Below are 72,089 nucleotides of genomic sequence, written 5' to 3' on the forward strand. Positions count from 1 at the left end.
TGAACCCCTTTCCCATGCATGACCTGTCATTGCCACAGTAAATAGATGAAACCCACTAGCATGAGTAGGAATTGTTTGAGCCCTGATGTGCCTACTCATTCATGCTTGTTTGTCATGCCTACTATTGCTTAGAGTTGAGTCAGGTCTGATTCATCGGGAATGAATTAGAACATGGTGAACATGTCCTACTGTGTGTGAGCTAAGTGTGTGAACACGATTTGGTAAAGGTAGCGGTGAGAGGCCATGTAGGAGTACATGGTGGGTTGTCTCATTGCAGCCGTTCTCAGGAACTGAGTTCTGTGTTTGTGATCCATGAACAGTTACTACCACACATTGGGTTCCGGTAACTCGGCCCCTCTCGGCTTATTAATCAACCCGATCTCTGTCCAGGAGTTGCAACTAGTTTCTGGTGTTTGTAGCTAGTGTTAGTAGTCTACCAAGTGGCACCCAGTACAAGTGGGCTTGGGACAGACTAGGCACAGTGGCACGGTGTACCAAGGCACCCGGATGGTGGGCTTGGGAACCCTGCTCACATCGTTTGGGGCCGTGAGCGACACCCCGGCCGGATCTCCTTGTGGATGGAACCCGAATAGGCGATAAACCTGGACGAGAGACTTGTATGGTTAGTCGGGTTGTGGCCGACTTCCTCGCCCGGCTTCCGCATGAAGGTTCCCGAGGTACATGACGTGTACAGTGCGATAAGTGGCGAGAGTGTGTGTGAAGAAGTACACCCCTGTAGGGTTATCATTATCTATTCGAATAGCCGAATTCCTCGGATATGGAAACTTGGACCCCTTGCATAGTTCATAGACAAGTGAAAGTGGATACTCTAAAATGCGCAAGATAAGTGTGAGTGCTATGGATGGCGTTCTCGCAGGGAGACGGGAGCGGATCCATAGTGGAGTATTGATATGGTGAATATGTGGACTCGTGTGCGCCACCTCAAAAGAGTTACTTGCAGTCGTAGTTCAGGATAGCCACCGAGTCAAAGCTGGCTTGCTGCAGTTAAACCCCACCATCCCTTTGTTGATAATGATGCATATGTAGTTAGTTCTGATGTAGGTCTTGATGAGTACATTTGTACTCACGTTTGCTTAATTTATGTTTTGGAGAGAGACTTCAGTCTCGCTAGTAGTTCCGCGTGGACTTCGACGTTTAGCTTGTTACCTCAGCTATGATCTTGTACCCTTGGGAGGGTCTTGTAGATAGTCAGGCTTCTGAGCCTTCTTCATTTGTAGTTGTCTATACTCAGACAAGTTAAGCTTCCGCATGTGCTTGTTGCTTGTATGCTCTGTATGTTGGGTCATGAGACCCATGCTTGTAATATCTCGCTCCTCAGAGCCTAATGAATAAATACTCTAAGTCGTAGAGTCTTGTTGTGATGCCATGTTGTATTGCACATATTGAGCATATTGTGTGTATGATTGAAATGCTTGGTATGTGTGGGATCCGACAACCTAGTTGTTTATCCTTAGTAGCCTCTCTTATGGGGAAATGTAGTATTGTGCTTCCATGAGCCATAGTAGTCCGCTACAGCCCGGTTCACTGGAGTCCTGCTAGCCCAGCACTACTGCTCTGGAACACTTGACTGGTCGGCATGTGATTCACTTCGTTCCTGTGTCTGACCCTTCGGGGAAATGTCACGCGGTGACATCCGGAGTCCTGCCTAGCCTGCTACAGCCCGGGTTCCCGGAGTCCTGTTAGCCCAGTGCTACAGCCCGGATTCACACGCTGCTGATCGACATGCTCGATGTTGATTCATGTATGCATGTTCCCGTAAGTTAGTGCCACTTTGGGTTCACGACTAGTCATGTCGGCCCGGGTTCTCTGTCATATGGATGCTAGCGACACTATCATATACGTGAGCGAAAAGGCGCAAACGATCCAGGTCCATGGTAAGTTGACACCCGTGGGAATACCGTGCGTGAGGCTGCAAAGTGATATGAGGTGTTACAGGCTAGATCGGTGTGACTTAGAATCGGGGTCCTGACAGCTTTGGTATCAGAGCCTGACTGCCTATAGGTTTACCAAGCCAAGCTGGTCGAAGTCGTGTCTAGAAATGCTTTAGTTATATAAGGGAATTGATTGTGGAAGGGAACGTAAGGCTCTTTTTACTCCTTATCCTCATGACCTTCTGATCTGAGTCATCTTATCTTTTCTACGGGGTTAAGAACTAGGCTTCTCTTCTATCTCTCAGGATGACGTGTTACTAAACCGTAGTTGCCTAGGATTGTTGGATTTAAGCCTCAGTCCAGTTTCTACTACTCTAGTGTGTTGTTAGTCGGACTTGGAAACTTGATATTGCGATGTTAAGTGGTTATGCCACCATTGCAGGATGTCTCAAATATTTTTGAGCATTTACAGCCGTTATGTTGTCCGAGTCATCCCAAGTTTCTAAATAGTCTGATGCACTTGCAAATCTTTCCTCCATGTTCCCATTGTATTTTTGGGCCGGATTAAGCACACTAATCGGTGTGTTGAGGTACTCTGTTGCCTTGATGTGTATGTTGGAGTTAGTATTATGACCCTAGGTGTCCTCGAGAACCACTCAGTAATTTGGCAATGCTTTCGTATCCCCAGTGTGATGATTCTGGCCAGCATTCTTGAAAGCATCCCGTGATGCCATTTAGTTAGTAGGCCTTCTATCTCTGGGTTCTTAAGCCCAAGATTAACTCTACCTACCTCGTGTTGATAGTGTTGCTAGTTCCTTTAAGATATTAGTAACCTTTGCGATAATCCTCGAGGTCCGTGGTATTTCCTTCTTCCAAATACCATGAACTGCTTATGGCAGAAGTTCTTTGAACCAAAAGATCACAACTAGAGTGCTCTTGATGAGTTCTCCGTCCTATATTGGTGACTCTGCTAATACTTCCTCTTCTGCATGGGTTGTCCGGAAGAAATGTTGAGCTTTGCTCGACATACTAATCTATGCATCCACAACTCAGAAAGTGATATGTTCCTTTGAGTTGTTCTCCTTAGTTGTTTCTAACCTTCGTCTGTCAATTGTTGGTCAAGAGTAGTTGTGCATTTGTGTTATCGATGCCTATTATTCTTATGGTCCGTCAAGCCATTCTATTCCGGAATGACTAGGAGAAACAAACTCCAGTACCTCATCCATTTCTAGGATTGGGTCAAAGTAGTTGTATTCCACAGATCAAAATGCCAATCCACTTTTTGTTCTGTTCTACCCTGGAGTATTACTTCTTTTGTCAAGAATATCATAGGAATTGCACCACCTCTTACGAATTCTTGGCGCAATGATACTTCTCGCTATCATTGTTCATTTCTCGGTACCCATGTTATGGCAACCGGAATGCCGACAAGTGAACCGTGGTGTGTGAAATCAATAATCCTAGCTACCGTGTTGCTTGGTAGTTAATGGACAATAATCCCATTCTTAGTGTGCTGGTTATTGAATCATCATTCTAAGATAGATTGTGCTACCTAGTCCATTTTCCTGGTGCACTCCTCGATCAATGAGTTTGGATTATGTCAATCCCTCGCTCTTTTGATCACATCATTCTTGCCTTAATGCTCCTGAGCTTAATAACATATCGGTGGTTCGTGATTTTCTGAATATCCTCTCGGAAGTATCACCAGGTTGTCCCCTGGCCGTTATGTTGAGCTCGTGATCAAGTTGGTTTTCTTATAAACCTCTCATTCTCCAAGAATCTGTGTTGAATACCCCTGAGCTAGTTGGATAGGCTAAACAACAACTTGGAGAGTTGGAAGATAAAATCTTGTCTGACTTAGTTCATGTTAAGGGGTATCTATTTGCGTGTGTGTATTAAAGGAAGACATCTTTCATCGATTGCTCCTCGTGATAAATTGTTGGATCTATTGTCTTGTCCGAATTTTGATTTGAGTGTGGGCTATCGTCAAATCAAATCAGTACCAACGATGTTCGTAATGATGTCTTACTCGTGGTTGTTTCCTCGAGCATACACCGTTATATCCTTTGGTCTGACCAAGCCTATCACCGTGTTCACTAAATTGTGGAATTCCATCTATATGTAAGCCTGGATGGATTGTTGTTGAGCCCATTGACAATATTTTCATCTTGTCCATGGTTCATGTTGAACATCTAAGTTAGTGTTGGAAACTTTTATAAGCATTATCTTCATGTCCTTCTCATGAAGTATATGTTCATAGGAAAGAAGTGACTTCCTCTAATTCATGTTCATTTGATGCAAGTTGCCGCCGTGAATTCGTGAAAGTCAATGTTGCTTCCTCTGGAATCATCCCAAATCAGTCATGCATACGTGCGAAGTATTCTATGGCTTGGAGACTTGCAGCCTTCATTCTATATGTATCCCTAGCACACGAAGCCACTGATTGATTTATTCAAGGATAAGAAGTTTAAATGCTATTCCCAAAGGGCCCAGACGGACATGCAAAAGACTTTGTTATTTCCATGATGGCTCCCCATCTGAACCCGGTAGTGTTTTATTGTAAGACTACTATGTGATCATGCTTGTCTTGGACAGCGTGTTCATAGGTTTGTAGCAGAACCAGCTCATGTTTTGGAGCTTGCTATCGCAGTTCATTTCCTGAGAATCTTGCAATGCCATCGCATCGACTTGTGTTGCAAACTTTCTTTTCAGACATGCTGAGTCTGAAGTATCCTATCACCAATCGGATCTGAATCTCAGGCAGATATGATGGTTGGAACATTCCCAACAGTTGCATTTTGTTCCAGCTTGCACCGCCATTGTGCCAATTCCCCATGGGCTGCCCTTCTCGGTAGTTGCTGTCCAATATCATCTACAAAAGTGGACTTACCATGAGTTCCATCCATTTCCGATGATAAGCAAAAATCATCCCTTGCGTTGTCTTCAACAAAGTAGTCCACATCATCCATTCTAGTCTGGGTATGCCATCCCTTCTTACCCCGCCAAACGATTGTTGTGATTTGCCTTAGGCTGGTATAAAGAGTTTCAATGATCTTTGTATCAAAAGTAATTCTTTTTGCCACTTAAGGGAATAATTCTATGTGTCACCTTCCTCGAGGTGTCCCGTTATGGAATCATGGCAATCATCTCCTCACTACCTTGCCATGCACTATCCTACTCCAGCATGGAATTGTCGCCTACCAATTTGAACCTTTGTCATATGTTTCTCACCCATCATCTCTGATGTGCGTTTTGCGTCTTAGCTCAAGGGATGTTTCTACGTCTCATTCCGTGAGTTGATCTTGTGTTCATTAAGATCGACGATCCATTCTTGTGAGGTTGTCTTGCTCTCTTGTCGCCATGTTGGATGAAGTTCTCGAAGGAAAGGATGTCATAATCAAAGATGATGATCGAATGAATGTTCTTATGAAGTGCAACATGGATCGTGAAGACTGCGTTAGTTCCTTGTCCCCTCTGTCTTCTTACCTCACGTCCTGAATCTCGGGATGAGATTCTTGTTTTAGTGGGGGTGAGTTGTCACATCCCTAGTTCTAGTATGCTCTGAGCTAGCTAGTCATGTGTTGCATCATGTTTAAATTCAAATGAAATTTGAATTGAGGAATTTTCAAAGCCTTAGAAACCTTTTAAAAATGATCAACATTAAAATCTTCTCAAAAAATCCCAAGAAAATGTTCCTGTTAAACCTTGAAAAATATTGGCAAGAATAAAATTCAAACCAATATTTTTGGAGGCTTTAAAATAATTATTTTGGGACTTTGAATTAAATTAATAACATCTTTGAGTTGGACTTATTTCTTTTGTATAAGAGATAAAGTTCAAATAATTTTGTAAGTTTGCATGTGGCCTTGGACAAGTTTCCTGAGATCACATAAAAATTTACAGAAAGTTATAAATGATTTGATGCTTCAAATCAAATCAAATAAATTATAGAAAATAGAAAAACAGAAACAAATAAAAGAGGGAAGGCCACTAGGCCACTTACCTGAACCTACCTAGCCACTTACCTGGCAGCCCAAGTAGGCGGCCCAGCCCACCAGCACCCTGCCGTCGTCTTCCTCCCCTCGCCTCAAAGCAGCTGCGTGCCAGCAGCTGCGCACACAGGAGCTCCACCTCCTGCTTGCCACGGAGGCGCCCCCGAGCCCATCCGACACGCCTGGAGAAGCGCCACGGACCTCCTCCCTCACTCCCCCATCTCTCTGGTCTCTCCCTCACCCCCTAGCTCCTCCCCGAGCTCCATCCGAGAGCAACCGCCGGACGCTGTCTCGCGTATGCGTAGCCACAGTCGTCCCCTCGCCCTCCGGTCGTGCCCCCGAGCTCTGAATCCTCGCGCCGTTTCTCCAAGATGAAGGAACCAAGCCTGGACGGCCTGCATCGCTGTTGCCATCGTCTTCTTCCTCCTCTGCCGCCGGAGATCGCCACCGACCTCCCGTCGTCACCAACCCCTCCCCGAGCACGCGGAGGCCTTCGTTCAACTCGCTGTGAGCTGCTGCATCTTTCCCCCTCCTCCGCGAGCTCAGTCATGTCCTGTAGCCGCCGATTCCACCGGAGCCGCGAGCTTGGCTCCGCCGGCCATGTTGCCGCCGTGGCCACCGTCACCTAGAGCTACAACCAGGCGCACAGCTGTGCTCAGCGCAATACCAGAAGCCCAAAACCCCCTCCAGTTGCTCCTGCCGTGCGTTGCAACGCCTTTTTCGCCGAGGTCCGAGCTCCGGCCACCGCCTCGCTCGCGGCCGACGCTGCTCCCGGCCACCCAGCAGCCTCTCATCCGGTCCAATGGATGCGGACGAGTAGGAGCTCCTCGCACATCCCCTCGGCACGTCCAGGTGACGCCGCATCGCGATTCCAGCGTGTCTTCGCCGCGCCGGATGGTCGCCGGCGGCCTCTTCCCGGCTGTGCTGACCTGGCTGGCTTAATTAGACACTAATCACCGACCTGTGCCACTGACAGTGGGCCCCACATGTCAATTAAACCCGGGTAGTTTAGTTAACTAGTTTAGCCACTGTGACACTGACATGTGGGTCCCGCGCGTCAGGTTTGACCTGGACCGAGTCGTTGACCTGCTGACGTCACTGTGAGGTCATGCTGACGCAATAATTCCTTTCTGGAATTTAAATAAATCTTAAATGATTTATTATTTTTAGAAAATATCCAAAACTTTGAAAAATCATAGAAATTAATCTATAGCTCAAAATGAAATAAATTATATATGAAAAATTATCAGAAAAATTCTAGGAATCCATCTGTACCATTTTCATGCATGTTTGAGCAAGTTAACCTCACTGTTTAGGATGAAACATGATTAGGGCAAATTTCATAATAGGTTTGGAGTTCGAATTTGATATAGTTTTGAATTCCACTTCAATTAAAATGACTTTCTATTGCATTAGCCCAAATCACAGCATATTGCCATGTCATGATTATGCATCATATTGTTGCATTGCATTGATTGTGCTCTCCCTCTCTGTTGCCGGTATTCATCCCCTCTCGATAGACGTGCTTCCGATGATGAGTTCAATGACACCGATGAAGAGCTATAATATCTTCAGAAGTGCCAGGCAAGCAAAACCCCCTTGTTCATTCTGATACAATCCCACTCTCTCGCTCCTGCTCTTTTTGACTGCATTAGGACAACAACGATTCAACTGTTACATGATGCGGTAGTTGAACCCCTTTCCCATGCATGACCTGTCATTGCCACAGTAAATAGATGAAACCCACTAGCATGAGTAGGAATTGTTTGAGCCCTGATGTGCCTACTCATTCATGCTTGTTTGTCATGCCTGCTATTGCTTAGAGTTGAGTCAGGTCTGATTCATCGGGAATGAATTGGAACGTGGTGAACATGTCCTACTGTGTGTGAGCTAAGTGTGTGCACACGATTTGGTAAAGGTAGCGGTGAGAGGCCATGTAGGAGTACATGGTGGGTTGTCTCATTGCAGCCGTTCTCAGGAACTGAGTTCTGTGTTTGTGATCCATGAACAGTTACTACCACACATTGGGTTCCGGTAACTCGGCCCCTCTTGGCTTATTAATCAACCCGATCTTTGTCCAGGAGTTGCAACTAGTTTCTGGTGTTTGTAGATAGTGTTAAAAGTCTACCAAGTGGCACCCGATACAAGTGGGCTTGGGACAGACTAGGCACAGTGGCCAGTAGTTCCGCGTGGTTCCGTTAGTAGTTCCGCGTGGACTTCGACGGTTAGCTTGTTACCTCAGCTACGATCTTGTACCCTTGGGATGGTCTTGTAGATAGTCAGGCTTCTGAGCCTTCTTCATTTGTAGTTGTCTATACTCAGACAAGTTAAGCTTCCGCATGTGCTTGTTGCTTGTATGCTCTGTATGTTGGGTCATGAGACCCATGTTTGTAATATCTCGCTCCTCGGGGCCTAATTAATAAATACTCTGAGTCGTAGAGTCTTGTTGTGATGCCATGTTGTATTGCACATATTGAGCATATTGTGTGTATGATTGAAATGCTTGGTATGTGTGGGATCCGACAACCTAGTTGTTTATCCTTAGTAGCCTCTCTTATGGGGAAATGTAGTCTTTTGCTTCCATGAGCCATAGTAGTCCACTACAGCCCGGTTCACCGGAGTCCTGCTAGCCCAGCACTACTGCTCCGGAACACTTGACTGGCCGGCATGTGATTCACTTTGTTCATGTGTCTGTCCCTTCGGGGAAATGTCACGCGGTGACATCCGGAGTCCTGCCTAGCCTGCTACAGCCCGGGTTCCCGCAGTCCTGTTAGCCCAGTGCTACAGCCCGGATTCACACGCTGCTAAGCGACATGCTCGATGTTGATTCATGTATGCATGTTCCCGTAAGTTAGTGCCATTTTGGGTTCACGACTAGTCATGTTGGCCCGGGTTCTCTGTCATATGGATGCTAGCGACACTATCATATACGTGAGCCAAAAGGCACAAACGGTCCCGGTCCATGGTAAGGCGACACCCGTGGGAATACCGTGCATGAGGCTGCAAAGTGATATGAGGTGTTACAGGCTAGATCGGTGTGACTTAGAATCGGGGCCCTGACAGTTGCCGCACCCGGTAAGCAAGCTGCCGGGAAGAAGCCAAAGAATGGACCCAAGCCCGAGACTGAGTGTTTTTATAGCAAGGGAAGTGGTCACTGGAAGCGGAACTGCCCCAAGTACTTAGCGGACAAGAAGGCCGGCAACACCAAAGGTATATGTGATATACATGTTATTGATGTGTACCTTACCAGTACTCATAGTAGCTCCTGGGTATTTGATACCGGTGCGGTTGCTCATATTTGTAACTCAAAACAGGAGCTGCGGAATAAGCGGAGACTGGCGAAGGACGAGGTGACGATGCGCGTCGGGAATGGTTCCAAGGTCGATGTGATCGCCGTCGGCACGCTACCTCTACATTTACCTTCGGGATTAGTTTTAAACCTCAATAATTGTTATTTAGTGCTAGCTTTGAGCATGAACATTGTATCAGGATCTCGTTTAATACGAGATGGCTACTCATTTAAAGCCGAGAATAATGGTTGTTCTATTTATATGAGAGATATGTTTTATGGTCATGCCCCGCTGGTCAATGGTTTATTCTTATTTAATCTCGAACATGATGTTACACATATTCATAGTGTGAATACCAGAAGATGTAAGGTTGATAATGATAGTCCCACATACTTGTGGCACTGCCACCTTGGTCACATTGGTGTCAAACGCATGAAGAAACTCCATGCAGATGGACTTTTGGAGTCTCTTGATTATGAATCATTTGACACGTGCGAACCATTCCTCATGGGCAAAATGACCAAGACTCTGTTCTCCAGAACAATGGAGCGAGCAACCAACTTATTGGAAATCATACATACTGATGTGTGCGGTCCAATGAGTGTTGAGGCTCGCGGTGGCTATCGTTATGTTCTCACGCTCACTAATGACTTGAGTAGATATGGGTATGTCTACTTAATGAAACACAAGTCTGAGACCTTTGAAAAGTTCAAGGAATTTCAGAGTGAGGTTGAGAATCAACGTGAAAGGAATATCAAGTTCTTGCGATCAGATCGTGGGGGAGAATATTTGAGTCACGAATTTGGCACGCACTCAAGGAAATGTGGAATAGTTTCACAACTCACGCCGCCTGGAACACCTCAGCGTAATGGTGTGTTCGAACGTCGTAATCAACTCTATTGGATATGGTGCGATCTATGATGTCTCTTACCGATCTACTCTTGTCATTTTGGGGCTATGCTTTAGAGACTACCGCATTCACTTTAAATAGGGCTCCGTCGAAATCCGTTGAGACAACACCGTATGAATTATGGTTTGGGAAGAAACCTAAGCTGTCATTTCTAAAAGTTTGGGGATGAGATGCTTATGTGAAGAAACTTCAACCTGAAAGGCTCGAACCCAAATCAGAAAAATGCGTCTTCATAGGATACCCTAAAGAAACTATTGGGTATACCTTCTACCTCAGATCCGAAGGCAAGATCTTTGTTGCCATGAATGGATCCTTTCTAGAGAAAGAGTTTCTCTCGGAAGAAGTAAGTGGGAGGAAAGTAGAACTTGATGAAGTATTGCCTCTTGAACCGGAGAGTGACGCGGCTAAGGAAAATGTTCCTGAGGTGCCTGCACCGACTAGAGAGGAAGTTAATGATGATGATCATGAAAACTTCAGATCAAGTTGCTACTGAACTTCGTAGGTCCACAAGGACACGTTCCGCACCAGAGTGGTACAGCAACCCTGTCCTGGAAATCATGTTGTTAGACAATGGTGAACCTTCGAACTATGAAGAAGCGATGGCGGGCCCAGATTCCGACAAATGGCTGGAAGCCATGAAATCCGAGATAGGATCCATGTATGAAAACGAAGTATGGACTTTGACTGACTTGCCCGATGATCGGCGAGCCATAGAAAATAAATGGATCTTTAAGAAGAAGACAGACGCGGATGGTAATGTGACCATCTATAAAGCTCGGCTTGTCGCTAAGGGTTATCGACAAGTTCAAGGGGTTGACTACGATGAGACTTTCTCACCCGTAGCAAAGCTGAAGTCCGTCCGAATCATGTTAGCAATTGCCGCATTCTATGATTATGAGATATGGCAAATGGACGTCAAAACGGCATTCCTTAATGGTTTCCTTAAGGAAGAATTGTATATGATGCAGCCGGAAGGTTTTGTCGATCCTAAGAATGCGGACAACGTGTGCAAGCTCCAATGCTCAATCTATGGGCTGGTGCAAGCATCTCGGAGTTGGAACATTCGTTTTGATGAGATGATCAAAGCGTTTGGGTTTTCGCAGACTTATGGAGAAGCCTGCGTTTACAAGAAAGTGAGTGGGAGCTCCGTAGCATTTCTCATATTGTATGTGGATGACATAATATTGATGGGAAATGATATAGAATTCTTGGAAAGCATAAAGGCCTACTTGAACAAGTGTTTTTCAATGAAGGATCTTGGAGAAGCTGCTTACATATTAGGCATCAAGATCTATAGAGATAGATCGAGACGCCTCATTGGTCTTTCACAGAGTACGTACCTTGACAAGATATTGAAGAAGTTCAATATGGATCAGTCAAAGAAGGGGTTATTGCCTATATTGCAAGGTACGAGATTGAGTACGGCTCAATGCCCGACCACGGCAGAAGATAGAGAAAAGATGAGTGTCGTCCCCTATGCCTCGGCCATAGGGTCTATCATGTATGCCATGCTGTGTACCAGACCTGATGTAAACCTTGTCGTAAGTTTGGTAGGAAGGTACCAAAGTAATCCCGGCATGGAACACTGGACAGCGGTCAAGAATATCCTGAAGTACCTAAAAAGGACTAAGGATATGTTTCTCGTTTATGGAGGTGACGAAGATCTCGTCGTAAAGGGTTACGTCGATGCTAGCTTCGACACAGATCTGGATGACTCCAAGTCACAAATCGGATACATGTATATTTTGAATGGTGGGGCAGTAAGCTGGTGCAGTTGCAAGCAAAGCATCGTGGCGGGATCTACATGTGAAGCGGAGTACATGGCAGCCTCGGAGGCAGCACAAGAAGCAATCTGGGTGAAGGAGTTCATTACCGACCTAGGAGTTATTCCCAATGCGTCTTCTACATGTGAACCCTGAGAAGTGCGTCTTCGGCGTCCCGTCTGGCAAGCTTCTCGGGTTCTTTGTGTCACAGCGTGGGATAGAGGCCAATCCGGACAAGATCAAAGCTATAGAGCAGATTGAAGCGCCCAAGCGAGTCAAGGATGTGCGTCGGCTTGCTGGTTGCGTTGCCGCCATGAGCAGGTTCATTTCCAAGTCCGCCGAGCGTGCCCTTCCCTTTTTCAAGATTTTGAAAAAGGCGGGCCCGATGGAGTGGACGCCAGAAGCCGAAGCAGCATTGCAAGATTTGAAGAGGTACCTCTCCTCCGCGCCAATACTAGTTGCGCCTAGGCCATAGGAACCGTTGCTGCTGTACCTGGCGGCAACGAACCAGGTGGTCAGTGCTTGCACTAGTGGCGCAGAGAGAAATTGATGATGAGTTAATAGCAGCGACGGAGCCCGATGCCACCGATGCCGAGACGACACAGCCAATTGAAGTGCCACCGAAGAAGAAAATGATGTAGCACCCGGTCTACTTTGTTAGTTCCCTCCTGCAGGGGGCAAGATCGAGGTACTCCGGTGTGCAGAAACTGCTCTTCAGCCTTCTTATGGCCTCGAGGAAGCTGCGTCACTACTTCCAGGCACACGAAATCACTATCGTCACTCGCCTCCCTCTGCAACGGATATTGCACAATCCAGACGCAACGGGAAGGATCGTAGAGTGGGCATTGGAACTGTCCAGCTTTGGCCTCAAGTTTGAGAGTACCTCGACGATTCAAAGCCGAGTCCTGGCGGAGTTCGTTGCAGAATGGACCGCGACGCCTGACGAAGAAACCCAAGAGACTGCTCTCCCCGGCAAGGAGGCAAGTTGCGACTGGATCATGTACTTTGATGGAGCTTTCTCCTTACAGGGCGCCGGGGCTAGCGTACTGCTTGTCGCGCCCACCGAAGAGCACCTCGAGTACGTGATCCAGATGCACTTCCTCAGGGAGGTGTCAACAAACAATACGGCTGAGTACGAAGGGCTGCTTGCCGGTCTTAGGATCGCGGCGGACCTCGGAATCAAGAAACTCGTCGTCAGAGGCGACTCACAACTTGTCATCAAGCAAGTCAACAAGGATTACCAGAGCCCGTTGATGAAGGCCTACGTCGATGAAGTGAGAAAGCTGGAAGAGCGTTTTGACGGTATACAGGAAGAATACGTTCCCCGAGCGGAGAATGGTATCGCCGATTACCTGTCAAAACGCGCTGCCCTCAAGCTACCTGCGGAACCAGGTACCTTTGTGCTTTGGCTAACTCAGCCATCCGTTGATCCATCAACAGAGCAGAACAAGAGGAGAAAAACAGGGCCCGGCAAGTACTTCTCCGCCGAGCTCCCCGGAGCCGCCGGCAAGGATGTTGCCGGAGACACTGAGCCCGCCACGGGACGGCTAGCTCCGACAGAGCATCAAGCTCTTGCCATGGAGACAGCCGCTCTAATAGCGGAGGAAATGCCTTTAGTCCTCGCCGTCGAGCCCCAGGCTCTAGCGTGGGCACAGCATACCGTCCGATTCCTCCAAACAGGGGAACTTCCCGAGGAGCAGGAAGAAGCGGAAAAAGTAGCCCCTCGCTCTGCTATGTACCAGTTCGTCGATGGCGTCCTGTACAGAAAGAGGCCGAACGGCGTGAAATTGAAGTGTATCCCTCGAGAGGAAGGACTGGGGCTGTTGGCGGAGATACATGGAGGCATATGTGCATCCCACATCGGGTCAAGGGCCCTTGCCGACAAAGCGTTTCGGCAAGGCTTCTTCTGGCCCACCGCCCTCCAGGATGCGACGACACTAGTCACCAGGTGTGAAGCGTGTCAGTTCCATTCAAAGAAGCTTCATCATCCAGCTCAAGCCCTTCAAACCATTCCTCTCTCTTGGCCTTTCTTGGTCTGGGGGCTCGACATACTGGGCCCTTTCCCCCGCGCTGTTGGGGGCTTTGAGTACTTGTACGTTGCAATCGACAAGTTCACAAAGTGGCCAGAAGTGGAAGCTGTGAGGAAGGTCACAGCACAGTCAGCCGTCAAGTTCTTCAAAGGACTGGTGTGCCGTTTTGGTGTACCCAATAGGGTTATCACCGACAACGGCACGCAGTTCACAAGCCACACCTTCATGCAATATATTCAAGACCTCGATAGCAAGGTATGTTTCGCTTCCGTTGCTCACCCACGAAGCAATGGTCAAGCTGAGAGGGCAAATGCCGAAGTACTGCGAGGCCTGAGGACAAAGACCTTTGACAGACTACACAAGAGTGGAAGGCGCTGGATTGATGAATTGCCGGTGGTTCTTTGGTCAATCAGAACGACACCAAATCGAGCCACCGGCCAGACACCCTTTGCCCTGGTATACGGGGCAGAAGCACTTCTCCCCGCGGAACTCATATACGGGTCACCTCGAGTACTCGCTTATGACGAGCTTGAGCAAGAGCAATTGCGGCAAGATGACGCAACGCTCCTTGAGGAAGATCGTCTTCGGGCGGCTGTGAGAGCAGCGGCTACCAGCAAGCCTTGCGCCGCTACCATAGCCGCAAGGTTCATGCCCGAAGCTTTGAGGAAGGCGACCTTGTTGTTCGGCGCGTTCAATCGGCCAAGAATTCCAACAAGTTGATGCCAAAGTGGGAAGGCCCTTATCGGGTAATACGAGTCACCAGGCCCGGCGCAGTCTGCCTGGAGACCGAAGATGCCGTTACGGTGAGTAACTCCTGGAACATTGAGCATCTTCGCAAGTTTTACCCGTGAGGCGCAGCTTGTCGGGCCCCCCCGGCAAGCCACCTTTTGTACGAGCCTTGCCGATGACGCATGTAACCCTCTATACAAAGCCAGGCGCAGACCCTGAGCATAAGTAAATGAAGCGCTGGCGCCCTAAGTTATAGCATGCATGCTAGGTCGAGTCTCGTCCTTGGTTAGGGTTGATAGTGCTTAGCGGTGACTAACCCCTAGCTTAGAGGTCGAGTGTGCATCTCTTTGTCTTTCTTTTGTCTTATTTGGTTCACAGGACACAAAGATATCCGTGCTGAACCACTTGGAGAGGAAAAAAAAAGAGGAACAGACCAGCATCTAGCCCCCGGCAAGCCAGTATTGTCGGGGGCTGCAAGAGCAAAGATTCACCCACGGCGAAACAGGGTTGCCGGGGACTGCAGCTTCAGATTAGTTCTTCATCCCTTATCATGCATTCCATTATGGACTGAGGAACGTGAAACCTCGTTTTCCCCTAAGCTACCGTGCTCCCATAACTCTAGGCCCTAGGGCTCGTTCCTGGGGCCAAGTTTGGTTGTAGTCGCGGCAGCGAAAGGATGAAACAAGGAGCCTGAACCCGCCTCATCTCTGCCTCCGCTGAAGGCGTGAGGAAGGTCGAGCGAAGTGGGGAGACGGCAAGGCCTGTTGCCGGGCAAGGAAATGCTTATCTTGAAGATATCAATGATTTACTCCTTGTTCGTGGGTTCCACCCGCAAACAAATGACCCGGCAAGCATCCCTTTTTCATTAAAAAAACATTCCACTCAGGTACAGTCCATAGGGAATGAAAAACATGAATGATGGGATTACAAGTTTTAAATTCAACAAAGGCCCGAAGGCTTACAAACTAAAAAGAGATAAGGTGCCCGTAATCCCTTTCTTGTCCCTCTCCTCAGGAGGCAGGTCAAGGAGGCGAAAGGGACAAAAGGAGCGCCTAGGCGAGCTACGGGTGGCAGAAGACACCAAGAGAACATCTTGGTGGCCGTCCAAAGGCTGGATGGTGATGGCGGCGCCGGAAGCAGAGCTCGAAGACGAGGTGGCAGGACGTCAGCATGCGTCGAAGGCATCGGTGCCCGCGTACTCCGACTTAACGCCCTTGCCGCCCGCCCTCTTCCTCTTCCGCAGCCTCCCAATGCCATCCGCCCGAGGAGACGACCCCGAGAAGTTCAGGGAGCCGGCGACGCGGATGATGGGGTCACCGGTGCCGCACGGAGCGGCACCCGACACCTAAGTGGACCCGTCATCCTGCCACCTACTACCCTCATCGTCGCTGCCGCTGTCCTCCTCGTCCCTCCCGCCCGAGGAGGAGTCTTCACTATCAGAAGAGCTCTCCATGCAGCACCTTGCACGAGTCCCAAAGCACCCGAAGACCTTGACGGAGAGAAGGCCACCCTCCATCAGCTTAAAATGGAGAGTGAGCCCCTCCGTCAAGCGGTGGATATGAGCAAACGTCTTCCATCCCCGACAAAGATACATCACGTGAGGGGCGGGGAAGTCGACGCGGACCCGCGTGCCACTGATCCCGCAGCCCCTCATGTGCAGCTGCAACGATTCCGGCGGATCCAGCTCCATCTCCCGTGCAAATGGAGTCGGGAGACGAAGGCGACGGCGCGGCGGCCGGTGCAGCCTGACGAAGAACTCACAAGGGTCATCCCCAACATGGCCCTCCATTGGAGGAGGAGCTGCTGGCGGAGGCGAGGCCGGCGCGCCGCCCCGTCCTCCTCTTCCCCGAGCGCCCCGGCCTCGCCAACGGCCTCGCCCCCTCCTCCTTCCCCTCGCGGCTGGCTCTGCCACCGCAGGCACAGGAGAAGGAGGGATGCGTTGTCGAGCGGTGACCCTCGCTGCCCACTGTTGAAGGACCGGGATTCCCTCTCTCCATGACGGATGGAAGGGAGGAGCAGAAGCTGAAGGAAGAAGAAGTTGAAAGAATGTGGGACGCCATCCCCCCCTCCTGCTCTTTATAAAGGATCGGGGTTGGGGCTCGGCCGCCCCGCCCGGACAATCAAGATATGGAAGGCGCAGGGAGCCAGGACCCACCCGCCGCCCCAACCAGCGACGGCCCGGTTTCCCTCCTCCACCGTTTGCCACCCCAGGCGCATGGGAGACACGTGGCGGACGTGCAGAACCGAGGGGACGGGTGAGACGACCACTCCCCACCCCGTGATCATGGGGAGTGGACGCCTTGAAGACCGCGCCTCCGCCCCATTTAGTAAATGGGCCGCGCCTCCACGCCTCCCTCCATTTATGGGGAAGGCCCGAACCGCCCCTTTACTATGATGTGACGCATGCCTGCGGGAACCAACCCCACGTATGATGCCCATGTCACACGCGCCTCCCCATGCCGCGCCACGCGCGAGAGTCGTGGGAAGCGCAGCGCGTGAAGAATCTTACCGCAGTAAAAACTGCCCCGCCTGCCCGCGCACCGTTTTTGGGCCTAGCCCAACAACATGTTGCGCTTATGTGTGGCCCAGGCCCGGGGGCTCCTGTCGATGTACAAAAAGAGGGGTACACTTTTTGTACCCCTATAACTGTGCACGGGCAGTCTGAGCCACGGGCACCACCACACCAAGCAAGGCAAGGGAGGTGAGCCAGGGTAAGACCGAAGCTCAAGAGAACTAGAACAACGCCAAGGCCAAGACCACGAAGAGAAAAGGGGACGAAGCGCACTCCCCCGGCAAGATTCTTGCCGGGAGACAGTTCTAGCAGCCCCGGCAAGACCCTTGCCGTGGCGACTCGTCCCGCGCCTATGGAGCAAATCACCCTTGAGTCCACTGCCCCCAAAGGGCAAGGATTCCGGAGACATCCCCATGGCGGCATGCAGATCTTTATGAAGACATTCAAGATCAGATACGCACTAAGGAGACGACAACCCTTGGCGGGATCCCAGCCGAGGAAGACCACAAGGCCCCCGGCAAGCGCCTTGTCAGGGATGACAGCAGGCGCCTCGGCAAGACCCTTGCCGGGGCCCCGGCAAGGCCCTTGCCGAGGACATCCATAGGGCCACCATTAGGCCCACGCCAACTAAACCTCCACCACCGCATGCATGCAGTTGCCGACCCAACCAGCTGGGCAGGCACCTGCGTGGCGGCATGTAGATCTTCGTGAAGACCCACCACTGCGCCACCTCAGCTTCCTGACTACCTACGTGGCATCTCAGGCATCGCTGGCCAGGGCGCGTGTCGACACAAGAAGGAGCGGCGACGGACGAGACAGGTTTCTCCCCCGTCCCTGCTAAAGCAAGGACACCTAAGCAAGACGCATTAAATGCGCCTTGTCATGTGATGCGAGGGATAACCTCGCATCACTGTACCCTTTCCACCTCCGTGTGCCACTGTGGCAACCCCTTTTTCTATAAAAAGAAGGCCCGAGGCGACCAGAGGAAGGATTCGGCTTTTTGGAGCTCCTCACGCCCCATAGCTAGCTCAAGAACACAGATATACAATCCACCAAAGCAGGAGTAGGGTTTTACGCATCCTCGTGACCCGAACCTGGATAAACGAACCGTGTGCTACCTGTTAGATCCGCTCTTCTCACGACCCCGCGCCCCGCCAACCGTAGTAGGGATTCTTGTGATCCCATAGGTGTCGTTCCCACTGACAGATTCATCACAATGTAACTAGATTATTGACTCTAGTGCAAGTGGGAGACTGTTGGAAATATGCCCTAGAGGCAATAATAAAATGGTTATTATTATATTTCCTTGTTCATGATAATTGTCTATTGTTCATGCTATAATTGTGTTATCCGGAAATCGTAATACATGTGTGAATATATAGACCACAACATGTCCCTAGTAAGCCTCTAGTTGACTAGCTCGTTGATCAATAGATGGTTACGGTTTCCTGACCATGGACATTGGATGTCATTGATAACGGGATCACATCATTAGGAGAATGATGTGATGGACAAGACCCAATCCTAAGCATAGCACAAGATCGTGTAGTTCGTTTGCTAGAGCTTTTCTAAGTGTCAAGTATCATTTCCTTAGACCATGAGATTGTGCAACTCCCAGATACCGTAGGAGTGCTTTGGGTGTACCAAACGTCACAACGTAACTGGGTGGCTATAAAGGTACACTACAGGTATCTCCGAAAGTGTCTGTTGGGTTGGCATGAATCGAGACTGGGATTTGTCACTCTGTATGACGGAGAGGTATCTCTGGGCCCACTCGGTAATGCATCATCATAATGAGCTCAGTGTGACTAAGTAGTTGGTCATGGGATGATGTGTTACGGAACGAGTAAAGTGACTTGCCGGTAACGAGATTGAACAAGGTATTGGGATACCGATGATCGAATCTCGGGCAAGTAACGTACCGATTGACAAAGGGAATTGAATATGGGATTGATTGAATCCTCGACATTGTGGTTCATCCGATGAGATCTTCATGGAATATGTGGGAGCCAACACGGGTATCCAGATCTCGCTGTTGGTTATTGGCCGGAGACTTGTCTCGGTCATGTCTGCATGGTTCCCGAACCCGTAGGGTCTACACACTTAAGGTTCGGTGACGCTAGGGTTGTAGAGATATTAGTATGCGGTAATCTGAAAGTTGTTCGGAGTCCCAGATGAGATCCCGGACGTCACGAGAAGTTTCAGAATGGTCCGGAGGTAAAGATTTATATATAGGAAAACCAGTTTTGGCAACCGGGAAAGTTTCGGGGGTCACCAGTATTGTACCGGGACCACCGGAAGGGTCCTGGGGGTCCACCGGGTGGGGCCACCTATCTCGGAGGGGCCCATGGGCTGAAGTGGGAAGCGAACTAGCCCCTGGTGGGCTGGTGCACCCCCTTGGGCCTCCTCCTGCGCCTAGGGGTAGAAACCCTAGGGGTGGGTGGCGCCTCCACTTGGCTTGGGGGCCAAGCCACCCCCTTCCCCCCCCCCCATCTAGATGGGATCTAGAGGGGCCGGCACCCCCCTGGCCCCTATATATAGTGGAGGGGAGGGAGGGCAGCCGCACCCCAAGTCCCTGGCACCTCCCTCTCCCTCCGTGACACCTCTCCCTCACGTTGGTGCTTGGTGAAGCCCTGCTGAGATCCCGCTGCTTCCACCACCACGCCGTCGTGCTGCTGGATCTCCATCAACCTCTCCTCTCCCCTTGCTGGATCAAGAAGGAGGATACGTCTCTTCCAACCGTACGTGTGTTGAACGCGGAGGTGTCGTCCGTTCGGCTCTCGGTCATCGGTGATTTGGAGAACGACGAGTACGACTCCATCAACCCCGTTCTCTTGAATGCTTCCGCTCGCGATCTACAAGGGTATGTAGATGCACTCCTCTTCCCTCGTTGCTAGATGACTCCATAGATTGATCTTGGTGATGTGTAGAAAAATTTTAAATTTCTGCTACGTTCCCCAACACCAAGTGGTGGAAGAGAGGAGGCAGGGTGCACGCCCCCCTAGCCCAAACCGAATTGGACTAGGGGGTCGGCCCCCCTTTCCTCCTTTCCTCCCTCTCCTTCCTTCTCCCCTTCCCCCTTCCTTTCCTCCTCCTAGTAGGAGTAGGAAAGGGGAGTCCTACTCCTACTAGGAGGAGGACTCCTCCTCCTGGCGCGCCCTAGGAGGGCCGGCCGGCCTCCCCCCTTGCTCCTTTATATACGGGGGCAGGGGGCACCCTAGAACACACAAGTTGATCATTGATCCCTTGGCCGTGCGCGGTGCCCCCCTCCACCATAATCCACCTCGATCATATCGTAGTGGTGCTTAGGTGAAGCCCTGCGTCGGTAGCAACATCATCACCATCATGACGCCATCGTGCTGACGAAACTGTCCTGTGAAGCTCTGCTGGATCAGAGTTCGTGTGTCAGGACCCCGATTCCAAGTCAGATTGATCTAGCCGGTAACACCTCATATCACATTGCGGCCTCACGCACGGTATTCCCACGGGTGTCGCCTTACCATGGCCCGGGACCGTTTGCGCCTTTTGGCTCATGTATATGATAGTGTCGCTAGCATCCATATGACAGAGAACCCGGGCCGACATGGCTAGTCGTGAACCCAAAGCGGCACAGACCTATGGAGACAGGCATACATGAACCACATCGAGCATGTCGGTCATCAGCGAGTGAATCCGGGCTGTAGCACTGGGCTAACAGGACTCCGGGGAACCCGGGTTGTAGCAGGCTAGGCAGGACTCCGGAAGTCACCGCGTGACATTTCCCCGAAGGGACAGACATAGGAACAAAGTGAAACACATGCCGGTCAGTCAAGTGTCCTGAGTAGTAGTGCTGGGCTAGCAGGACTCTGGTGAACCGGGCTGTAGCGGACTACTATGGCTCAAGGAGCACTAGACTACATTTCCCCATAAGAGAGGCTTCCAAGGATAAACAACTAGATTGTCGGATCCCACACATACCAAGCATTTCAATCATACACACAATATGCTCGATATGTGCAAGTACAACATGGCATCACAACAAAACTCTACAACTCAAGTACTTTATATAAAGGTTCTAGAGAGCCATACATAACATGTTCATACAGGTAGGGGTCACATGACCCGACACTCAAGTCATACAAGCATACAGGCACATGTGGAAGCAAATAGTCTGAGTACAGACACTAGAAAGAAAGAAGGCTTCTCGGAGCCTGTCTATCTACATAGGACCCTCCATGGCCAGGATCACCACCTGGGTGGCAAGTCACTCATCAACATCGAGATCTACATAAAACCCATCAGAGGGGGTGGTGTTGTCGTCTGAAAACAGTAATTAAGCAAACATGAGTACAAAGGTACTCAGCAAGTCTTACATCAGAACCTACTATACATGCTCATTCTCAAGAAGGTGGTGGAGTTATTGCAGCAAGCCAGCTTTGACTCTTGGCTAAGCTATCCTACGGGACACCACTAGTCAAATAGTTTTCGCACACGAGTCCACTAATCACCAACACAATACTCCACCGAAGATCCTCCCTCGTCATCCTACGAGAGAGCCATCCTCGGTACTCACACTTATCTTGAGTCTTTTAGTAGTATCCATTAACTTGTCTATGAACTGTATAGGCAACCAAGTAGTCCTTTACCGCGGACGCGGCTATTAGAATAGATGATGTCAACCCTGCAGGGGTGTACTTCTTCATACACGCTCTCACCACTTACTGTCGTTTACACGACATGTACTCAGCAACCTTCAAGCGGAAGCCCAACGAGGGTGTCGGCCACGACCTACCTAAACACTCAAGTCTCTAGTCCAGGTTTATCGCCTATCCAGGTTCCATCCGTAGGGAGTCCGGCCGAGGTTTCCACATACGGCCGCGAACGATGTGAACAGGGTTCCCGAGACACCAAACGGGTGACTCGGTACACCGTGCCACGGTGTATCTACCGCAACATAGCCCACCCCTAGGGTCAGCGCTACGCACGGCCGCCAACACGTAACCTACAAACACCAGAAAGTAATTGCAACTCCTGGACAGAGTACTAGGGTGATTAAGAAGCCGAGAGGGTCCATTGGTTTTGGGCCCAATGTATGGTAGTAGCTAATTCTTAAATCACACATACAGATCTCAGTTCTTAGGGACGGCCTCAATGAAACAACCCACCATGTACTCCTACATGGCCTCTCATCGATACCTTTACCAAATCATGTTCAACACATCCTCACATTACCGACATAATCATTTCACTCTAGCCCATCACCCAGATGAACCAGACCTGACACAACTCTAAGCATAGCAGGCATAGCAAGGTAGGAAACACATACATGGCTCAATCAACTCCTACACATGCTAGTGGGTTTCATCTAGTTACTGTGGCAATGACAGGTCATGCAGAGGATAAGGGTTCAACTACCGTAGCACACAGCAGTTTGAAACGATGTTGTCTTAATGCAGTAAATGAGAGCAGAGCGAGAACATGGGATTGTATCGATATGATCAATGGGGCTTCTTGCCTGATGGAGTGGTAGTAGGGTACTTCCCTTCAGTTGGATACTCGGAGATATCCTCGGAGGCAGAACCTACCACGAAAGACACCACAGAGTATAATCAACACATGGCAATATGCAACAATATGATGCATGCTATGACATGGCAAAATTATGTGTCCTGCCTAATGCAATGTGAAACAAGTTGAAATGGGTCCATTTGAATCAAAGATTCAAATGAGGGTTAAAGTTCTTATGCATAATGAGTGTGTTAGGTTGTTTCACCTGAAAAGCAAAGTTAAAGTGGTTTTTCATGCATGAAACCACTACAGATGGATAGATTGAATTTTTCTGATCATTTTTCATATATAATTTGTTTGATTTGGAGCTATGGTTGATTTTCTATGATTTTTAGAAGTTTAGGCTATTTTCTGGAATTTCCTATATAAAAATAAATCCAAAAAATGAATAATTGCGTCAGCACTGCGTCACTGTGACGTCAGCGAGTCAAAGGCGCCAGGGCCAGTCAAACCTGACTGGTGGGCCCCGTCTGTCAGTGTCTCAGCTAACTAACAGAATTAAGTTAGTACTAACTAACTGTCAATGCGGCCTGGGCCCACATGTCAGTGACCTAAACTAACTAAAATTAGTTAGCACTAGTCCTAAACTAATTAACAGTCCGGCCCCACCTATCATAGGCTCAGGGGGGAAGTCAACCTGGCCCACCCAGTCAAGTCCACGGGTCAAACCCGCCGGCATTTAGCCGCCGGCGAGGCCAGACGCGGCGGAGGGGCTCGGGTTTGCGTCTCCGCGATCAAATCGACGGTGAAGAGCAGCTACGTGACGCGGGGAGTGAGCCGCATTGAGTGGTGGCAGTGGGTGGAGCTAGGGTGGCCGGAAACGTCGCCGGCGACGACTTGGCGGCCGCCGGAGTTCGGGCGAGGTCGAAACCGAAGCTACAGGGCACGGCGAGGCGCGTGGAAAGGTGCTACGGGCTGCTTGGGCTGCGACGAATCCGATGGGGTGCTCGGAATCGAGCCAGCATGGCTGTCGCCACGATGGCGACGTCCAGAGGTGGCAGCGCGTGTGGGCGAGCTCGGTGTGGTCGCTGTGGTGCACAAGAAGGCAAGCGGGGAGGATGGGGAGGTGCAGCAGCTCACGGCGGTGACGTAGGAGCAGACGACGCGGTCGAGGATGAGCTGATGCAACGGCGACGGCGATGGGAATCTGCGGCGGTGCTCGGTGGAGTCGAGCTCGAAGAACACGAAGCAGGGTGCGCGAGCGCTCAGGGATCGGGCTGCTCGACGGAGAGGGCGATGGTGGAGCTCGTGGACACGGAGGGGCGGTGCGAGGGTGACGGTGGACGTGAGAACTACGGTGGCGTGGCTGCGGCAGCGTCGGCCATGGCTTCAGGGGAGCGAGGGAGAGAGCAGGGGGTGGATGAGGTGTCCAGGGGGTCGGGGCGGCGCCGCGGAGGCGTTTCGAGGCTTCGCGCTGGTGCGGGCGACGACAGGTAGGCAGAGAGGTGGCGTGGCAAGCTCCTGTGCTCGTCGTCGAGCACCTGCTCGCCTCGCTGGCTAGGCGAAGCAGCTACATGGAGCGGCTGCTGGGCCGGGCCAGCTAGGTGGGCCGGCTGGTGGGCTTCCAGGTAAGTCTCTGGTCCTTTTTGTTTTCTCTTTTATTTATTTCCTGCTCTGTGTATTGAAATAGAATAAATACTATTTCATTTCCAAAAACTCTAGAAATATTCAGAGGCACATTTAAGAATATTCTCAACTGCCTAAAAAATGCTTTCAAGATTATTTGAGCAATTTAAAATATTTATAGCATTTAAAATGCCCAAATTCAAATACTTATGGCTTGTTCAAAAATCCAGAATGGCTCCATAAATTGCAAGACCATTTTTAGCAGAGGTTTTAGTCAAGATCAAAAATGGTGGGCTTTTATGAAGGGCATTTTGGGTTCATTGAAATTCCAATTGTTGGAAATTAGCATTTTCAGGGGGGTGTTGGGGTTGATTATGCCCCATTTCAAGTTTAAAAGAAATTTAAACATGATGCACATGTTCATCCAATCCTAATGCATGACTAAAAGCAGGGATGTGACATCGTGGGACGTCACCGAGCTGAACGTGTGCTGAACTCGGAGGTGTCGTATGTTCGGTACTTGGATCGGTCGGATCGTGAAGACGTACGACTACATCAACCGTGTTCATATAACGCTTCCGCTTACGGTGTACGAGGGTACGTGGACAACACTCTTCCCCTCTCGTTGCTATGCATCACCATGATCTTGCATGTGCGTAGGAATTTTTTTGAAATTACTACGTTCCCCAACAGTGGCATCAGAGCCAGGTTTATGCGTAGATGTTATATGCACGAGTAGGAGACAAGTGTGTTGTGGGCGATACAAGTCATACTGCTTACCAACATGTCATACTTTGGTTCAGCGGTATTGTTGGATGAAGCGGCCCGGACCGACATTACGCGTACGCTTATGCGAGACTGGTTCTATCGACGTGCTTTGCACAGAGGTGGCTGGCGGGTGCCAGTTTCTCCATCTTTAGTTGAACCGAATGTGACTACGCCCGGTCCATGTTGAAGGTTAAAACATCACTAACTTGACAAACTATCATTGTGGTTTTGATGCGTAGGTAAGAACGGTTCTTGTTCGGCCCATAGCAGCCACGTAAAACTTGCAACAACAAAGTAGAGGACGTCTAACTTGTTTTTGCAGGGCATGTTGTGATGTGATATGGTCAAGACGTGATGAGATATAAATTGTTCTATGAGATGATCATGTTTTGTTAAAATTATCGGCAACTGGCAGAAGCCTTATGGTTGTCTCTTTATTGCATGAGATGCAAGTGCCATGTAATTGCTTTACTTTATCGCTATGCGATAGCAATAGTTGCAAAAGCAATAGTTGGCGAGACGACCATGTGACGACACATTGATAGAGATCAAGATGATGGAGATCATGGTTTCATGCCGGTGACGATAGAGATCATGACGGTACTTTGGAGATGGAGATCAAAGGCGCAAGATGGTCATGGCCATATCATGTCACATATTTTGATTGCATGTGATGTTTATCCTTTATGCATCTTATTTTGCTTAGTTCGGCGGTAGCATTATAAGATGATCTCACTAAAAATTTCAAGGTACAAGTGTTCTCCCTGAGTATGCACTGTTGCAAAAGTTCGTCGTGCCGAGACACCACGTGATGATCGGGTGTGATAAGCTCAACATTCTTATACAACGGGTGCAAGCCAGTTTTGCACACGCAGAATACTCGGGTTAAACTTGACGAGCCTAGCATATGCAGGTATGGCCTCGGAACACTGGAGACCGAAAGGTCGAGTGTGAATCATATAGTAGATATGATCAACATAGTGATGTTCACCATTGCAAACTACTCCATCTCACGTGATGATCGGACATGGTTTAGTTGATCTGGATCACGTGATCATTTAGATGACTAGAGGGATGTCTATCTAAGTGGGAGTTCTTAAGTAATATGATTAATTGAATGTTAATTTATCATAAACTTAGTCTTGATAGTATTTGCATAAATATGTTGTAGATCAATAGCTCGCGATGTAGCTCCCCGTTTATTTTGATATGTTCCTTGAGAAAAACTAAGTTGAAAGATGTTAGTAGCAATGATGCGGATTGGATCCGTGATCTGAGCATTATCCTCATTGCTGCACAAAAGAATTATGTCCTTGATGCACCGCTAGGTGACAGACCGATTGCAGGAGCAGATGTAGATGTTATGAATGTTTGGCGAGCTCGATATGATGACTACTTGATAGTTTAGTGCACCATGCTTTACGGCTTAGAATCAGGGCTTCAAAGACGTTTTGAACGCCACAGAGCATATGAGATGTTCCAAGAGTTGAAATTAGTATTTCAGACTCATGCCCATGTCGAAAGGTATGAGACCTTTGACAAGCACTTTGCCTACAAGATGGAGGAGAATAGCTCAGTTAGTGAACATGTGCTCAGAATGTCTGAGTACTACAATCACTTGAATCAAGTGGGAGTTAATCTTCCAGATAAGATAGTGATTGACAGAGTTCTCTAGTCACTATCACCAAGTTACTAGAACTTCGTGTTGAACTATAATATGCAAGGGATAACGGAAACGATTCCCAAGCTCTTTGTGATGCTGAAATCAACGAAGGTAGAAATCAAGAAAAGCATCAAGTGTTGATGGTTGACAAGACTACTATTTTCAAGAAAAGGGCAAAGGGAAGAAGGGGAACTTCACGAAGAACGGCAAGCAAGTTGCTGCTCAAGTGAAGAAGTCCAAGTCTAGACCTAAGCCTGAGACTAAGTGCTTCTACTGCAAAGAGACTGGTCACTGGAAGCAGAACTGTCCCAAGTATTTGGCGGATAAGAAGGATGGCAAAGTGAACAAAGGTATATTTGATATACATGTTATTGATGTGTACTTTACTAGTGTTTATAGCAACACCTCAGTATTTGATACTAGTTCAGTTGCTGAGATTAGTTACTCGAAACGGGAGTTGCAGAATGAACAGAGACTAGTTAAGGGTGAAGTGACGATGTGTGTTGGAAGTGGTTCCAAGATTGATATGATCATCATCGCACAGTCCCTATACTTTCGAGATTAGTGTTGAACCTAAATAAATGTTATTTGGTGTTTGCATTAAGCATGAATATGATTTGATCATGTTTATTGCAATACGGTTATTCATTTAAAGTCAGAGAATAATTGTTGTTCTGTTTACATGAATAAAACCTTCAATGGTCATACACCCAAGGTGAATGGTTTGTTGAATCTCGATCGTAGTGATACACATATTCATAATATTGAAGCCAAAAGATGCAAAGTTAATAATGATAGTGCAACTTATTTGTGGCACTGCCATTTAGGTCATATTGGTGTAAAGCGTATGAAGAAAATCCATGCTGATGGGCTTTTGGAATCACTTGATTATGAATCAGTTGATGATTGCGAACCATGCCTCATGGGCAAGATGACTAAGACTCCATTCTCCGAAACAATGGAGCGAGCAACAGACTTGTTGGAAATAATTCATACTGATGTATGCAGTCCGATGAGTGTTGAGGCTCGCGGTAGGTATCATTATTTTCTGACCTTCACAGATGATTTGAGTAAGATATGGATATATCTTCTTGATGAAACATAAATCTGAAACATTTGAAAAGTTCAAATAATTTCAGAGTGAAGTGGAAAATCATCATAAAAAGAAAATAAAGTTTCTACGATCTAGTCGTGGAGGAGAATATTTGAGTTACGAGTTTGGTCTTCATTTGAAACAATGCAGAATAGTTTCGCAACTCACGCCACCTGGAACACCATAGCGTAATGGTGTGTCTGAACATCGTAACTGTACTTTATTAGATATGGTGCAATCTATGATGTCTCTTACCGATTTACCACTATTGTTTTGGGGTTATGCATTAGAGATAGATGCATTCACGTTAAATAGGGAACCATCTAAATACGTTGAGACAACGCCATATGAACTGTGGTTTGGCAAGAAACGAAAGTTGTTGTTTCTTAAAGTTTGGGGTTGCGATGCTTATGTGAAAAAGTTTCATCCTGATAAGCTCAAACCCAAATCGGAGAAATGTGTCTTCATAGGATACCCAAAGGAGACAGTTGGATACACCTTCTATCACAGATCCGAAGTCAAGAATTCGTTGCTAAGAATAGATCCTTTCTAGAGAAGGAGTTTTTCTCGAAAAAAGTGAGTGGGAGGAAAGTAGAACTTGATGAGGTAACTGTACCTGCTCCCTTATTGGAAAGTAGTTCATCACAGAAATCTGTTCTTGTGACTCCTACACCAATTAGTGAGGAAGCTAATGATGATGATCATGTAACTTCAGATCAATTTACTACCGAACCTCGTAGGTCAACCAGAGTGAGATCCGCACCAGAGTGGTACGGTAATCCTGTTCTGGATGTCGTGTTACTTGACCATGACAAACGTACGAACTATGAGGAAGCGATGATGAGCCCAGATTCCACCAAATGTCTTGAGGCCATGAAATCTGAGATGGGATCCATGTATGAGAACAAAGTATGGACTTTGATTGACTTGCCCGATGATCGGTGAGTCATTAAGAATAAATGGATCTTCGAGAGGAAGACGGACGCTGATAATAGTGTTACTATCTACAAAGCTCGAATTGTCGCAAAATGTTTTCGACAAGTTCAAGGTGTTGATTACGATGAGATTCTCTCACTCGTATCGATGCTTAAAAGTCTGTCCGAATCATGTTAGCAGTTGCCGCATTTTATGAAATCTAGCAAATGGATGTCAAAATTGTATTCCTTCATGGATTTCTTAAAAGAAGAGTTGTATATGATGCAACTAGAAGGTTTTGTCGATCATAAAGGTGCTAACAAAGTGAGCAAGCTCCAGCGATCCATCTATGGACTGGTGCAAGCATCTCGGAGTTGGAATATATGCTTTGATAAAGTGATCAAAGCATATGGTTTTATACAGACTTGCAGCGAAGCCTGTATTTACAAGAAAGTGAGTGGGAGCACTACAACATTACTGATAAGTATATGTGAATGGCATATTGTTGATCGGAAATAATGTAGAATTTTCTGGAAAGCATAAAGGAGTGTTTGAAAGAGTTTTTCAAAGAAAGACCTCGATGAATCTGCTTACACATTGAGCATCAAGATCTATAGAGATAGATCAAGATGCTTGATAAGTTTTTTCATTGAGTTAAAGGAGTTCTTGCCAAGATTTTGAAATAGTTCAAAATGGAATAGTCAAAGAAGGAGTTCTTTCCTATGTTGCAAGGTGTGAAGTTGAGCAAAGACTCAAAACCCGACCACAGCAGAAAATAGAAAGATAATGAAAAGTCATTCCCTATGCCTCAGTCATAGGTTCTATAAACTATGATATGTTGTTTACCAGTCCTATTGTATACCTTAGCATCTTTCTGACAAGGGAGTACAATAGTGATCTGGGGAGATCACCAGACAGCGGTCAAAACTATCCTTAGAGGACTAATCAAATATTCCTCGGTTATGGAGGTGATAAAAGAATTCGTCGTAAAGAGTTACGTCGATGCAAGATTTTCACATCGATCTAGATGACTCTATCTCGATCTGGATACATATTGAAAGTGGGAGCAATTAGCTAGAGTAGCTCCGTGCAGAGCATTGTAGACATAGAAATTTGTGAAATACATATGGATCTGAATATTGCAGACCCGTAGGCTAAACTTCTCTAACAAGAAAAACATGATCACTCTTTGGGTGTTAATCACATAGCGATGTAAACTATATTATTGACTCTAGTAAACCCTTTGGGTGTTAGTCACATGGAGATGTGAACTAATCACATAAAGATGTGAACTATGGTGTTAAATCACATGACATGTGAACTAGATTATTGACTCTAGTGCAAGTGGGAGACTGAAGGAAATATGCCCAGGAGGCAATAATAAAGTTATTATTTATTTCTTTATTTCATGATAAATGTTTATTATTCATGCTAGAATTGTATTAAACGGAAACATAATACATGTGTGAATACATAGACAAACATAGTGTCACTAGTTTGCCTCTACTTGACTAGCTCATTGAATCAATGATGGTTATGTTTCCTAACCATATACATGAGTTGTCATTTGATTAACGGGATCACATCATTAGAGAATGATGTGATTGACATGACCCATTCCATTAGCTTAGCACTTGATCGTTTAGTTTACTGCTATTGCTTTCTTCATGACTTATATATGTTCCTATGACTATGAGATTATGGAACTCCCAAAAACCGGAGGAACACTTTGTGTGCTACCAAATGTCACAACGTAACTGGGTGATTATAAAGGTGTTCTACAGGTATCTCCAATGGTACTTGTTGAGTTGGCATAGATCAAGATTAGGATTTGTCACTCCGATTGTCGGAGAGGTATCTCTGGGCCCTCTCGGTAATGCACATCACTATAAGCCTTGCTAGCATTGTAACTAATGAGTTAGTTGTGGGATGATGTATTACAGAACGAGTAAAGAGACTTGCTGGTAACGAGATTGAACTAGGTATTGAGATACCGGCGATCGAATCTCGGGCAAGTAACATACCGATGACAAAGGGAACAACGTATGTTGTTATACGGTTTGACCGATAAAGATCTTCGTAGAATATGTAGGAGCCAATATGAACATCCAGGTTCCACTATTGGTTATTGACCGGAGACGTGTCTCGGTCATGTCTACATAGTTCTTGGATCCGTAGGGTCCGCACGCTTAACGTTCGGTGACGATCGGTATTATGAGTTTATGTGATTTGATGTATCGAATGTAGTTCAGAGTCCCGGATGAGATCGGGGACATGACGAGGAGTCTCGAAATGGTCGAGATGTAAAGATCGATATATTGGACGACTATATTCAGAGATCGGAAAGGTTCTAAGTGATTCGGGTATTTTTTGGAGTACCGGGGAGTTACGAGAATACGGGGAAGAATTATTCGGCCTCATGGGCCAAGTGGTGGAAGAGAGGTGGCAGGGCACGCGCCCCCCTAGACCAAACCGAATTGTACTAGGGGGCCGGCCCCCCTTTCCTCCTTTCTTCCCTCTCCTTCATTCTCCCCTTCCCCGTTCCTTTCCTCCTCCTAGTAGTAGGAAAGGGGAGTCCTACTCCTACTAGGAGGACTCCTCCTCCTGGCGCGCTCTAGGAGGGCCGGCCGGCCTCCCCCTTGCTCCTTTATATACGGGGGCAGGGGGCACCTTAGAACACACAAGTTGATCATTGATCCCTTAGCCGTGTGCGGTGCCCCCTCCACCATAATCCACCTCGATCATATCGTAGCGGTGCTTAGGCGAAGCCCTGCGTTGGTAGCAACATCATCACCGTCATCGCGCCGTCGTGCTGATAGAACTCTCCTGTGAAGCTCTGCTGGATCAGAGTTTGTGGGACATCATCGAGCTGAACGTGTGCTGAACTCGGAGGTGCCGTATGTTTGGTACTTGGATCGGTCGGATCGTGAAGACGTACGACTACATCAACCGCGTTCTCATAATGCTTCCGCTTATGGTCTATGAGGGTACGTGGACAACACTCTTCCCCTCTCGTTGCTATGCATCACCATGATCTTGCGTGTGCGTAGGAATCTTTTGAAATTACTATGTTCCCCAATAGTAGCATGGATGGCACCCACACTACTACTAACAGACATAGTAGTAGCGCAGGCACACACGCGCTACTACTACTACAAGTTAGTTGTAGTGCCGTAGTAGTAGCGCGGGTGCCCGCGCTACTACTAGCTATTTAACCCGCGCTACTACTAGGCTTTTCCCTAGTAGAGGTAGGCCGTTTTGCAAATTTTTAGAATCCTTAGATTCTGAAAGGAAAAAAAGTTATGCTCAATTTACAGTTTTTTTGAATTTTGGTTACATCTGGTCAAACTGTGGTCAAACTAATTATTCAAGAAATATTAGTGTTACTAAATAATTATTCAAGAATATTAGTGTTACTAAATAATTATTTCAGTCATTTTGAATTTTGGTCAAATCTGGTCAAATTGTGGTCAAACTACTTATTCAAGAAATATTAGTGTTACTTAATAATTAATTAGTTATTGTTTTTTAGAATAATAGTTTCAAACTCAAACAATGAAACATGTGACTTCATGCTCAGCTAAACTCCTGAGGGTTAATAGGATTGACAGCTTACTATTGTCAGGAAAACAACAAGTGCAGACTTGGAAACTAAGGGGAATAGAACTCGGAAGTTAAGCGTACTCAGGCTAAAGTATTGAGAGGATAGGTGACCAGTCGGGAAGTTAAATGATTTGGAATGAGTGTTGTACACTTGAGTAGTTATAAGCGGTGATTAGAGACTAAATCGTCAAATAATTTCAAAAATTAAAAATTGGAAAAAAATCAAAAAAATTCAAAAAAATCCTTTAGTCCAGGTTGGTGTTACCAACCGGGACTAAAGGTCCCCCAGACCACGGCACGGCCTCATGCCACGTGGTGGGCCTTTGGTCCCGATTCATGTTGAACCAGGACTAAAGGGAGGGGGGCCTTTAGTCCCCACCCTTCAGTGCCGGTTTCAGAACCGGCACTAAGAGCCTTACAAACCGGGACAATAGCCCGTTTCTGCACTAGTGTGATCAGTGACTGGCTAGCAGTTGAGTTGCAAGGTCATCACTAACCAGAAGACACTAACGGCCGGTGGCGCGTCAGTGATAATGCGCTTTGGCCGATCAGTGTTATGTGACCCTGTAGTAGTGGTTGGGCTCCACTACGGTTTAACATAACCTTATTAGACCAAACCAACATGGATTTTATTAGCTGGGCTTGTTTCTTCTTCAATTGAGCCTTCAAGTAAACATTTTTTTTTCTTTTCAATCACTTTTTCTTAACTGAGGAGTAAACCACTTTTTGGATACCACTAGTAGAAAACAGGGCGTTGGTCCAAGCTCAATCTTCACATTAGTCCCAGTTGCATTACGAACCGGGACTAATGTCCCGGTTCGAGCGGCTAGGGTGCTGGGCAGGCATTAGTCCCAGTTCAAATGGGACCTTTAGTCCCGGTTTGAGCCAAGAACCGAGACTAAAGGGTGTGATTCCCTTTAGTCCCGGTTCGTGGCTCCAACCGGGACTAAAGGTTACCTTTAGTCCCGGTTGGAGCCACGAACCGGGACTAAAGGGGTTGAGGCTTTAGTGCTAGTTGGTGGCTCCAACCTGGACTAAATGCTACACCTTTAGTCCCGGTTGGAGTCACCCGCCACTGTTGTTTCTATCCCATGACTAATCATGTGAGAACTTAGAAATGACTGATGATGGCTGCAGCCCGCCACTGATGAGCATTTAGCAGTGGTCGACGCTTTTTTCCACCCACCACTGAACTCTCCCAAAAGAGTTGTGTTGGGCCTCATGCTATGGCAGCGACTAATGTGACCCCACCTATAAGCCTTTCCCAAGTAGGGGTGGTTATGTAGCTTTATCGTGCCTCCTCCACGTAAGAAAAAAATGCTTTTCCTACAAGGAAAAAATTCACTCATCTACCTAATTTGAAGTGTGAGAAGAATGATTTGTATACCCCGTACATCGAAATCAACCTAACTAACTCTACTTCTCAAGAGTTTTATAATTTGGTGTGATACTTGCCACATGCATTGGTTCCCTTGGTTAATTTTAATTGTGTTGGGCTCTATATATACAGTCTCTTATTTATCCATAGATATTACACTATTCATTTAGCTCTTTGATTGCGTACTTAGATATCATAATGAAACTTCTTCACTACCAAGCACCATCTTCAGTCAGCAGGCTCTCATATCTGCAACATTTTTATGTCATGACATTAGTTGAGATATTAGAGGAAATTGTCCGCCTCATATACTCTGTTTGGGCTCATGATTTGAGTCTTTCAACAGGTTTTCATAGACTTACAGTGGAACGAGTTTCACTTCATTTAATTTGTCTAAGAACAGTTCAAATATTGTGTGGTGCAATGTGCTAGATAGGTGAGAGTTTCTGCAGATTGTCAACTTGCATTAGTTTAGTTCATGGGAGAATTGTACTTAGATTAAGCCTTACATTGTCCTTGTTACATAGGCCTAGAAACAAACAAAAAACGAATATCCAACCTTGGTGGGAAGAGGGGCAAAAAAGTTTGCCATTGTGTGAATCGTTTTTATATGAGATTTTATCAATCAAGTGAGGTTGTTAAACTCCATACCTATGATTTGGGCATGCTCTAGTAGACTAAACAAGCAACAATAGGTCAAAGACAAAGTGTAGGCAACTTTGATAAGTCATGGATAACCTATTCTGAACCTCTAACCATGACGCTAATGTCCATGTGACCAGTCTCTTCTCTTGAAGAACTACACATGGATGCTAGGATTTCTTCTTGTCATGTGCTTGGACCATCACTATGGCACATTAATTAACATGATGAAACCAATAACTTCTGCAAGTAACCTATTTTAAATGTCTTGTTTAATTACTAACAGTAATGCTCATGATTTGTGTCATGCATTTTTCTAAGTTCCGGAGTTGTGTAACTTGTGTCATGCTTCCCACATGCTCTCATTTTCTTGCTAGGTTTCTTCATCATTGGGCCTCAATATATACCCTCACATGTTTTGCCGGTGTTCGCACACGAACACATCACCGTGTACCTCTAACGCCGAGGGTGATGCACCGCAGCTCGCGTCGAAGGAGACCCGTCCGGAAGCGCGGTACGCAAGCAATCCGGCGGGCGCTTTTCAGGACCCGAAACCCCACGCCCCCGGGAGGGACCCCGTCTGGACACGCGGCGGATATGGGCTGCCCTAGGTCGGTTCGCCCGCCCATAGAGCCTTGAGGATCGCTGCCCTTCAATACGAAGAATTAACGAAGAACGAGAGAGAAAGAACAAGGGAGAGATGTAAAACTAGGGTAAAAAGTAGATGGGTTTTGCGATTGTGTGTTGTTGTTCAATCAGCCGTAACCCCTTAGGTATATAAGAGGCGGCTGAACTTCCCGTGCAAGGAAAAGGCTTGGATTCACGTCCAAAACCCTAGTCAAATTCGGATTGGTTTTATCCAAACTTTCCAAAATTGTTCGGTTTAAACTGGCTGCACCTTGCGGGTCCTTTTTGTGGTAGTAAACGACCTCGGATGAAAAAGAGTCCAAAAGAAATGTTGACTGTTTCGACGAGGCAAACAACTTTCATGTTAAATGTTTTTTTATCAGATGTCATCTTGAGGTTCAAATCACTCACGCAAAATAGGCTATTATTCGCGCTACCTCGCGCAAAACAGGCTATTATTCGCGTGACCATAAGACACGGTGTCTGATGGGGCGCGCCATTTTCTGCCTGTGAAACAGCTGCATTTCGATGGCTCTAACTTTTGCATAAGAACTCGGATTGAAACTATTTTTATATAAAAATCGATCGTTTCAACAAGACGAAGACAATCCGTGTATATCATTTTTCCATACAAGAGAGTCTTGGGGGCGTAATCAGCCGAATAGTGTTCTGAATACAAAATCTCGGTATTTCGAACACAACTTCAGCCTTCGAGATGAGATCGGATGGCGATGGCCCAAACATCAAAGTTTCTCCTTTTGATGATACATAACTTTCTTACTTTGAGCACTTCTCCATTTGAAGCCGTCTTAATTAAGTTCTTGGTCATGCCAAAATCTGGTGTCAACACATGCCCCCCTATTTTCCGGCAAACTTGTGTGCCGAAAAATAACTTGCATGATGCTTTTTCTAAGGACGATGTCAACACTTCATCGGCCATTTTATGTGCTTAGGGCGATAATTTCTATATCGACCATGTTTATGCTTAGGGCGATGATTCTATATTGGCCATTGATTTTAACTTCTTGTTTACATCATACCTTGGAACCGATTACCACCGATCGGCTTTAAAGAGATGCGAATGAACCCATTCCTCGTAGCACTAAGAAAATCAAACTTCGAGAGGTCATGCCCTGTTAAGCAAGTAACATCGGGATGATTCTAATCCACCGATGCATCGGCCAAAGCAACACAAACCGAATTATCCGTGTGCATGACTTCTACCTCATCATCGACCCATTGTATTAAGAATTGATGCATGGTAGATGGAACACATTGGTTAGCATGAACCCAATCGCGGCCTAATATAACACTATAGTTACCTTGCACCTCGGCGATGAAGAATGTGGTGGCCAAAGTTTTACTTCCCACGGTGAGTTCCATGCACATCACACCTTTGGTCTCTGTTTTTTCTTTTCCCCCAAATCCATTAAGTACCATATTGGTATTCATCAATGCACATATAAGGTTTGGCCCAACTTCTTGAAGACTGAGTAGGGCATAAGATTTACCACAACACCACCATCAACGAACATCCTAGCAACCGGCGATCCGTTAATATGACCTTTGAGGTACAACGGCTTCAAGTGTTTCACCGGTTCTTTTGGCTTCTCGAAGATAGTATTCTTAGGACCAAAATCCAGCTAGGCTAACTACCCTTCTTCACCTATAGCACGAAACTCGGCAGGTAAGTAATATACCATATTAATATCCATACCTTCCCGAACCGGCATAGATTCATAATCCACCATCTCATCTTCATCTCCCAACGTGTATATTGGGCTTAAATATTCCTCAATTGAAGGGGATGTTTCAAGTGATGTGGACGATGTAATAGGGGTAGCATCATCCTCTTTTGATGATGAAGGTGTTGCTGGAGCTAATGCAGAAGCATCTGTGTTTCGTTTTTGTTTAGGCCTCCACACTTGTTTTGTGAGTGCCATGGGCCGAATTTCACTTAACAATTCGTCCCTTTGCCTCTCCTCTTTGTGCTCTACCTTCTCCTGGTTTCTCATGCATTGTAATCTTCTTTTCATGGTCTTGGTTAAACCGGGAGGACACCACTTAGGTTGAGTATATTTGGGATCCCTTGGTTTAGCCTTGCTTGTGCTCGCCTCATGATCATTCACCATGGAACCCTGCTGAACAATAACAATATCACCATTAGAAGTAGCCAAATTACCAACAACCGGCTTTTCGATCTCCTTTTGCTTGTCGCATTCTGCAATTTCCGCATTAGATGACTTAACACACCACACTTTTTTGTTGGCCTTGCTTGGAGAAATTTTTGTTGGCCTATTAGCACCAGAGCTCAAACGGCCTTGTGTGGGATAATAAAGCCTCGCGCGAGCAGGCCTTCTAGGTGTTGCCCGCCCCATATGAAAAGCATAAGGAGCCATTGGGGGCTGCCCCCATCCTCCACTGAAGCCTCTCATGTAATATGGCGCATAGGAGGGTTGTGACATCCATGGTGTCGGTGCCCATGACCCATATGGCCTTGCATAGCATCGAAACTCTTGCTCCAGAGGCAATCTTGAACATTTTGAATGTGATGGCCGATTAGAGCTAGAACCGGCCGCTTGACTTGCATATTTGGATAGCAACATATCAAAAGTTGGCCTGATTCGCTTGCGCTTAGCTTCACTCTTTCCCCACTTGCCAATAGTTTCATGTTGAACGTTTTTTGATTAGAGGTCATCTTGAGGTTCAAATCGCTCGCGCAAAACAGGCTATTATTCGCGCTACCTTGCGCAAAACAGGCTATTGTTCGCGCGACCCATAAGACATGGTGTCTGGTGGGGCGCGCCATTTTCTGCCTCATGAAACAACTGCATTTCGATGGCTCTAACTTTTGCATACGAACTCGGATTGGAACAATTTTTGTACAAAAATTGATCGTTTCGACGAGACGAAGAGAATCCGTGTATATCATTTTTCCATACGAGGCAGTTTTGGGGGCGTAATCAGCCTAATAGTGTTCTGAATACAAAATCTCGGTATTTCAAACACAACTTCGGCCTTCGAGATGATATCGGATGGCGATGGCCCAAACATCGAAGTTTCTCCTTTTGATGATACAGAACTTTCTTACTTTGAGCACTTCTCCATTTGAAGCCATCTTAATTAAGTTCTTGGTCGTGCCAAAATCTGGTGTCAACAGCCGGGTGCCATTTAGCCCTCTGATTACTTAGCTAAGAATCAGAATGCAACTTTTATCCACCCCACAACATCTTTAGCTTGGTGACATATCTACACTATTTTTGTTATCATGGTGTCAGTTGAGATGTTAGAGGAAACTGACCAGCTCTTATATTTCATCTTGGCTAGTTATCGTTTCTTAGTGTTATCTTCGACAAGTTGGACTTGATGCCTTGTGTGGTGGTTTTCTTTTATCAACCCCTTTCTGTATAGATGCAAGAAAAATGTGACTTTTATATAAGGGTCCAAATGTCCATATCCTAAGGCTTGCTTCACCCTCCGAAAATGTTGTTTGGAAATTGGAACCATGGTGCAGCCGCACCTATGCTCAACGTCACACACCTGTCGACAACTTTCTTGAGATATGTGCATGGCACCTATTATAAAGCAATGGCGGGAATCATCAAGATGGGATTAGCAGACCTACATGCAAGATGATGAATGCTATAGCTCTCTTGTTGGAATGGAAGGATTAGTGCAAACCATGAAATTTGGATTCTGATAGGACGCCAATCCACATGAGAATAGTACATCATCGGACGGTACTGGCCATGGGTTCGGCGGCTAGACCATGGTCCTGAATCGCCCCTCTCCTTCACCTCATCTCTGGAGAAGATTAGAAGACACATCAAAACTATGATGACAATCGAGATTGCCATCATACTGTTGGAAAGACCAGATTATCAGACTGAACTACATGAATTCGGTCAAATTGTATTTAGTGTACACTTTCTTTGTGTGTGTGACATAGCTCCCCAGCCCTCAAACTAGTCTGCATGTTCAATTATATGTGTGATTCTATTATTCAATCTAAAAAGAAATCCAATGCATGCGTAATAGAATATGCTCGCCACATGTAATCTCCAAAGTAGATCAACAACACCAGGTTACAGGTAAGCAGAGTCTCTCTAGGTCTGCTCGTCCGCGGACAGCTCCAGAGACGTTCCGCCTCCCACAGGAACATCCTCGTCAGCTGCTTCTACCCTCTCCGATACACTATACACGACCTTCTGTTCACTCTCGTCTTCGTCGCTTCGTAGCTCTGGACGGTTGCACTGCAAGAAGTGGACAAGGAAACAGTAAGAGGTCAAAGAGGCTGTGCGGTTTTGTTGAGTGTAACGCTGACCCCAAAAATATGCACTCTAAGATCCAGAACCAGGGTATTGTTTTGTTTTGAGGAGAAGATTACTTGTTTATGGCACCTACATACAGATCACTGCAGGTACCAAAGGGGTTAGGAAGTTGAACTGGTTGATTTAAGTAATGAAACATATTTCCAGTTCTCCCTGGGCAATAAAGATCTCAGGTGGCATTCCAGTGATATCAGCTCCATGCTCGTGTTGATACTGTGGCAATCGTGTGCTTTCTCCACAAGAACACCGTTGATAGTCACCAATAGTCAATTGTAGAGAAGTATCATATTAATAAGATGTGTCCATGCAGATTAAGAATTGAGAAATAAGAACAGCAAGCAGTAAACAGTAGATACAAATATGTAAGGATTTGATAAGCATTAGAAATAAAAACAGATATCAATGTTAACCCATAAATGCCGAGAAGAAAAAAAGAGCTTCATGCCAGTGTGTGTGATCATATTTGTGTGAAAAATGCAATGCAAGCATAACATAATTTGAAGCATGTGTTAACCAGTTTTAATCAATTGAACTCATTGAGAAACATAATTGGACTTCAGCCGGTGAGGAATGACCACTAGTTTATGCGTTAACACAGATCGAGCATTGTGAAACATAATAGAGCTAATTTTCCCAGCCCAGATCCACAAGTCAGTACATAATTATTCATCAGCCCAAACAGAGCAGACTATTGGCACAATCGATATGCTCATCACATGTAAGCTGGGTAGTATGTCCAAAGTTTGGGACAACTGTATTTCTCCAAATTAGATCAACAGTGCTACTAGCAGGAGGAGAGCCAATATCGGATGATGCAGGAGAGTGGCGCATGAGAGAGCTGCTCGACAACTCAATTAATTAGAGAAAAATATATTTTTGGTCCCTCAAGTTCCCTAAAAGTATAGACTTGGCCCCTTGAGATTTTTTAGTATACAATTGGTCATTCAAGTCTCAAAACCGGATAAGTTTGGTCCAAAACTAGATTTTAAATATGTTGACCGGGTTTGACGACATTTCACCGGGTCTGACCATGTTGATCAGGTTTGACTGATGAATTGTAAATTCAAAAATAGCAAAAAAAATTCAAAAATTCTGAAATTTTGGGGCAACGAAGTTGCTTGGATGCGCTAGGTGCATGAAAATTCGTGTGTTGTTTCAACATTCGAGGAGCTCGTGGCCAAAAAAACAAATTTTGGCTAAAAAAATGCCTCTTTTTGCTAGAGCTGCTTGTATGTTATTTCACCATAAAAATTTAAACGCACCTGGTGCACCCAAGCATGTTGGTTGTCACAAAATTTCAAAACCTGGTCAACATGGTCAAACCCAGGTCAACATGCTAAAAATCTGGTTTTGGACCAAACTTATCCAGTTTTGACACTTAAAGGACCAAATGTATAGCAAAAAATCTTGAGGGACCAAGTCTATACCTTCGGGGAAACTGAGGGACGAAAAACATAATTTCCTCAATCAATTATGATGTCTGAAAATAATGAGGCAAAACAAGTAACCACAAAAGAACATGGTAGCATTAACAACCGCAAGACGGAAAAACTAACGTCGTCTGAAACTATTCGCCCCTTCATGCGACTCAAGCTATCTTCCTCCTGTGCTCTTTCATCTCTTGATTGACGGCATCTGAAGGCCCCCTGTAGTTCCAAAACCTTCGGCTATTGCATCCATTTCGTTCCTGAATAACCACAACGGAGGACAAATGAATATTGAAGATTACATAATGTGTCTATTCCCATGCACAATACTAAACTGAGAGAATGATGCTAGTTTAGGTCTGCTATGTTGAGAGGTCGTGAGGTTCAGCTTAATTGCCATGCGAGAAAGTGTTGTTAACTTAATTTATCAAGTGCACTGTAGCCATCCAATATGGTTAATTTTAAATGGATGGTTTATTTATATCTCCCGTGTAATTACTAACGGTACTGCTCATGAGTTGTGTCACAGATATTTTAACTTCATGAGTTGTGAAACTTGGTGTCAAGCTTCCCACATGCTTTCATTTTCTTGGTAGGTTTCTTAGCATTGGGCTCGGTACATAACCTCACATATTTCACAAGATGTTTGCACTACTCATTTAACCCTCTGGTTACTTAGCTTAGAATCAGGATGAACCTTCTAACTACCAAACATCACCTTTAGCTATGTCTCATATCTATAATTTTTGGTTATCATGGTGCCACTTGAGATATTAGAGGAAACTGACCAACTCTTATATTCCGTCTGAGCTGCTTCTTGTTTCTTATCATAATCTTGGCGGTATCTAGAGAAGGTAGAAATGATGCATTGCACGTGTGGGACCAGTTTCTTTTCATCGGTCACTCTCTCTACAGATCCAAGCACAACATGACTTTGTAGAAGGGCCCAATTACCTGCAGCATGAGCTTCACCATAAAACGGGTGATATTACTCTCCTTGCAGCATGAGCAGTGACAGATTCAACACCATGCTTACCCGATGATCTCTTTTCCTTCCAGGCAAAGCAAGTATTAATTTGAATGATGCATCTATTGGTAGATGAATTTGTGTTTATGTACATTTCCTTTCTTTGTGTGTGTGACATAGCTCCCCTGCCGTCGATCTGGTCTGCGTGTTCACACCACAAACACCAACATCCGAGAGAGAAAAAATAGCTTTGATTACATCAAAGTGCATTATGTATGATCCTATTTTTCAATCCAAAATACCAAATGCATGCACAACAGAACTGGATGCCTATGTTTACTAGGTTTAACCAAAATCAAACTCGTCGAGAAACAAAAACTAGGCTAGCGCCGGCAATGAGTGGCCTACTACTAACTAGGCCCAGATCCACAAGTTGGTGTAGACTGATGTAATGAGGAAGGTATCAACAAAAGGCCAACAGAGAACTCTTTGACACATGTAATTGCCAGCGCTGCTTCTTCTCTACGTTGCAACCCTCTCAGCTCAAGGATTCTCTCAAGAAAACATGCAAGTGCTTAAGGTAGAAGAAGATCACACATGGAGTTTTGCGGCACCGCACACACTTGTTCCTTTTCATTGTTTCTTCTCAACACAACGCAGCTGGTTACAAGTCCTATTAACAGAGACGAGACAGGATTTTCAGCACCCGGGTGCCCCTACACCCTTTATGAACAGTAAATTCAAAACAAATTAAAAAAATCAAAAAAAAATCTGAAACTTTGGGACATCGAACGTCATGAAACTTTTGATGATCTTGCAAAATTTTAGCTAAAAATAACATTCGAAGAGCACTCAAATAGAAAAAGGAAATCACTGTTCAAAGTTTATGTACATTTTTTAGCAGTGATTTTGTTTTTTTGTGAGGGCTCCACGAACGTTATTCGTTGCTGAAACTTTGCAAGAACATCAAACCTTTGATAATCTTTGATCCCTAAAAGTTTCAGATTTTTTTGATGTGTTTTCAATTGTTTATGAATTTATTATTCATGAGGGTGTAGGGGCACCCGGGAGCTGTTAGACATTTCTCTAACAGAGATACATGCACACGTACTGCTACTGCTGATCCACTCCGGCAGCTAAAGCCACGAGTAACAACCTTCAGATAAGGCCACACTATTCGGCCGGTTCCGTCCTCTTTGTGGCTGATTACTCGGTCACATCTGAGCCACACCAACGGCCATGCAGCTTGGTCATGCAACAGCCCGTGTACGTGCGTGCTACTACTCTGCTGAATGCCCGCACATGCATCCACTCTCCACTATCTCAACTAAGGACTAACCCACAACTTAGCTTGCTTGTGTACACGTGCTCACATCTCTCCGTGCACACACTGCCGCAGCCTAATGTCTATGCAACTCAACTACATGCATGAACGAACTAATGCGGTGAAATAAACATGGTGGGCACCTAGACTACAAGGTTAACTCTAACAGTAATGTAGGGTAATATCTCACAAGTTTGGGACAAAAATATTTCCCCAAAGTGGATCACCAATGCAACTAGCGAGCTGAGAGCCATCTGTGTACTAATAATGCTATAAATTAATAATCACAACACAAAACGAATAACAACAACATAAATGGTGGCATTAAACACTACAAGGTAGAAATGTTGATGGCATCCGGAACTATTCTCCCCATATCATCATATAGACTGAAGCTAACTTCCTCTTGTGCTCTCTCAACTCTGAGTAAATAGCATAAAACTATTGGTTATAAGGCTAGGGCTCCGAAAAACTACCCCCTGCAGCCAACCGCCACTGACGTTTCTATTCCATGGCTAATTCTGTGAAAACTTAGAAATGGCAGATGACGGCTACAGCCCGCCACTGCTGAGCATTTAGTAGTGGTCAGCACTTTTTTCCACCCGCCACTGAACTCTCCCAAAATAGTTGTGGCGGGTCCCAGGCTATGCCCGCCACTAAAGTGACCCCACCTATAAGCCTTTTCCCAGTAGGGGGTGGCTTATGTAGTTTGTTGGTGCCTCCTCCACGTAAGAAAAAATGTTTTTCCTACAAGGAAAAAAACATTTATCTGCCTAATTTAAAGTCTGAGAAGAATGATTGGTATATCACGTACATCAAAATCAACCTAACTAACTCTACTTCTCATGAGTTTTATAACTTGGTGTCATACTTGCCACATGCTTTCGTTCCCTTGGTTAATTTTGTTTGTGTTGGGCTCTATATATACACTCTCTTATTTGGCCATAGATGTTTGCACTATCTGTTTAGCTCTTTGATTTTATAGCCAGATATCATAATGCAATTTCTTTGCTAGCAAGCACCATGTTCAGTGAGCATACTCTCATATCTACAACATTTCTTATTTCATGACATTAATGAGATATCAGAGGAAACTAACCACCTCATGTACTCCGTTTGGGCTCATGATTTTAGTCTTTCAGCAGGTTTTCATAACTTTACAGTGGAATGAGTTTCACTTCATTTAATTTGTCTAAGAACAGTTCTCAAATATGCCGTGGTGCAAAGTGCTAGATAGGTCTGTGTTCCTGTAGATTATCAACTTGCATTAGTTTAGTTCATGAGAGAATTGTACAGGAACTTAGATTAAGATTTACATTGGACATGTTACATAGTCCTGGCAACATACAAAAAGAAAAGAAAAGAATATCCAACCTTTGTGGAAAGAGGGGCGAAAAGTTTGCCATTGTATGAATCGTTTTTAGATGAGATTTTATTGATTAAGTGAGGGTGTTAAACTCCACACCTATGATTTGTGCATGCTTTAGTAGACTAAACAAGCAACAACAGGTTGAAGGCAAAGTGTAGGCAACTTTGATAAGTGATGGCTAACCTATTTTGAATCTCTGACCATGACGCTAATGTCCCTGTGACCACTCTCCTCTCTTGAAGAACTAGACATGGATGCTGCGATTTCTTCTTGTCATGTGCTTGGACCATCATTATGGCACATTAATTAACATGATAAAACCACTCACTTCTGCAAGTAACCTATTTTTTTGTTATGCCATAAAAAACTTAGTCTAGCACTACTATTGCGGTATAGACATTCCATAGTAGTATAGGAGTAAATTTCTGCTTACGTAGCTTATTCGTGCTAAGGGCCAAACTTTGCAACAATGGACGAATGAGTCAGGCTTCGAGATTCACACATCTGCCTTAATTTGAAGCGTGGGGGGACTGAGTGGTATCTTACTCACTTTAAATAAACCTAACTAATGGTACTCCTCAAGGGATAAATTATTGTTAACTCAAATTATCTAGTGCGCTAGAGCCGTTGCATGCATATGGTTAACTTTTAACTTATGATTGAGTTATATTTTTTGGCTAAGTTTCATCTACGTTGTGTAACACATTTTTGAACATCATGAGTTTTATAACTTGGTGAAATGATATCACTTTCTAGCTAAGTTCCATATGTGTTGGGCTCATTACATATCCTCCAATATTTCACCAAATGTATGGACACCCATTTAGTCCTCTGGTTACTTGACTAAGAATTAGAATGCAACTTTTCTGTACCATTATTAGCTATGAATCATATCTATATTTTTTGAAATATTAGAGTTAACTGACAAACTACTATACCGTTTGGACTGGTTCTCGTTTCTTAGCATCATCTTGGTTGTACCTAGATAAGGTAACACTCATGCATTTGTGTAGGTGCGGTTTCTTAGTCCCTCTCCCAAGAGGTGCGAGCATAACATGACTGTCATACCATGGTCCATTTCTCCAAAGACGTGAGTACCATAATAAAACGGATCATATGACCCCTCACCTCACCCTCAGGTCCACATCAAAACTAAATCTGTGTTGAACAACTACATGGATTCAGTACCATGCTTACCTGATGATCTGCCCGTCCAACAAGATGAAATTGGCGGTGTTACTCAGTGGATCCTCCTCCCTCTTAATAAAGCGGGCTTGACCATCACGTTCCAGGTAGTCATTGGCAGAAGAATTATTTTTAGTTTACCTTATTTCTTTGAACTCTAGTGTACACTTTGTGTGTGCGGCATGGTCGATCTGTGTTAAACACACAAATGCCGAGAAGAAAAAAGAGCTTCATGCCAGTGTGTGTGATCCTATCTGTGTGAAAAATACAGTACAAACATAACAGAGTTTGAAGCATGTGTTAACCAGTTTTAATCAATTGAACTCATCAAGAAACAGAGCTATACTTGAGCCGGCCAGGAGTTACGCTGGCCAACGCCCAGATCCACAAGTCAGTATAGAAAGATATAAATGAGGGGGTGTCAACACTCAACAATCAAGTAGAGCAGGGACTCTGGTAAAATAGATACAGTCGTCACATGTTATCTGGGGTAATATCTCCCAAGTACGGGACAAATTAATATATTTCTGCAAAGTGGATCGACAATCCTGCTGGCAGGCGGAGAGCCAAGATCGGACGGCATAGGAGAGTGGACCCATGAGAGGGATGCTAGACTGCACAGTTAATGCCTCAAAATAAGTAATCACAACGCAAAAATAAAAACACAACAGAAAATGGTGGCAATAAACACCGCAAGGAGGAAAAACTGACGCCATCGGGAAGTATTTCCCCCATCATCAGTCCCAAGCTATAGTCCTTTCGTGCTCGTTTGTTTTCGGGTAAAAACTTGTATTACTCAACTAACATCTACCGTAGTTACAATCTGCTTTGCTAAGATCAACCGCACCTGGTGGTCCTGAGCCCAACCAAACCACAGTTCTGCTCTCGGGACTAGGAAAGTTAGCCTAATAAAATCAGCTACACCAATCTATCAGGAGTTGAATATATAGTATATACACGACCTCATGTTCACTGTCGACTTTGTCGCTTCATTTCTCTCAACGGTTGCACTGCGAAAAGATGACAAGGAAACAGTAAGAGATCAAAGGGGATGTGCAGTTTTGTTGAGTGTAATAAATGCTGACCCAAAAAAATGCACTCTTAAGATCCAGAACGGGGGTGCTGTTTTGTTTGAGGCCAAGATTACTTGTTTATGGCACAATACAGTTACACAGACTTGTTTATGGCACCTACATACAGATCACTGCGGGTACCAAAGGGGTTAGGCAGTTGACCTCATTGATTTAACGAATCAATCATATTTCTACTTTTCCCTGAGCAATAAAGATCTCAGGTGGCTTTTCAGTGATATCGGCTCCATGCTCGTGTTGATACTGTGGCAATCGTGTGCTTTCTCCACAAGAACACATTGCTTACGATACATCATAAAATAGTCACCATTGATAGTGCCCAGTAGTAAATTGTAGAGAAGTATCATATTTAGATGTGTCCATGCAGATTAAGCACTGACAAATGAAAACATGAAGCAGTAAACAGCTAGAGAACAATCATATGAAAATTTGTCCATGGAGAGTAAGCGTTGGAAATGAAAGCAGGTACTCCCTCCGTCCCATAATATCAGAGCGTTTTTGACACCGGAGTATCTTCCAAGCAACATAAAAAAGGCCCAGCACACAACCTACCTCGAGGAGTCTTCTGCATCAATGGAATCAAATTTCTCCAGCAGTTGACTGTCAGATGCTTCTGTTCCAGTGCCTTCTTCAAGTTCAGCCATTCTTGAAAAATGAAATGATTGATCAACAAAGTGTTGACACTTGACAGGGCTCTACCAAATATAAAAAGTGGGAGTATTACTTCACTCTAAGAAAATCCACAAGCAATCCTAGTGCTCCATGATCACCGCACACCTCCCATATAGCACTTTTGATCTCTCCATCAGATGGTTCTCTATCCTCATTAGATCCAACCTAGTAAGAACAAGGCCAAGGAAGGGGCTTAGATCAATATGGTCCTTCAAGCCCCAATACAATACATCCTAACACGTTTCTGGACTCGCACAAACTGGTCATTGTAAAGAAGCCATACAAGATAATGCTAAGAACAAAAATGTAATTCAAAATGATTTAGATCAGGAAATGAAGCAAATTGCTATGAAGCTAGAGCATTGTTGCTTCATGAACAGTTATTTCATACAATAAAATACATTGATTAACTAGGTTTTTCTGTTCACATTACAGCAGACTAACAGCTTAACCAGATGGTCTACAACAACATTCTCATGGTATTTTTTTAACAGCAAGAATGGTAGGTAGTAAAGCCACTCCAAAATAAATAATACTCCCTCCATCTCAAAATAAGTGTCTCAACTTTGTACTAACTTTGATACAAATTTGTACTAAGCTTGAGACACTTATTTTGGAACGGAGGGAGTAGATCGCTTCCTGGTATGATAGCAACAGGGCCATGGTTCGCAGGCCGAGGCCACCCACTGCTGCTTCCATTTCTTTCCTGAATAACCACACTGCAGTACAAATAAACGTTGCAGATTACAGCATGTGTCTTCTCCCATGTACAGTACATATGACGACTTTAGCGGCTTTATTACGTACTAGAAAGCACCTTGTTTGTTACCAACACTAAACGAAGAGAGTGAAGTTAGTTTTTGTGCGCTATGTTGAGAAGTAGGGACGTTCAGCTCAGTTACCGCCACGGAAGAAAGCGTTGTTAACTTAATTTATCTAGTGCTGCATATGGTTAACTTTGAACACGCGGTTCATGTATATCTCACACGTGGTTACTAATAGCACGTACTGCTCATGAGTTGTGCAACCCGTTTTTGTAACTTCATGAGGTTTGTAACTTTGATGTCACACTTTCAGCATGCTTTTATTTTCTCGCTAAGTTTCTTCAGTGCTGGGCTTTATATACACCATTGCATGTTTCACAAGATGCTCCGTTTAGCCCTCAGACTACTTAGCTAAGAATCATAATGCAGCTTTTACTTAGCTGAGCATCAGAATGCAACTCTTCTCTACCAAACATCACCTTCATCGCACCATATCTACAAGTTTTTGGTTATCATAGTGCCAATTGTGATATTAGAGTAAACTGACCGGCTCTTATATTCCGCCCATGTTGGTTCTTGTTTCTTAGCATCATCTTGGCGGTACCTAGACAAGATCTTGGTTCTTATTTTTTAGCATCACCTTGGTGATTTCTAGACAAGGTCATGATTCTTGTTTCTGAACATCATAGATGATTGATGCATTGCGTGTTAACGGCCACTTTCTCAAGAGGTGCAAGCACGTGGCTTCCATAGGAGGGTCCACTTGTCCGCGACATGAACTTCATAATGAAATGGATCATATGACCCTCCCTCTCACCCTAAGGTTAGGAGGAGATGACAAAAGACATCAAATCTATGATGATAATCATCCCACGGGAAATGAAAATGCATAAAGACATTAACCATATTATCAGACTAAATAAAGTGAGCTTGATGGGCAGCCGTCGCGTTCTAGGTACATATTGGCATACGGATTGTATTTAGTGTACACTTTCCTTGTGTGAGTGTGATCCTATTTTTAAGTCTGAAAAAACCCAATACAAGGATAACAATATTTGTCCAAAGTTTGGGTGTAGCAAATATATTTCTCCAAAGCGGAACAACACAAGTCTAGTTAGAGATGTGTCGCTCCCAACACATGTTGTACCAGGTAAGCAAAGTCTCTATGTCTGCTCCTCCGCGGACAGCTCCAGAAGACGTTCTGCCTCCCTGAGGAACATCCTCGTCAGCTGCTTCTGCCCTCTACGGTACACTATGCACGACCTTCTGTTCACTCTCGATTTCGTCGCTTCGACGCCTTCGACGGTTGCACTGTGAAAAGGAGGACAAGGAAACAGTAAGAAATCACCGATGCCGTGGCAGTCAGATTTATTAAGGACAATGCGGACAAAACATGCACCCTAGCTAAGATCAGAAACTAGGGTATTGTGCGGTTTTGAGTCAATCACTTGTTTATGGCACAATACAGTTACACAGACTTGTTTATGTACAGATAACTGCAGGAACCAAAGTGGTCAGGCAATTGAACTGATTGACGTAACAAATGAAACATATTTCTAGTTTTCCCTGGGCGATGAAAATTTCAGGCGGTATTCCAGCAATATCAGCTACATTGCTCACGTTGACGCTGTGGCAATCGAGTGCTTTCTCCAAAAGAACACATTGCTTACTGTGGCTCTTAAAATAGTCACTGTTGCTAGTGCCCAGAAGTAAATTTGGATAACTATATTATGTTAAGATCTATACAAGAAGAGTAAGCGTTGGAAATAAAAACAGGCATCTTCCCAGCAACATAAAGAAAATTTACCTCAAGGAGTCATCTGGATCGTTGGAATCAAATTTCTCCAGCAGTTGACTGTCAGATGCTTCTGTTCCAGTTCCTTCTTCAAGTTCAGCCATTCTTGCAAAATGAGAGGATTGATCAACTAACTGTTCACACTTGACAGGGCTCTATCAAATATAACAAGTGCATGGTGCACGAAGGAGGAGGAAAAAGGAGTCATATTGTTTGTATTACTTCACCCTAAGAAGATCCACAAGCAATCCCAGCGCTCCATGATCACCGCACACCTCCCATATAGCGCTTTTGATCTCTGCATCAGATGGTTCTCCATCCTCACTAGATCCAACCTAGTAAGAGCAAGTTCAAAGAAGGGTCTCAAAACCAGATGATCACAAAAAGACAACACTTACTGTCCTTCAAGCCCAGATGCAACGCATCCTAAAATGGTTCTTGACTCGCTCTTTTTCTTTAAAGAAAAAAGGCATATGTCATAATGCTAAGAACAAAAATTTAATTCAAAATGAGTTAGATCAGCAAACGAAACAAATTGCTATGAAACTAGAGCGCCGTTCCTCCATGAACAACTCTTTCAAAAAAGGGAAATACACAGGTTTAACTCAGTGTCTTTACAGCAGGCACTCTTGTTAACAGGTTAATCAGATGGTCTACAACGATGTTTTATATGGTATTTTTTAACACCAATAATGATATATAGTAAAGCTACTCCAAACAGAAATATAAGGAGCTCATCATCTCATCCAGCAGTTGGTAATGTAGCATGATGGCTAAAATATGAAGCTAATACTCACTTTACATCTTTTGTTTTCAGAGTACCCAGTTTGTCATCTACTCCCTCCGTTCGGAATTACTTGTCGCAGAAATGGATGTATCTAGACGTATTTTAGTTCTAGATACATCCATATCCGAGACAAGTAATTCCAAACGGAGGGAGTAGGAATCAACCCACGCTGTTCAGTATGTGAAAGAAAAACACCAACCTCTCCAAGCAGGGAAGCAACCTGTTCAAGCTCATGTTCTTGCATGGCAATTGTGCGAAGAGTACTTAAAAATTCTTGAGGGAAAACATTTTTGTGGAGATATGATGGAACTTTGCGTTGACCACTCCAACTGTAACTAGAAAAATGACTAGCATTTTTCTTGTTATCATCTTCACTAGAACTGGTGCTGGTTCCGAAAAATCCCCTATCAAGCAAACTTGTAGGTAGAAGACATCTCAATTCAGCCTTCTGCAAACATTAAATACATACAAAGTGAGAGCCATGCTGGCAAGTGGCAACAGCTGCTCAGATGGGTCGAATTCATTAGAAAAGTCATCACAATCTCGAACCATGTTTTTCCAAATAAAAAAAATAACTCGAGCCACTCAGTAAATATCAAATACCCCATACAAAACAAACCAAAGACGGCGGGGTATAGATAATAAGTGCAATCAAATTTCTGACTCAATTCCAGAAAACTTTGTGTCGGGTAAGTTCATCTAAACAGAACATAGTTGAAGCCATACAAGATAAACATAAACACTTGGTGTAATTTTTTTAAAAAAAATAAACACATATTTGTACCTGCATCTCAATTAGTTTCATCTTAACGTCAGCAGACTGAAGCTGTCTAAGAGCTTCTACTGGATAATGAACCTGCAGTTAAAGCAAGGACATCAAAGGATAAACAACTACTTCTTACATAAGTATGCTATAAGAGGTTCTTAAAAAAGGTATTGATCTATTATCAAACATAGAATACGCTGAAGGCATTGATGTACCATTTATCAAACTTTAACTCCTAATTCTAAAATTGCAGTGAATAATGACTTTCCTGTTTCTCCTTTTAGTGTGAGCTGGTTCTTTTTGTTTCGTTGCAATCGGTCACTTTAATGGGTTCACATTTAGCATGCAATCTATACGTTAACCAGAAAATGAAATTTGCAAAATATATCCTACAAATCTTATTACAAACTTTTGGCGCATACATCAATGTGAGGGTTACCATGAGATAATCATCTGGATTATTGTCAACCACAAATCCATATAGGTACAGCAATTCCTGTTGGTAAACACAAAATACATTTCATCAGTAATTCTATTCTGATAACCATACATAAATCATGGCGACTTTGCTGGTATCTTTAATGACTACATGTTGTTTTAAACCCACGCATAAATAGTAAATCATGAAACACACTACAGTTTCTTGATAACAAACATGATGTTAGTGCAACTTGTCATTCACCAATGAGATAGAAAAGTACCTTCCCTGTTTTAAGTATGCTGAAAATCTAGAGCCAATATGCACTCTTAAACTAGCATATATGTATCAAAAGTAAATCTGTAAGGATATGTGGATCCATGTAGAAAATCACAGATCCAATGGACAAAACAAAATGGACATGGAGCCAGTGGACTGGAGTGTGTGTACCTCCCTCGCCCCGTCCAAACATTTATCCTTTCATTATGCAAGCTGTCAGGCCTCAGTTACATGATAATTCTTCTCTAGATTATTCATCGGGCGTGTAACTGTGTGTGCAACTCTAAAGAAACTACATCTGAGAACTTTTACCGTTCTAGAAAAAATGTACCATGACGTGTACTAGCTAAACGATGATGAACAAGTCTGAAGACAGGTGATAAATACTAACTCCATCAAATATGATCAAAAGGGAAGGATTGTTATATAAAGAGAACGAAAGGTAACAAATATTATATAGGATAATATTTAGCTGTCCTGGTGGTTTATACCCTTAGATCTAGTGTTAGTTCATGCTTTGATATCACATGTTATCGCTGTTTTCATCGCATCGCATCTTACTCCATGCCTTAATAAAGTCAACTCTAAAGTCTCAAAAGCTGTAAAACAAAGGCTAGATTTGTTAATAATTGTATAAGTACCTCATTTCCTTTGTTGCCATAATTTATGTAGATCTCTGTCCCAGTCTCAACAGAGCTTTTACCAGCTTGCACTTCAGAAAGAAACGAATATAAGGAGGTTAGATCAGTGACATTGTAAAACTGTATAAGATGGAAAAACACCATTTAATGTGAGGCTGGCAAATGGTCCCTGGGGCCACTTGTAAGTGAGCCAGTGACACACAAGACACTGATGATGTTTTTAAACTGGCATGATCTCTGTGATGTTACCGAGCAATTTGCCTCCACAAAGAATAGACACGACCATAGTGGGAACTATAATCTACTAACAAACAAGTTCGGAAAAAAATCTTAAACGAAGAACTATGAGATACAAAATTTGGATCAGCATAATTACCAAGCATGAGGTACATTGAAGCAGGAATTCCTGTTAAATTTCCCACCGAATCAACTTCCCATGTCGCCAGAGCCTTTACATCTAGAGTGGACAATCAAGCTTATCTTAGAATGGGGAAAGATCAATACTTATTTAACAGAGAAAGCTTGACTGTCTTCACTAGTAAAATTCATGTAACTCTTGGCAAATACACACTGAAGTGTTTCTTATGGGTATCCTCCAATATGTCATGCCAACTGACTTAAATCTAGATCATTCGTGTACTTTACTTAGGACTCTTACTATGGTTACAGAAATCGATTCCTGGCACGAGTCCCTCAACCCAAATTGACTCTGTATTACAAGATTCAGGAATCTCTTCACCACTACAATTCTTCGTTGTAATGTCAGTTTCCTGCAAATAAACACCAAGTGTTATGTTGTAGATGATGATATCTATTAGCTTATTGGAATAAATAAAAATAAGATACCAGAAGCCATAATTATTAGAAAAAATGACTGGCGCTAGCTCATCAAGCATCAAGAAGTTCTTCCAAGTATTGCTATATTATAGGTCTATTAATGTACTGCTCCCTCCGTTCACAAATATAAGAAGTTTTGGATATTTCAATATGGACTACATACAGACTGAAATGAGTGAACAAACACGCTAAAACGTGTCTATATACATCTGATTTAGGAAAAAGTTAGAAAATCTTATATTTGTGAACGGAGCGAGTATTATTTAGCCCTTGTGTGACTATTTAAGTCCATTTTAGTCCTTGATAGTTAGACTGTGTTTTACAAGCTGAACTGTTAGGCATGATTTCTGTAATAACGAGTATATGGATGCCCGCTATTCCAGCAGTTACAGGAAACCATTATTTCATCAGCATCACTTCTCTATATCTTACAGATAAAATCACTGTGTTCTAAACTGCAGTTTTCCCATTGTTTGCTGTGCCCCTCAAAAGAGGTTAAAAACTGATGATAATTATTTATGCAGCAAAAACAAATGCCAGTAATTGTGACATTGTAATTCTAGGATATGTGGGTCGCGTAAGTTGCAGCTATGACTACTCACCTATCACCCAATTAAATATTTGATCCTTGGCAGTGATAATAATGGTAGCTAAGGTTCTTCTCTTTGTGGTTAAATACCCGTTAACTAGTTCCACTGACATTTAGCCATATTCCACAAAGGTTGTGCATAAGAAACAAATCCAGAACCACCGGTATAAAATAGAAAAGGAAATTTACATACAATGCGAGAATGACAAATACTTAAGATTAAACTTGAGTTGCTAGACGGCTCTTGTTCGGGAAGATTCAAACTAACCTGTTGATTGGTGAGACTAGAAGCACCCAAAACTTCCCCAGTTCTGTTCTGTTGTTCATCAAGCAAGCCCGGAAAAACGTAAGAATGAGGCAGTGGGATGTTCAGCGCTCGAGTCCAGAAAATCGAGTTTGCCCTGGCATAAACTCATATTGGTGATTGGCATGGGGAGAAAAAGAGAAGAAATAAACCTGCAGATAATTAAAGGCCTCATTTCGGAAGTCTAAGCTGCTAAACAATCGGATTTAAAGGAAGGATTGGCTGTTGAAACCGTTGCTTTAATTAAGTACATATTCCTTGATAATAAAGGTTTCACCTAATTGGGACTTTCCACATATTAGCATGGGAAACCATGCTGGCAAAATGATATCAAGTAAAATTTATATACTTCCGTTAATACTATAAATGCAACTGGTGATACGCATACCAAAGGAAGTCCTCAAACCGCACTTCAATTGAGCTGCAAAATAAAACATTTGACGGGTATGAGGTTCATATATGAAAAGGTGCAATCCCCTGTACAGCAAAACCACAGCACAAAAGCATTCCTTTGAGATAATAAAGGAACTGTGTGTGCGTGTGTTTGGTAAAGAGCCAATGCGGAGCAAAATCTCAACAAACCTTCCCGATTCATCGACATGTAGAAGCTCCTCGACCAGACCTTTCACCTTATCATCGAATAACTTTTGTAACGATTCTCTCTGAAACAAAAGCCCCCATTATGTTCATTTCCACCAATGTACTGCTCTCTCAATGCCCAATCCAACAAAGAAGCAAAAGCAGCAGTCTGCAACTGACGAACCTGCATGACCGTGGCGCGGTGCAGCGTTGTGCCTTCCACCTCCGCGAGCTCCTCGTCGCTGAACCAGACGGAGCTCCCGAAGGTGCTCGGGAGCACATCCAAGTACCTGCAGACGCAACGAGCAGAATCCACAAAAGTTAACGGTGGTTCAGAGTTCAGAGTTGAGAGCAGGGGGAGAAGGTGTGAGCTTACGGCTTCCAGAGGGAGCTAGGGCGGAGGCGCTCAGCCATGAGGAAGAGCATGACGAGGAGGCGGTCGTCGACGCCACCTTCCTCGAAGAGCGCGCGGCACCGCGCGCCGACGAGCGGGTCCTGCAGCACCCGCATCGGGGTGACGGCGAGGTCCAGCGGCACCGCCATCACCACCCCTGCACCACCAACCACGCGGCCGATCGATCAGGGCCTTGCAGAGCCTCCGGCAGGGGGGAGAAGAGCGATGGTTACCGTCGGCGGCGGTGGCGTAGACGCCGAAGCCCTTGCGGCCGCAGGCGCGGATCGTGCAGCCGCGGAGGTCGGCGCCGTTGGCCTGCGGTGGAAAGCGGCCAGGGTTTAGGAGAGCACGGGGACCGGGGGGGCTAGGGGAGGGAGGAGAGGGCGCGACCTGGAGCCATTGCAGGAAGCACTGGAGCTTGGCGTCGCCGTCGGACGGGGCGGCGGCGGCGGTGGACGACATGGTGTTCGACGAAATGCGCGAGCGAGGCAGAGCAAAGTTTCAGCTTCTTTGAAAGAAGGAAACGATTCTCAGCAATATAAGAAACCATTCAAATTTCTGGTCAAATCCTCTCAAATTTTACGAACAAACTCTCCAGCCGCAGAGGCTGAAAACACGGTCAATTTCTCCGTAAATCGACCCGTTCCGCGCAAAATTCATAAGTTCCAAACACAGATTTCGCATCACCACTTGGCACCAGCAACAAACACTCGGCGATCTACTATATAAGTCTAACAATATCATCATGTCCAGATTACACTCTACTACAACCAGTGGCAGTGACACACTCATCTCTAATCTCTTCTCTTCTCATCTCACTTCGCCGGCTTGCGTCGCAGTGCAAGCAGAGAGACGGGCTACAGTAACAAACTCTGACGCCGGTGTAGAGCCGATGCTAGCACACGAGCGAGGCGCGGAGGGAGAGGGTGGTGGACAGGTGCGTGCACGACGCCCACCGGATCACCGACTCGGCCACCGCCATGTCCAGGTCGTGCTGGTGCCCCCGCTCGTCGCCGGCGCCGATGGTGTGGTTCCGCCTGCTGCGTGACGACGGGTTCACCCTCGTCACAGCCGCCCCTCTCAGGGCCGCCTCCGCCATCCTCCTCAGAGCCGAGGAGGAGGTGTTGAGGCACACCACCGCGGCGTCTTCGACACAATGAGCTCCCTTCTCCGTGGTGATGTCGCCTGATGCCACCAATGGCTCAGGCTCGTCGGACCCTAGCCCACAGAAGAACGAGAAGCTCGGCATCGACACCACAGGCGCAGCATCCTTCATGGGTTCGGGGCTGTCACCGAATGAGAATAACAAGGCTCCGCAAGATGGAGCTGGAGCCCTGGCTGCGCTGAACGCAGAGGAGGATCTACAGGAGAATGTTGGAGAGCAGGGTTCTTCCGACAGGCCCTGGCAGGCGATCGGGCCGCCGGTGCTGAAGCTCACGTCGCGGCTGCGTGTCGCCATCGGCGTGGAGAACGAGCACGAGCCAGGCTCCTCCCTCCCAAGGCCGATCTCAAGGCAACCACCGCAGGAATCGCGCGAATCGTTGGCGTGTTCTCGTATCCAGGAATGCTCTGCACAAAGGGCGGTTGTTTAGGCAATAAACCCCAGATGGTAAACAACTGTAAACTATCATCAGGAGAAAGGAAACCATTAACAGCTGATCTGTACTACACAGTAAGGTCTGGAAATGAAGCAATGACAGCCAAACAAAGATTCTATCAAGGGTGACAGAGATGAATCATCAACACTAATAAAGAAGCAACCATGTGAATTTTATTTATCAAAAGGAAACATTCAAGGGCCAGCAAAGATTCAGACTTGTTTATTTGTGTACCCTAGTGGTTCTACCAGAAATCCAGAACATGACCCTAACACTGAACCTTTAGCTGGCGCTAGCTCATGACTTAGCAGTGAAGACTTGATATCTTATTCAAAACAGCTTTAAATAAACAATTGTATACTGATCAACCAAATTCCGATTGATCTCTACATTCTGGTCTACAGCTCAGTTGCATGAAGGCATGGACATGAATCATCAAGAACCAAAGGTCACTTCTATGCTTGTGTATGATGCTAATGATATAGAAAGGAACGGAATGCCGAGCATCCTATGGTTTCAAAACAGATGATGTATGTCTGATGTCTCACCTAGAACTTGCTCAGCTGTGAGCCTCTGTGCGGGATCGCGCCGCAGCATGCCGGTGATGAGCTCCTTGGCCGAATCCGAAACCCTGTCCCAGGGGTCGGAAGGGAACCGCAGCTCTGTCGACCTGATACACTCGAAGATCTTCGACTTGGTCTTCCCCCAGAATGGTGGGATGCCACTCAAAAGGATGTAGAGTATAACCCCGGCGCTCCACACATCGGCAGCCTCGTTGTACCCGCCGGCAAGCACCTCCGGCGCAATGTAAAACGGGCTCCCCACCGTGCCGCTCAATCTTTGACCTGACAAAATCCAAACCCCCAATTTAGCCTCCAAAGACCACCAGACATGACTAATCCAGAGGTGACCAGACTTGTGAATCAACCATACCAGGCTGGGTGTAGGTGGCGAGGCCAAAGTCGGCGAGCTTGATGGGCGAGGACGGCGACTTGCTGACGAGGAGGATGTTCTCGGGCTTGAGGTCCCGGTGCACGATCCCCTTGCTGTGGCAGTGCGCGACGACCTCCATGAGGTACCTGAAGAGCGTGGCGGCCTCGTGCTCCGGGAAGCAGCCGCGCTCCTGGAGGCGGTGGAAGAGCTCCCCGCCGGCGCAGAGCTCCATGACGAGGTGCACCGAGTCCTGGTCCTCGTACACCGCCTTGAGGTCGACGACGTTGGGGTGGCCCGAGAGGCGCGCCATGACCTCGATCTCGAGCCGGACGCCCCGCACGTCGTCGGGGGAGGTGAGCCGGTCCTTGGCGATGGACTTGCAGGCCAGCGCCTCGCCGGTGACCATGTCGGAGCAGGACCGGATGACCCCGAACTGGCCCCACCCGAGCTGCTCCCCGAGCGCGTACCGGTCCCCGAGGCACGAGGCGTGCGCCGCCTCCAGTATCGCGCCCCGCAGCCCCGGCGCCTTGTACGAGTTGTACTTGGCGCCGCCGTCGCCGCCAGCGGCCATTCCTAGGAGGGGTTCCCAAGCGCCGGAGTCCAACGAGGCCGCCTCCGCCGCTGAATCCCCGCCGGAATCCGACGAGGCCTCCCCCGAATCGCCCCGGAGAGCTCCCCCGCCCCTGGCAGAACCCCGAATCTCGCGGCCTCAATCAGCGCCGCTCCTCCACGGCCGTGGGCCGGTCGCTGGGCAACTGAATCTGCGACGAGGAGGAAGGAGAGCAGGGGAAAAAAAGGCAAGCTTTAGCAGTCGAGAACCACGGAAACCGCCTCGGGAAACCTAGCAGAAATCCACCGCAGATTCCGGGGGGCGGCGGCGGCGGTGCTGGGAAACCGCCACGAAATTCAAAATTCCCAGCGCGAACCCCGCGGGAACCCCGCCCGCCCGGCTTGGCAGCTCCCTCCCGGGCAAGCGCTCGCTCGGCCGCCCGGCCCGCGGCCTGTCCCGCGCGGATCGGAGCCCGGCGTGCGCGCTGGAGATGACTCGCTCGCTCGGGGCAGCCCCCCGGAACCGCGGCGTGGGAAGAAGGACGAGGAAGAGCGGAGGGGAGGAGGGGTACTCACCCGCGCGGAGGAGCTGCGGCGGCGGCGGAGGGGACGGAAGCGTCGCCGGCGGCGCGGCGAGGTCAGCAGCTCGCGGCACCCTTCGGGGAGGGGGTGGAGGGGTGGAGACTGGAGACGGGGAGGGAGCTCACGGAGTTGTTGTTTGGTTCCGTTGGTGGTGGGCCCGGGCCGGGCCGGGGCCCACCTGTGATGGGGAGGGGGGGATTAGGGGGAGCAGATGGAAAGGGAGCCCGGTTAGCAGGACTAGTTTATTGGTGTCATCATCCTCTTTCCACTAAAGCAATTATAGCATCTTGACAATGACAACGACAATGACAATGACAAACCCATTGGTGGTATATATGTTGGAGCACTAATCATCATCGCCCTATTTACATGTTTGCTAATCATGTGGTTTGGTTTTGGTTTGATGTTGCCTTGTCATTGTTGCTGTTGTTGTTGTAATTACTGGTATGCCAATGCCGAGGAAAAAACTAATGATATGGCTTTGGAGGCAATTGGGTTTGGGAGTATGCTCTTTGTCTTGCTTTCGCTCTCTTGTGGCAAGTTGTTTATTAGTGCCATGTGTGTCTAGATTCATAGACTTGGAGTCAATCAGGGATGGGTTCGGATTGGCACGATCGTGCGGTTTTAATATTTGAAAGTTGAAACGGAAAGTTGCCTGTGTGTTGGGGGCTTGGAATTTTTGTGATGCCGACCGTTATTTGGCGCCAGCGCACGCACATGCGCAGTAATAATTTGCACATCCCGTTAACGGTTCACGGAGAGAATAAATGTACTTTCGTCTTCTTCACATTTAAGGGTTTAATTAATGATATCTTGAATGTCAAAAGATACAAAGTGCCGAATCAGCGCGTACACATGGTCGATCGTAATAATCTGCATATTCCATTAACGGTCCATGGAGTGAATAAATATGCATTCATCTTCTTCACCTTTAAGGGTTTAATTAATGATACCTTGAACGTCAAGAGATACAAAGTGTCAAAAAAAGATACAAAGCGTCGAACTAGCTTACAAGGCAAGCTCACATACACACGAGCGCGCACACACACACACACAAGATCAGACCAACTAAGTGCTAGTGTAAGTAGAATCAAAATGCAAAACTAAGTCAATAAGCCACACGGAATAGCAAAGCTAACATCTAAAGAACCCAAGCCGTTGGCAAGAGGAGTAAGAACAACCGAGATTTGCGGAGAATGTTTAAACCACCATCAAACTCTTTCATCGAGGGACCCCCTTCCACAATGATTGGGAGCACTATCCACGAAGGGCGAGGTCCACCGGAAATTCAAATCATCAGGTTGATGACACTCCATCAGATCAAGGTGAGCACCCTATCGCCAAAGACCTCACCAGCACTGCCACCACTAAGAGTAGTAGAGAGACAGCGCGCCTCAAGATGGTGCATTCATGACGAGCATGATGCCGAAGCACTGTGCACCGCCCGATTTGAACTAGATCTGAGGGTTTTGACCTGGTGTGCCAAAGAGGGTGCAAGGTTGTAATGGCGCCTTCAAGATGGAAATGATGTTAAGGACACCACCGTTGACGGCCCCAGCAATAACTCCTCACCTCCATGTCTCAACACAACCGATCATTATAGCAACCATTGCACCACACCACCACCACACATTCCACTTGTGAGTTGCCATGTAGCCCTCTTCACCGACTGCACCTACCCACGAATCTCGCCGCCATAATGCTTCTTCTTTGTCTTCTTCTTTATCATCACATTCGGGGGAGGAGCAGAGGGAGCTCACATAGTTGTTATTTGTTCCTTTGGTTTCGTTGGTGGGAGGGAGTCCGACCTAGGCCCACCCATGATGTGATAGGGATGGAGGGGGGATTAGGGGAATTTGATAGAAAGGGGGTCTGGTTATTAATAACAAATATGCTAGTTGTGTCTTTCCATAAAAGCAATTAGCATCTTCACAATTATAATACCAAAAACTAGCATTAGTAAGGCCATAGTGGAGTATTATAATATTGGAGTGCCAACTAATCATCACTCTATATAGCATTCATCATTTGTCAATCATAAGGTTAAGTTTTGGCTTCGTGTTGTTTCGTTATCATTATAGGAGTACTACATCCTTTGGGAGGATTAATCTGGGGGTTTGCTCTTGTCGCTCTCCAATACTATACTACATTATTATACCTTTTGTGTGTCTATATTCTACCTATACTTGGAATCAATCAGGTTTTGTCTTGACATTTGAAATTTCAAACGAAAATTTTTCTACTCGTTGAGGCCTGGATCTTGAGAGGCTAGCCGTTAATCACCGCTGGCATGCATGCCCATTAGTTCAATCATCTCATGGAAACTAAATAAATTCACACTAAGTTTGTATGGATGGGTGGATAAGACCAGGGCGTGTACAATTATTTCATTTTGAAAGTGCACGTCAGATGAATGATGAGGTGACAGAGAGAGAAAGCATAAGAAAGACTTACTTTCTCTTAATTAAGAGATGGTCTTTTAGCAATAATACCTCTCACCACGTATTTAGAAATATCTAGTTACCAGAGATAAGAATAATAAATAATACATTGCACATATTTTTTTCATTGCCTTCTCTAGATTAAGGGCTTCTCCTAAAGATATGGATAGATAGACAAATGTACCATACTTTAGCTTCTGCTTTTGGGTCGTTGACCTGCTACACCTACGCCTCTCGCAACTTGCTCGTATATAATATGCTCCATGCATGTGTAGAGGCTTGTATTATCTCTGGATTGGTTCGGATCAGAGAAGGTGGAGAGCGCGCGGGATACCTCTCGGCGGCTCTCGCGGTTTGGCAAGGTGGGGTAGCGGCCCTCCTCCAGGCTCCAATGGTGGCACAAACAGGCAGTGGCCGGTGTGCCAGGGCTCCCACGATGGCAGTGCTGTCGTGGTTGGTCACCGGATCTGGGTGGCTAGATCTGGGGCTTTGAAAGTAGTCTGGACAGTGCACAGGTTGTCAGGTGGATGTCCTTGGGACAGATCTGGGTGAAAACTTGATCTTCGGCCGGTGGCCGAAGCCGATGATGGTGACGCCTTTGCGTCGTGTCCTTCATGAAGGCATCATCGAGGCGAAGCTCCCAACTCCTCCCGCTACCTCCAGGGGGAACCCTTGATCAGTTGATCGGGATCTCTTCTGTTGTTCCCTCCTTGGAGGCGTCATTCTTGGAGGTGTGCATTGGCTAGAGGGACCAGTGGACGGTTTGCGGTGGAGTGTCATTTCATGTCACGCATCAACAATGTGGAGTCTCGGCGGCGTGGCGCGGCAAGGTCTTGTTGTTTGGTTCCGTTGGTGGTGGGCCCGGGCCAGGCCCACATCTGATGGGGAGGAGGATTAGGGGGAGCAGATGGAAAGGGAGCCCGGTTAGTAGGAGTAGTTTATTAGCATCATCCTCTTTCCACAAAAGAAATTATAGCATCTTGACATTTCTCAAAAAAAATTATAGCATCTTGACAATGACAATGACAAACCCATTGGATTGGTAGCATATATGTTGGAGCACTAATCATCACCCTATTTACATAGTATTTGCTAATCATGTGGTTTGGTTTTGGTTTGATGTTGCCTTGCCACTCTTGTTGTAATAATTACTAGTATGTTGATGCTAAAAAACCCTACTAATATGCCTTTGGAGGCACGCGATTAGGTTTGGGAGTATGCTCTTTGTCTTGCTTTCGCTCTCTTGTAACAAGTTGTTTATTAGTGCCATGTGTGTCTAGATTCATATACTTGGAGTCAATCAGGGATGTGTTTGGATTGGCGCGATCACGCGGTTTTAATATTTGAAAGTTGAACGGAAAGTTGCATGTGTGTTAGGGGCTTGGAATTTTTGTGATGCCGACCGTTATTTGGCGCCGGCGCCATAATAAATCTGCAATTCCGTTAACGGTTCATGGAGAGAATAAATGTACTTTCGTCTTCTTCACATTTAAGGGTTTAATTAATGATATCTTGAACGTCAATAGATACAAAGTGCCGAATCAATGCATACACATGGTCGTAATAATCTGCATATTCCGTTAACGGTTCATGGAGAGAATAAATATACATTCATCTTCTTCACCTTTAAGGGTTTAATTAATGATACCTTGAACATCAAGAGATACAAAGTGTCAAAAAAAGATACAAAGTGTCGAACTAGCTTATAAGGCAAGCTTACATACACACGAGCGCACACACAAGATCAGACCAACTAAGCGCTAGTGTGAGTAGAATCAAAACGCAAACCAAGTAGATAAGCCACATGGAAACAGCAAAAGCTAACATCTAAAGAACCCAAGCCGTTGGCGAGAGGAGTAAGCACAACCAAGATTTTGCGAAGAATGTTTAAACCACCATCAAACTCCTTCACTGGGGACCCCCGCCTTCCACAATGATTGGGAGCACCGTCCACGAAAGGCGAGGGCAACCGGAAGCTCACGTCGTTAGGTTGAGGGCACTCCATCAGGTCAAGGTAAGCACCCTATCGCGAAAGACCTCACCAGTGTCACCACCACCAAGAGTAGTAGAGAGACTGTGGGCCTCAAGATGGCGCATTCATGACGAGGCCAAAGCAATTGTCACCGCTCGATCTGAACTAGATCTGAGGGTTTTGACCTAGTGTGCCAAGGAGGATGAAAGGCTGTACTGACGCCCTAGAGATGGAAATGGTGTCAAGGACACCACCATTGACGGCCCCAGCAATAACTCCTCGCCTTCATGTCTCAGCACAACCGATCATTGTAGCAACCGCCGTACCACACCATCGCCACACATTCCACTTGTGAGTTTCCATGTAGCCCTCTTCACTGACTGTCACTACACCACAGCACTACATTCTCGACAGCTAGGTTGGTCGGAAATACAGCTTCCACCAACAAACAGTCGGTTGGGAAAAACTATTGCCGACCGATCATGTTTGTTGGGGAAAGTCTAGACGGGAAAGCCCATTCCCGACCAACATGTCTTTCCCGACCGATTGCTTGACGGCTAAGGGTTATTTTTCCCGACCAACAATCTGTTGGGCCTTCCATGGGCCTTTCCCGACCAACAGTCTGTTGGGGCATTCATTGGCCTTTCCCGACCGACCATCTGATGGGTAATTCTTTCCCGACCAACATTTTGTTGGGCTTGGTGTTAGCCTTTCCTGACCGACTGTTAGGCAGGGTTTGTTTTGCTGACCAACAACCAGACCATGTTTACTTTTGCCAACCAATATTTGATCATCTCTCAAAAAACCAATATTTGATCAACATTTTGGTTGGGAAACCACAACCGTAGTTAACATATGGTACTAATTGTTGCGTACATATACATGTGTTCTAAAGCATAATCACCCAAGACAATATACATCAGGTGCATCAAACATTTTTTATTCAATTAACTAATTGTCACATACATACACTTCAGCCTGTTCTAAGCACCAAGACACCATAGACCAAATTTACATAAGGACAGCCAAAAAAATGAAAGTATGAGACATCCAGTTGACGCGGATCGCTGGCTTCATGGTTCATTGTGAGTCCAATCCTTATTTTGCGCACTACAGAAGTTAAAGAAGTCTCAATTATTAGAATGCTCAATTAATTTATGAAATTGAATGCAGGCAGAATTCACATGTGCACTGTGCACACACAACAGCACAAAATGAGGAATACATGTGCCTAATCTATAAAAATAGCATTTCAGGAAATGAAGACCGACAATCAACTTCCAGCAGTAGCCATGGATGTGCCATAGAAGCCCTCTGCCCACTTTTTGTCTATCCATTCGAAAGGAAATGCATCATTTACGTTGTACGATTGCCCATATTCCAACACTTGTTCCAAAAAAACATACAACTGAAAACTATATATATATATATATATGTGTGTGTGTGTGTGTGTGTGTGTGTGTGTGTGACTCTTACAGTAGATGTACAGATTTCTAGTAGTTCATAGTGGATTTAGCTTTGACTTTAATACACCATGATAATTGAAATTGCTAGTACTGGATGATATACTCTGTTGAATTTGGCTCAGAAGGGTACAAACTCTAGATTGCATAATCAAATCCATGAAAAAAAATCCATCAAAATCAGGCATTTATAGCAAGTAGGCTGGGACCAATGTACTATGCACCAAATAGTATTGAGATGCAATCATACATGCCATCGCTTCAGCCTGCACTACAGTAGTTGTAGAGATAGAGAACAATGCAGAAGAATAATTAGAGTGCTCCATGCTGCATATAGTTCACGATAGTGGCAGCACTAAAAGTCAACTTACAAAAGTAGGTTCTTGAGTTTGGTATTCAAAGCTATTTTGTTTCCTAGCTGGACTTAAGTACCCTCATGTATGATATATCCTTGTTGTTGCTTCCAGATAACAAAAAGCATGGAAAGGGTTGCTCGCCACTTGTGCAAAACAGAGAATAAAAACACAAAATACCTCATTTGCATTCAGTGTATAGAGAATAAAAGTAAGTTAATAATACGATGCCCCATTATAAATATAACAAAATGCAAAACTAAAATTCTACAAGGAGATCAAGTTCCATATCAGTATAACTCGGATTTGATGGGTAGGATACGGAGAGTAAATCAATCATAAAGAACTCAACTATGGGTGTGTGTGAGGGGGGAGGCATCGATCGGTGCCACGATGTTGAGAACCATCAATATAACTCAGATTTAAGTTTTGTGCGGCTAAATTATGGTGTAAGATGCTACTCTGTCGATCTAAAGGTGGAGAGAGAAAGAGAACCAAGTTCATTTGGCAAAAAAAAGAGCATAACAAAAGGTCACCTCCTTTTCTCATGCTCTGGTGTTTCAGGATAATTAGTAATCACAGGAGGAGATAAAAAGTAGCTCAGGCATGACATCCAAAACTCAAACTACACAACCCATGCTGACTACACCACATCACTGCGACAGCAACAGTCACCACATGATATCTTGGTAATTAGTAATCGCAGGAAGACTTTGAAATTCCAAATTTCAAGGTAATCTCTAGAGGAACTAAACCATCACATAAAACACACATGTGGAGGTCTAGCCCAGATAACAGAACTAGAAGGTTTAGTAAATTAGGATGAATTTAAAAAGGAAAACCAGGGAGGAACTAAGCCATCACATAAAGCACATGTGTTTTAGATGTTCTATTTTCAGAACAGAATATAACTTATATCACTGACTTCAGCTAGTTGTGTTTGTACTACTGAATGTTCTACCTATATTTACTTTCCACCAAAAATAAAAATGTGTGGATGAATATACTACAGTTTTAACTCAGCAGGATGGCTTACTTTCGAGGGCTGATGTGTAGGGTCTACATGATCATGATCTTTTGTTACACTAGACCTCAAAACACGTCCTTCATTCATGCATACAGGTGCGTGGGAAGGTGCCTGCATAGATAGGTTAGTGCTGGAAGCTACATTTTCATACTCACAAATGTCTACTAGATTATATGTCTACCAGATTTTGTCGATTCAAGTACAGAATTGCTAGAAAACTATCTGCCGTGACCTTACATCTATCTTTTCACTATAAGAAATAGTAATAAAATTTCGCAATTGTTCAATACACTCTAGAAAATGCACAAAATACCCTATTACAGGAACCATATCTTACGTTCTACTCAAGCTCGAGCTCCCAACCAAAGCGCTCCTTGCTGGATAGAAGTACTACCACCAGTTATGGCTGATCTGAATGGAAAAGGGAAAAGGAACAAATCAACAAACGATAGTGAAAGATCGTGGATGTCGCCTAGAGGGGGGGGGGTGAATAGGCATTTTAAAATAATTACGGTTTAGGCTTGAACAAATGCGGAATAAACCTAGCGGTTAATTTGTCAAGCACAAAACCTAAAACAACTAGGCTCACCTATGTGCACCAACAACTTATGCTAAGCAAGATAAGCAACTATGTGATAGCAAGATATATGACAAGAAACAATTTGGCTATCACAAAGTAAAGTGCATAAGTAAAGGGGCTCGGGTAAGAGATAACCGAGGCACGCGGAGACGACGATGTATCCCGAAGTTCACACCCTTGCGGATGCTAATCTCCGTTTGGAGCGGTGTGGAGGCACAATGCTCCCCAAGAAGCCACTAGGGCCACCGTAATCTCCTCACGCTCTCGCACAATGCAAGATGCCGTGATTCCACTAAGGGACCCTTGAGGGCGGTCACCGAACCCGTACAAATGGCAACCCTTGGGGGCGGTCACCGAACCCGTACACTTTGGCAACCCTTGGGGGCGGTCACCGGTACCCATCAAATTGCTCGGGGCGATCTCCACAACCTAATTGGAGACCCCGATGCTTACCCGGAGCTTTGCACCACAATGATTGAGCTCCGAACACCAACAACCGTCTAGGGCGCCCAAGCACCCAAGAGGAACAAGCTCAAGGGTACCAAGCACCCAAGAGTAATGAGCTTCTCAACTTGTAACTTCCACGTATCATGTGGAGAACTCAAACCGATGCATCAAATGCAATGGCAAGGGCACACGGAGTGCCCAAGTCCTTCTCTCTCAAATCCCACCGAAGCAACTAATGCTAGGGAGGAAAATGAGAGGTAGAACAAGAAAGAGAACACCAAGAACTCCAAGATCTAGATCCAAGGGGTTCCCCTCACATAGAGGAGAAAGTGAATGGTGGAAATGTGGATCTAGATCTCCTCTCTCTTTTCCCTCAAAAACTAGCAAGAATCCATGGAGGTATTGAGAGTTAGCAAGCTCGAAGAAGGTCAACAATGGGGGAAGAACACGAGCTCAAAAGATAAGGTTCAAAGGGGAAGAAGACCCCCTTTTATAGGAGGGGGAAAATCCAACCGTTATCCCCCACTCAGCCCCGCAGAGAGCAGTACTACCGCGGAGGCAGGGCGGTACTACCGCTCATAAGCGGTACTACCGCTCCCCTTCAGCGGTACTGCCGCGCCAGAAGAAAAGGGGCTGGGGCTGGGACCCAGAGCGATACTACCATGGAGGCAGGGCGGTACTACCGCCACTACTACCGCAGCAAGTGCCGCAAAACCCGACACGAGAAAAAGCGCACTCGAGTCGAGGCGGTAGGAGCACGGAGCCGCAACGATACTACTGCTGAGACCATCAAGCGGTACTACCGCTCCGAGGAGCGGTACTACCGCTTAGTGAGCTTAAGCGGTACTGCCGCTTGTGACTCCTCAGCGGTACTACCGCTGGGTACCACGGTACTACCGCTGGGACCTTGACAAAAACCACACTCAAGAAAATCAGAACTGCCATAACTTCTGCATATGAGCTCCGAATTGAGCAAACTCAAGCTTGTTGAAAACAAGACGACGAGTAGCATTAAAACAGGCAGGGTAGGAATGCCAACAAATAGAGGAGAGAAACCTCCAACCGAGAAGAACCGGCAAAACCTCCAACATCGAAAACATCATAGAAGAAGCATGCGAACTCCGTTTTCGATGAACTCAAGCTTGTCATCAAGATGACCATAAGCTCTAAGACTCACAAATAGAACCAAACAAGAACCAAGAAAGATGATGCAAGGATGCAATGGTTTGAGCTCTCTACGAACGATACGATCAAGCTACTCATCGAGAGCCCCCCTTGATAGTACGGCAATCGATCCTATAACCCGGTCTCCCAACTACCATCATGAGACCGGTAAAATAGAAAACCTATCAAGGGCAAACCTTTGCCTTGCACATGGTCCACTTGAGCTAGATGATGACGATCTTGACTTCCTCAAGTTGGACCACCTTTCTTGATTGTGTTGGCACGATGAAGACTAGATGATTGCTCCCCCATAGACCACTATGGGTGAGCCACTCTTCGGCACATCTTCACAAGTCCATTGTCACCACAATGGCCGGCAAGCTTCAAGCACTTGATCTCTTCGCGATGATCCACTTGAACTTGCACACGGCAATCTTGATGACGATCACCACTTGATGTCATCCTCTCCATGGGTTGAGAGATATCTTCCTCTTGACACAAGACCATGAACATGTACCTAACCCCACGTAGAACTCTCACATAGACCATGGGTTAGTACACAAAGCACAATGGACAATACTTACCAAACCATGGGATCACTTGATCCCTCTCGGTACATCTTCTATGCTTTGTGAGTTGATCAACTTGATTCACTCTTGACTTAGTCTTGATCAACCTTGAATCTTTCCAACTCTCTTCGTTTGGATGATGTCTTGAAGGTAAACATGAATGATCACACAATCTTCTTCTTCAAGACATGCTTGCAATAAGCTCAACTCTCAAATGACCAATCTTTGGATAATTCCTTGAATAGCACCTTGGTCGACACAAACTTTTCTTGAAACCAACACATGTACTCCAAGAAAAGCCTATGGACAAAACCTTCAAATATAACTCAAGGCAACCATTAGTCCATAGAGATTGTCATCAATTTCCAAAACCAAACATGGGGGCACCACATGTTCTTTCAGATAGCACTGATGGGGGTAGTGGCGGATCTAGAACAACACTAGAGGGGTGCCAGGCTTATACTCTCGTATTTAAACACAGATAGTACACACAAATTAACCTAACTACTATATAGTAAATATAATTTGCATTTTCAATGGGGGAGGGGGGGCATGGCGCCCATGGAACATCCATTGGATTCGCCCCTGGATGGGGGAGGGGGTAGAGAGGGAGACGGAGAGGGAAAAGAACACTCACCGCCTAGGGAGGGGAAACACTAGTAGTCAACGGCCAGATCCCCCTTGAACAGAACCGACGAGGGCAGATTGGAGGAGGCCCGTGGCGTGACGGCGGCGGTGGAGGCGCTTGGGTGATGAGAGAGTGCTAGTGTGCTCTCTCCCTAGTTACGCACCTCCCTCACTCACCCCCGGATCTGAGAAAGACGGGGGCGTCCACCATCGCGCCTTGGCCTCTCCGCCCCGGTGCAATCTATCTCTCCCTAGCGAACAAGGGAGAGAGCACACTAGCAATGTGGGGATAGCAGTGGGGGTGGAGGAGGATGAAGGGGACATGGCAGCAACCTCGCTGTCGCAGTGACGGGGTGCTGGCGAGTGGCGACGGTGCGCCGGTTGCTAGATCTAGCGGTCGGCGGCCGAGGGAGGGAGCGCCTGAGAGGATTTAGGTTTGGTGAGGTGGGGTGTGTGCGGTCGTGGCACAAGTAGGACATATGGAAAAATATGAGGGAGGCCTGGCGCTAAGTTTTTGGCCCGCGCGCGCAGAGATGGGCCGGCCCAATTTGCAACTAGCAGTCGGTCGGCATTGATCACCGACCAACGGTCAGATGGGAAAAGAAGCTTCCCCGACCAACAATCGGACATCAAATATCCAACTATTCCCTACCGACAGTTGGTCATGATACGCAAGTATTACCGACCGACAGTTTGATAGAACATTTCCCATCCAACAGTCCGTTGGCGAAACTGACTTTTCCCAACACACAACTGTAGGGAAATCTAGTGCGTGGTGTAGTGTGTACCTACCCATGATGCCGCCATACTACTTCTTCTTTGTCTCTTCTCCTTTATCATCACATTCGGGGAACGGGCAAAGAGAGAGAGGGTAGGGGAGAGAGGAAGCACACAGAGTTGTTCTTTGTTCCCTTGCTTTCGTTGGTGGGAGGGAGAGCGACCCGGGCCAACCCATGATGTGATAGAGGATGGAGGGAAGGATTGAGAGATTTGATGGAAAGAGAATCCGGTTATTAATAGCAAATATGGTAGTCGCATTTTTTTCATAAAAGCAATTAGCACCTTCACAATGATAATACCAAAAACCAACATTAGTAAGGCCATAGTGGAGCATTACAATATTGGAGTACTAACTAATCATCACTCTATATAGCATTCGTCACTTGCCAATCATATGGTTAAGTTTTGGCTTCGTGTTGTTTTTTTATCGTTATAGGAGTATTACTTCCTTTTGGGCGATTAGTCTAGGGGTTTGCTCTTGTCGCTCTCCTATACTATACTTGGAATCAGTCCGGGTTTGTCTTGACATTTGAAATTTCAAATGAAAAGTTGTCTACGTCATTGGGGTTTGGATCTTCTGAGGCTGGTCATTAATCACCGCATCCGTGCATGCCCCTTAATTCAATCATTTCGTGACAAATAAATAAATTCATGCTAAGTTTGGATGTATCACTACTAAGAAAAGGCCTACTAATGGCGCACCTAATTTGGCCATTAATGGCGCATTAGTGGTGCGCCATTAGTGCCACGCCATTAGTATATTTTACTAATGGCGCACCACTGGTGCGCCATTAGTATCTGGTATACTAATGGCGCATCTTAGATGCGCCATTAGTATATACAACAGTGCGCTATTAGTATGCCTCCCAGGGGGCCATGTATACCCAGGTGCTTTGGCATACTAATGGCGCACAACAACAAGATGCGCCATTAGTAACTTCGGCATATTAATGGCGCACTGTTTAATGATGCGCCGTTAGTATCCATCACAGTGCGCCATTAGTATGAATATTAGGTTTTTTTTATTTTTTTATTTTCTGTTTTTTGCACAGGTTACAAAATGTATAATTGGACAAAATATAGACAGCACACATCAACAACAGATTCATCGAATACAATAGAAGATTAGTCTCTGAATACAATTCATCATATTAGTCTCCGAATACAATTCATCATATTAGTCTCCGAATTGAAAAGGCCGAACAAAGATAGAATATATTACAAGTCTCGAGACCGCGAGTAGCGAGTTTGTCTTCACATTACAAGTCGATATCGATCATCTAAACTACCATCACATAGAAGAGAGCTGCGGTCATCACGATGAGCATCATCACGATGAAACTCGTCTTCATCCGGTTCCTCCAACGCTCCCTCCCCTCTCCCGCTAGATAGCGGGCGTATCTAGATTCGGCCTCGGCCCTAGTGGCATTTCAATATTTCTACTTAACACAACAGAATTACCCCAACCATGTATGTTAAATTAAGAGATGCATTGCAAATGTCTGAAGCAATGTTATGCGCTATATCCATCTCATTATCTCAAGGCAGGCAAACTAAGATTTCAC

General features: G+C 45.7%; 1 protein-coding gene across 1 annotated transcript; it reads right to left on the bottom strand.

Annotated features, from left to right (window-relative positions):
- Positions 1-48,960: 48,960 nt before the first annotated feature.
- On the bottom strand, positions 48,961-59,229 carry LOC119329119. The gene is made up of 17 exons (XM_037602116.1): positions 59,096-59,229; positions 57,971-58,731; positions 57,586-57,882; positions 56,396-57,008; positions 55,230-55,335; positions 55,049-55,128; positions 54,855-54,887; positions 54,431-54,563; positions 53,395-53,506; positions 53,113-53,193; positions 52,737-52,807; positions 51,838-51,894; positions 51,417-51,488; positions 50,832-51,080; positions 50,068-50,180; positions 49,858-49,950; positions 48,961-49,361 (listed from the first exon to the last, which is right to left on the bottom strand). The coding sequence occupies exons 2-17, from the start codon at positions 58,539-58,541 to the stop codon at positions 49,214-49,216; spliced, it is 2,829 nt and encodes a 942-aa protein (XP_037458013.1). The 5' UTR covers positions 58,542-58,731; positions 59,096-59,229; the 3' UTR covers positions 48,961-49,213.
- Between the last annotated feature and the right edge of the window lie 12,860 nt (positions 59,230-72,089).

Source organism: Triticum dicoccoides, chromosome 7A (genome assembly GCF_002162155.2).
Source record: "Triticum dicoccoides isolate Atlit2015 ecotype Zavitan chromosome 7A, WEW_v2.0, whole genome shotgun sequence".
NCBI classification, from domain to species: Eukaryota; Viridiplantae; Streptophyta; class Magnoliopsida; order Poales; family Poaceae; genus Triticum; species Triticum dicoccoides.

Excerpts from the sequence above, each read along its gene's own strand:
- LOC119329119 (XM_037602116.1), bottom strand. The coding sequence starts at position 58,541 with ATGGCCGCTGGCGGCGACGGCGGCGCCAAGTACAACTCGTACAAGGCG. Across the intron at positions 55,336-56,395 it reads GTGGCCGAGTCGGTGATCCG|GTACTTGGATGTGCTCCCGA; the intron begins GTGGGCGTCGTG and ends TTGCGTCTGCAG. Across the intron at positions 54,888-55,048 it reads CATGTCGATGAATCGGGAAG|CTCAATTGAAGTGCGGTTTG; the intron begins GTTTGTTGAGAT and ends TTTATTTTGCAG.